Below are 71064 nucleotides of genomic sequence, written 5' to 3' on the forward strand. Positions count from 1 at the left end.
TGTTTTGTTTGTATTGTTTACCAGGTTGCTAACTGTCCTAAAAACCAGCTGGTATGCAAAAACAAAGCCAGCAAACAAACAAATGTGTTTCCTGATGACTTGCAGATGCCTTTTCAGTTGGCTGAAAAAGCTTAAAATTGATTAATCAGCTATTAAAGGTTAGAACCTTAAAGAAACAAACGAACAGCAGGTTGAACAATGCCTGCAATTACACCACCTTCTGTTGATGCAAGAGATGTCATTTTGGAGTTACAGTATACTGAGGTCCTTGCCATCAGCCGGGGTGTTACGATGTGTTACAAATGCATCAGGTTTCCTTCAGACAGTCAATGCTGTTACAAGTCTGGATGAAACCCCAGATTCCCTACCAAACCTGGGACCCTATATCTGTGAGGGCAAAGCTTGCCAAACCCGTTCCTTTGTCAAGCGTGGCTGGTTAAAGTTCCATGATTCAGCATGAGCAAAGAATTTGCTCTGGGTTCTAGCTGCGACATAGAACCAGAGCCAGAGTTGTATGTGAGTGAGTTGGAAGGAGGCTGGAAGCTAGAGACACAGAGACATATTTGCTCCATTCTGGGCTTTGGGGCTCCCCTGGAAAACCTCATGCAGATGCAAGATCTGTTGGGGTGTTAATGCTGTAAGCCCTCTCTCCTATGCTCAGGTTGTATATACAGTCAAACCTCGGTTGTTGAACGTAATCTGTTCTGGAAGCTCGTTCAACTTCCGAAATGTTCAACAATTGAGGCGTGGCTTTGATTGGTTGCAAGAGCTTCCTGCAGTCAAGCGGAAACTGCGTCAGACATTTGACTTCCGAAAAATGTTTGAAAACCGGAGCATTTACCGTATTTTTCGTCCCATAGGGCGCTCTGGCCCATAGGATGCACCTGGTTTTTTTGGGGTGAAATAAAGGAATTCCCCCCCCTTTATTTCCCCCCCAAACCAGGTCGGGGAATCCAAACCAGGTCGGGGAACAGCGGGATGGCGGCGCTCCGCCTCCCCGCTGTCCCCCGAGCTTGTGGGCTGCAGGCTGCTGCCCGCAAGCCTTGCGAGCCCGCGGGAACTCCCGCCGGGCCCGCAAGGCTTGCGGACACCTGCCCCCAAAGCACGGGGCATCCTCCGGAGGGCACCCCATGCTTCGGGCTGCAGGCTGCCGCCCGCAAGCCTTGTGAGCTTGCAGGAACTCCCGCCGGGCGTGCAAGCCTTGCGGATAGCTTCCTGAAGCCTGCAGAGCGAGAGGGGTCGGTGTGCACTGACCCCTCTCGCTCTCCAGGCTTCAGCGAAAGCCTGCATTTGCCCCATAGGATGCACACACATTTCCCCTTCATTTTTGGAGGGGGAAAAGTGAGTCCTATAGGGTGAAAAATATGGTACTTCCGGGTTTTCGGTGTTCGGGAGCCGAAATGTTCCAAAATGGAGCTGTTCAGGAACCAAGGTTTGACTGCATGTGGAAATAAAACCATATATCCTAAAGACACAACATGAAGGAGAGACTCCATTTTATGTGAAGCAAGATGACTGTGCTTTAGAATCAACTATGAACACTGCTAAGTTGAATTGAGTGTTGGTGTGATGGCCTGGGAATCGGATTCAGAGGCTGAACCTGAGGAATCCCAGCCTGCACAGGAGTCCCCGCCTCCAGGACCAGCTGAGCCAGGGCTGGGGCTTGAACCTGAAGGGCCCCCACCTGTGCCGGATCCTCAGGAGCAGACACCAGCTGAATCCGCTCTGGCTCCTGAGGTGATCGAGGACCCATTGCCTGCAGGTGCTCCACTCTCAGCCCCGTCAGGTGAAGATGAGGTTGCCTCTGGGTCCGGTAACCCTCCAGCCTCTCCTGAGCTGCAGAGGCTCAGGGCAGAGAGGCGGAGGGAACTAAGTTCCTGCAGGAGGAGTGCTTGCCTCCAGGCCAGGAGAGGCGAGTTACCTGTGGACCAGGGCCGCCCTATGCCTCAGGGCAGATAAAAGCCAGCCAGCCCAGTCCCAGGTTGCGGGAGCAACATTGTTGGTAACCTGTTCCTGTTGGCACCCTGTCCTGCTCTTCTGCCAGAGTTCCTGACCTCACCCGACTCCTTGTCTTGGATCCTGCTTCAGCCTTGACGGACAACCTCCATACCACACCCTTGACCTTGGACTGGACACGGACCACGCTGCACAGTAACCCCCCGGGACCAGCACAGTTGGAGTGCTTCTTCTCTGCTTGAAAGAGAGCAAAGCTACAGTAGAAGATAAAGGGCCCATTAATTTACAGGGGCCCATGCTGCCCAGGTCCAACATTATTGCTACTTATGGTGGCTGCTTGTAGTTTTGCTTGCTTACCATGGCAGGATTGTTAGGTTTTGTTGTTTATTGGACCTACTTATATAATTTTGTAATTTTCATATACCATTTCCCCTCTGTTTATCTTATTGCTTTGTTCCCTGCTCTGGGATAGAAGATATTCAATGAATAGCGGACTATTGTGTCCCATTAACACATATCACATGTCCCCACTCCAAATGACTGATGACCTTCGCGCAAAACAGACACAGAGATTAAAGACAAAAGTATTTATAAAAGTATTTAAAGTGACAACTCTTTAACTTGTGTTCTCAAAACGAAGCAGTCGAACGGTTGTCCTCTCACGCAGATGCTGGTGGCGGTCAAGCCGTTTCCTCTGGGTGTGCTACCAGCTTGAGAGATGTTTGGATTTTGCAGGGTCTGGGGACAGGGGAAGAGTGAGGCCTCTACCATTCTACCACCCTGGTTGGAATCAAGACCTGTAAAAGGAACAGTGAGGGAGAAAGGTCTAAGGCTACGGACAGCAATTGCACATCAGTTTTGTACTGGCAACTCCCTTGATGTTTGTGGATGCTCATTGTCAGGTGTCAGAGTCAAACCCCCATGGTAGGTTGCCAGGAACAGATAACAACAACAACAACAACAACAATAATTTATCTATACCCCGCCCATCTGGCTTACCAATGCTTTTTATTCAATATTCACAGAGAGAGGCTTATAAATGCAGCCTCTTGGAGTGATAACAGTACTTCAAGTGAGTCTCCACCTCCCCTCTGTCACGGCTAGAAATTGGCCACTGTTTCTTTAATGCTTAAAATGCTGGGTCAGCTTGAGACAGCGGCCTGCACCGGGTTGTATATATATAAAGTGAGAAATGTTAGTTTGTTGTCGGGTTGGTTGGTTGGTTAGTGAAAGCTGGTAGTGTTGATGTGTACAGTTGGTCAGTCGCTTTTGCAGAAAGACTTTTAAGAATACAAGCAGAAAGTACTCTGCAAGGACACTCTTCTCGTGGACTCTTTTATGCCGACAAGGGTCCGAGGACCAGGAGAGGCAAAAAAGGGAGGTCAGAACCCCCCCTTTTTTTACAAACACTGACACCCTCTCTCACTTCCACTATGCATCATCACTACGGGTGCTGAGATGTGCCCTCTGCCAGAAAATATTATGAAAATGATATACAGGTGGTACATAACCCCAGTCAAGCTTGCAAAAATCTATCATGTGCCTGATAATAAATGTTGGAAATGTAAAGAAACTGAAGGTATATTTTTTCACCTTTGGTGGACGTGCCCAAAGATTAAGGCTTTCTGGGAGATGATATATAATGAACTAAAAAAGGTATTTAAATATACCTGCTTGAAGAAACCAGAGGCCTTTCTCCTGGGCATAGTCGGCCAATCGGTGTTAAAAAAGGACAGAACTTTCTTTATGTATGCTACAACAGCAGCAAGAATACTCATTGCAAAGCATTGGAAGACACAAGATTTACCCACACTGGAGGAATGGCAGATGAAATTAATGGACTATATGGAATTGGCAGAAATGACTGGCAGAATCCGTGACCAGGGAAAAGAGTCAGTGGAAGAAGATTGGAAGAAATTTAAAGACTATTTACAGAAATATTGCAAAATAAATGAATGTTAGAATGATGTTGGATTGAAGTTAAGTGGTTTCTAGCTGTATAGGTACAAAAGAATATGGAAAAATTGATTTTTAATATGTAAAAATTTAACGTTACAATATATCAAGACTAAGGATTAGGATTAAAAAGGAGGGAAAGGAATTGTTGGATTAACAAATTGAATTGGAATACAAAAGAGGGAGGTATGAGGAGGTCCGGGAAACAAATAAATGTAAAAGAAGTGAGGAAAAGATGGAATTGTTTTTAACTGTTTTTTCTTTTTTTTCTACTTTGTATTTTTCCTTTTTATTGTTAATTTTTTTTATTAATGTGATTTTTTTCCCCCTTGGAAACTTTAATAAATATTACTTTAAAAAAAAAAAGAGATGTGCCCTCTGCCTCTGAGCTCTCTGCTCTCCTACCATAAATGCCTGCTGGGTTCTGGGAGAGGTGGGGGTCTGGAATGCTTTCTAAAGACACTGTGTCCATCAGCTGTCCCCCCTCTGGTGCTGCTTCTTCCTCCTCTCCCATTATTTCCCAGCTTTCCCCTTATCTGCCTCTGAGCTGTGACCTTCCTCAAACCCCTGTTGTAATTATGAACTGTCGTCTTCTTCTCCGGAAGCACGAAATAAATAAAAAATTAAAAAATTGTCCAGTAGCCCCTTAGAGACCAACTAAGTTTGTTCTGGGTATAAGCTTTCGTGTGCATGCACACTTCTTCAGATACAGTGAAAAAGAAGTCACCAGACCTTTATATATAGCGGGAGGCTGGGGTGGGGTTTTTCTCAGAAGGGTAGCAGGAGATGGATGATTGACTCAATGGGTATGGTAAACCTGTTGATGTCTGTTAACGACTGGAAGGGTCAGGCTGAGGAGGTGGTCTCCATCATTTCTCCCCTGCCCAGTCCCTGACACTCATGCACTTTTAAACTATATTCCTATGGTATGGGGATTAAGTGGGGTCTTGCATGAGTGGAACAATGAGTTTTTTTATGTTGTGCAACAGAGGAATCCAACACAAAAGTTGTGCTAGCAGGAACCTGCTGCTATTGTGCCACAAAGCTACCAGCAACCTGCATGCGCATCCCCTTGCGCATTAATGTTCCACATTAAAGCAATGGGATGAAGTAGACCTCTGAGTGACTTTAACTCAGCACTACATTGCTTACAACCCACTGGCTCTCAGGGGAGTTGATACAGTTGGCAGCAGTTCAGCAGAGGGCGCATGGCTGAAGCGAAAACGGTTGAATACAGTGTTGCGCAGGTGTGTGTGTAAGCCAATGGATGCTCCCATCTGTGCATGCCTTCATCACACCTCTCGATTACAGTCTAAGGCAGCCTTTCTCAACCTGTAGGTCCCCAGATGTTGTTGAACTACAACTCCCATCACCCCTAGCTAGCAAGGCTCAGAGATGATGGGAGTTGTAGTCCAACAACATCTGGGGACCTACAGGTTGAGAACCGCTGGTCTAAGGCATGGCATGCCTCCCAATGCCACACTGGTTTTAAATTCTTAAAGCAGCTTAGCTTCAACAGGAGAAGTCAATGTTCCAAATGACCCCACGAAAGGTCCAGTTTTGAATACTCTGCCAGTTTGACATGGTCTGCAGCAGGGTTTAGTGTGGATCCACTCCCATACATCTTCCTTCCTTAACATTTAGGGAGCCAGAATCGGCACCCCTGCAAATCCAGGATTGTGGCTGCTCAGGGAACTCTGATCCGAGCACCACCATATCCCCAGGTCCAATCCCAATCCACCATGGGCGTCTTCCTGCTTTTCCATTCAAAACCCAAGTTGGAGCAAAACACTAGAAATGCACATTTTATGAGAATTCAAAGCTAGGAATGCATTTTTATGAGGTTTTTTTTTTAAAAATAAAAAAGAGCAGCAACACAACTACATAATTTTAGGGGAAAACACTCCCTTCCTCTTCCTTTCCCCTCTCAGTTCCTTTGTCAAAATCAACAAGCATTGCAGTTCTGGGAAGGCTCCTGTTTATACTGGCGGTCCAGCGAATGTGGTTAGGAGCATGAAAAGGCTTTAGAAGCATGAAAAAGCTGACTCTGGTCAGCCTCAGGAACCAAAACATGCAGAGAGGCTGGGCTGAGGAGGCCAAAGGAAAGATGGGAGCTGCAGCTAGTGGTCATGAGTGATCGGAGGTGGGGACTTCGATTGCCACTAGCTCCTCTTGTTCTGAGCATCTGCAGGGACATAGAGACTTGGGCCCTATTTGAGCCATACATTCTAAAAAGTATTGTGCCACTTTATGCAGCCATGGCTTCCTCCAGAGAATCCTGGGGACCGCAGTTTGTGAAGAGTGCTGAGAGACCACCCCACTGTTCCCCTCACAGAGCTACAATTCTCAGACTGATTTAACTGTCAGACCCTCTTCCCAGGGAACTCTGTGAGAGCTGTTCTGACAGTGGAAGAGACCTGCTTTGGGAGGTGCTTAAGCGGAGGCTGGGTAGCCTGCTGCCATTCAGGGATGAAGATGTCGTGAACCAGTGGTGTAGTGTGGGGCCATAGGGGTGGTTGCACACTGGGCGCAAAATTCTTTGGGGTGCAAAATGTCAAAAGCAAAGCAAAGCCAAGCAATGTAGCAATAACAAATTTAAAATAGTGTGTCCTCATCTTCACACAAAAAATCTCCCAATGTTTGCACAGGTAGACTGAGAAGCATATTTGGGCAGCGTCTGGTTGCTATGGCACCTTTTGCATGGGCTTTGAAAAGATGCCGGCTCCCGACCAATCCCCTGTCCTGCTCTCCGCCCTGCTCAGTGCTCATGGGATGCTGTGGTTGTCACTCAGGTAGGTCGCTACACTTCTGCCCCTTCATTGCAGCCTATTGGTGGGCAGTGCCTTGCCCCAGGCACTGACAACCCACGCTACACCACTGCTGTGGACCTCCAGATGATATTGGACTTTTGCACTGAAGCAGGCAGTTGGGCTAGATGACCTACAAGATCCCCTCTAGTCTCTAAAACAGTGGGTCCCAGTTATCTAAGTACTGTGCCCCCCTGTTTTTCCAAAGCCAAGCCAAGGACTCTCTACTTTTGAAAATGTTGATATCTCTATGGTAGTTTTTGTTATGTGACTGGTGCCACAGACCCCCTGTGTGGGTTACATGGACCCCTAGTTGGGAACCACTGCTCTAAAATTCTAGGATTTCTCAGTCAGTTGACACTGGACTCCTAATCTCAGGGTCGTGGGTTCAAGTCATGGGCAAAGGATTCCTGCATTGCAGGGGGTTGGACTAGATTACCCTTGGGGTCCCTTCCAGCTCTATGATTCTCAGAACTCTTACTGGGAGATTTTGCAGTTTGTAGTGGCGACGTAGCGCCCGGTGTAGTGAACATTGCATCTCACCACATTGTTGGTGAAGTCCGACTCCATCACAATATATTTGGGGTTCACCTGAACCTGCGGCAACAAAGCAGAAAGAACAAGTCAGACTCCAGGATGAAGAACTGGGTGTATTGTATAGCCATCATTCATCTGCATAGTCAAATCCCTTAGAAATGTTATTTTATCTGGCAACGTCTGTAAACAGGAAGACCTTCTGATTTTCTTTTTTTCTGTCTCTGCCTCTTACATAGCTCTGCTTTATACCCAATTTATAATGTAATAACCGTATCCATTTTAATTGCTCCTGGTTTTTTTCCCTTTTAGTTTTATTATCAAAAGCTCCTCATGCCTCTCTTATATTATTTTGTTCTTGGTTTTCTTTTCTTTGCGTGTATTGTCTGTTTTCGTTGCTCAATAAAATTCTAAAAAAGAAACTTAAAAATGTTCAAATTTCCTCCCAATCTGTGAAATTTTCTCTCCTTTAGAATGGAAACTGATAGATGGCAAATTTGGAGATAAGTGTTTTGGCTATGAAACATCCAAAATGCCAGCAAAAAAGCAGAATCTCTTCTACGAATATTACTTGGCACAGCAGAACACAGAAATTGCTTTTCATTTTATGGCCAGCTCAGTTTTGTCCTGACAGATTTAGAAAGACAATGAAGAGGACGACTTACCTTTAGGATATAATTCCCAGGCTGAACATCTGTGATATCAATCCACTGGCAGTCGATGTCAGCATTGTAAGTGTCATAACAACCCGGGCTCAGACCCTAACACAGAAAACATAACTTTAATTTGGCGCCAAACACTAAGCCAGAGTGGTACATGTTCTGGTTATCTCCTGATTGGACTACTGCCATGCGTTCTATGTGGGGCTACCTTTGAAGGAGACTCGGAAACTGCAACTAATCCAGAATATGGCAGCTAGACTGGTGACTGGGGGTGGCCGCCGAGACCATATAACATCGGTCCTGAAGGATCTTCACTGGCTCCCAGTACATTTCCGAGCACAATTCAAAGTGTTGGTGCTGACCTTTAAAGCCCTCAACGGCCTCGGCCCAGTATACCTGAAGGAGCATCTCCACCCCCATTGTTCAGCCCGGACACTGAAATCCAGCTCTGAGGGCCTTCTGGTGGTTCCCTCACTGCGAGAAGCAAAGCTACAGGGAACCAGGCAAAGGGCCTTCTTGGTAGTGGGGCCTGCCCTGTGGAACGCCCTCCTGTCAGATGTCAAGGAAATAAACAACTATCTGACTTTTAGAAAACATTTGAAGTCAGCTCTGATTAGGGAAGTTTTTTATGTTTGATATTTTATTGCTTTATTATTATTATTATTATTATTATTATTATTATTAAGCTCAAACAGGGATGGGGTCCACTTAGGACCTCCCCAGGTTGATCCCTGCTGAAAGCAAGACTGGCATCCATCAATCAACTGATTGGCAATGATTGCCAGTCCTGTTTCCTTAGCCTGTGGGGTTTAACTTTGAACTGCGCACACAAAGGAAGTGTTTTGCTCGACGTGTCTTTTGCCTGTGTGGTTTGAAAAACCAGTTTGCAAAGGCAAACGCTCTACCTGATGCCATGGTAAAGTCAGGCAACTGACACATGGATGGCATTACTCTTCCATCCCGGTGGTGTTTGGTGGATGGGAATATCAGGAATCAGCCTCCTGGCAGGATCTTGTTCCCCATCCCTGGTCTTCAGTGGCTGGCCAGGTTTTTATTCAGGATTTCCCCCTCAGACCTACCTGAGCAACTGCCAGGAGCTGAACCTGGGACTTTCCAACATGTCTGCTTTAGTCTTAAGCATGAGGCCTTGGCATCGCTACTTGCATGCCCGTGACCAACAATTCAGTAATATGCAAGGCAACACAATTACCAAATACAATGATACGATATCAATATACACTGCTCCATAGCAATTGTTGTTCTACTTTTCCATTCACCATATAGATGGGTTTATGAAGCATTTCTGTATCCTTACGCTGTGCTGAAGAAGAATTCCACGAAACAGTGGGTATATCCGGAATCACTGTTCACAACGTCTGTTTGCAAACTACTTTGGCAGTGTTGGACGCCATAAACAAAGCTTTACAGATTGTTTTCACCATATAAGAATCTGATACATTGCTTCTTTCAGAGACTTGCATAGTCTTCAAAGACTTTCAGAGACTTATAAGACTTATGTTTATTTGGTTTTATGTTTTCAAGAGAATCCATTAAGAGTGCATATTTTGTGACTTTCAGAGATTCATAAGTTTTCTGTTTATGTGATTTCATATATTTCATATTATATAAAGAGTATGCATTGATATCGTATCATTGTATTTGGCCATCGTGTTGCCTTGGATATTACTGACTATTGTTTGCAACACAGGGGTTAAATTGTTTCGTGACCAACAGCTGGCAGAAGACCTGTCCCGAGGCAGAGGACCTCCCTCTCCCAGTCCTCACCTGGGTGTGCGATGTACAGGCATAGCGCTTTAAGTTCCCGAAGTCACAGGTTGTGTCTTCCAGGCAAAAGCTTGCTTTGTGGCCCTCTGCCACTTTCTTGCCCGTGGCAGCATCTAGCAGGTCATAGTGGCTGAATTCATCCATGCTGTGGTAATGCCTGAGGATGGTAGCAGGAAGATACACACACGGATCTGCACAGTGCCGGATTTACATATAAACTAAACAAGCTATAGCTTAGGGCCTCACTCTCTTGGCCCCCCAAAAAATTAAAGGAACAAAATCCCACTGGATGTACATTTCCAAAATATAAGATAAAAAACAAATAAAACCTACATACTGCAGCAGTGTTTTGTGTTGTGTAGGCTCCTATGATGTAAGTCATGGGCCCCATCTGCTAGCCTGCTCCCTAAAATATCACTGGTTTGTCAACAAGTTGTTGTTGACAAAGGACAGCTGGACATATAAAGGGCCCCATTACCTTCAGTAGCTTAGGGCCTCAGCAAACCTAAATCTGGCCCTGGATTTAGCGACAACCGGAGGGCGAAAGTTTTCCCACATCTGCTCTAATGCTAGAGATCATTATATGAGCCACCTCTTCATGTTACTATTCTACATTACCAAAGCCCCAAGAACAGGCCTGGCATAAGTACCTGCCACTCTTGAGTAGGGATGTCAAAGAATCCCAGTGAAAATGGGAAAGGAAGTGGAAATTGCTCCAGTTCACAAGTTTGCTGCTGGTCCAGTACAGAAATCACCTAAGGGAATGCGATCTGTATTCGTTCACGATGTGATGTTTTTAAGTCCACAGACTTCTTTTATTTCCATATTTTGGTGTTCCTTTACACATAAATGAATGCATTTTATGTAAATAGTCATGTAAGTTATTTAACTTGGGTACCTTATGTTAAATAGTGGACAGGGAGGTGGATAACAGTTTTTGGCGGAAGCCAAACTGCAGCGAAATGGAAACAGCGTTGATTGTGACGAATGTAGGTAGGGGCGAAATTTGCTGTCTTGTTACATCCCTATTATTGGGCAGCTGTGCTGAGCTGTCATGTCTGCAAGCTGTCTTGGGTAGTCGCTAATAAATCACCAAAGGGGAAAACCTAAATGCTATTTTTTATGTATTCATGCAAATTTGGGAACAATGGCTGTAATTTTAATAGAATTGCAATATATTTATTCCCATAGTGGGAGAAATCCTTTAACTGGACTTGGACCAGACAGCATTTCAAACAGAGGACACTTTCAAACAGAGGACTTTCCTCTGACAGGACTTCAAATTATTATTATTATTATTATTATTATTATTATTATTATCCTCATACTCATTTATATAGTGCCATCAATGTACATAGTTTTCCCCAAATTTAAAAATGAATGAATAAGTAATAAAAATATTCTACCCCAAAGGGCACACAATCTAAAACAACAAATAATTGATGCAGTGAAAATCAAAAGTTTAAAATGTACAATTCACCAGCCGTTACATCAGGGGTAATAAAATTAGCTATTCAGACCCACGGCCTCAGGAGAAAAAAAAAGTTTTCAAGGGAGTTTTAAACACCAGGAGGAACTTTCTGACAGTAAGAACTATTTGACAGTGGAACGGACTCCCTTGTGAGACTGTGGACTTTCCTTCCTTGGAGGTTTTTAAGCAGAGGTTGGGTGGCCATCTGTCATGGATGCTTTAGCAGTGATTCCTGCATTGGAGGGGGTTGGACTAGATGATCCTTCGATCCCTTCCAACTCTAGGATTCTATGATTCGATACAAGGATTTCAAGCATGTGGAGCAACAAGACAAACAGGATGAGGACACGAGGACACTGAGAGGATTGTGCTCTGTAAAGCAGGACACACGCCCCTCTGAGGACTGCCTTCTAAAATTTCCCCCTCCAGGGCACTGTGGGGAATTTAAAATTGCTGCCTGCAGCTTATCCCACCAGCCAGATAAGCCTGTGATTTGTAGTCAGCCAATGTAGTCCATCAGAAGGTACCATATTTTTCCCTCTATTGGACGCGGTTTTCCCCCTCCAAAAATTGAGGGGAAATGTGTGTGCGTCCTATGGAGCGAATGCAGGCTTGTGCCATAGCCGCGCGCAACCCCTCCTGCAGGGAGAGGCTGCACGGGGCTATGGCTTCTTTAGCTCCATGCAGCCTCTCCCGGCCGGGAGAGATTGCGCGGGGCTAAAGAGGAAGCCAAAGCAGCCAGCGGGATCCACCCTGCTGGCTGCCTTGGCTTGTGCCATAGCCATGCACAACCCCTCCGGCAGGGAGAGGTTGTGCGTAGCCTGTACGCTGCTCTTTGGGGCTGGGGGGGGGGAATATTTTTTTTATTGATTTCCCTGTCTAAAAACTAGGTGTGCCCTATGGTCCGGTGCGCCCTATGGAGCGAAAAATACGGTATTTTGTCAAGCTGCTCCTCAAAAAATCTGCAGATGACTTGGGCTCAGAAGTTGCTTATTGAGTAAACAAAATGCAACTGTTATTATTAATAATATATTAATAAAATTAGCAAGGAAGGGACCTGGGTCTTAGGGTGGTGGTTTTAGAGTGTCGGACTAGGATCTGGAAGTTTGGGGTTCAAATTCCCACTGGGCTCACTTCTGGTGACATTGGGCCTTCCTCAAAGGGTCATTGTGAAGATAAAATAGGAAGTGGGGGTGGGAAGAGATTCATCCGTGCTACCTTGAGTTCCTTGGAGAACCGGTGAGATAAAAGTGTAATGAATAAATGAAAAACTGTTATTAAATCCCGTCAAACAATGGGATTATACAGGGAACCCTGTTTATCACCCAGCCCTTTCCCAGCCCCATTCAGAGAGCCCCAGGACTAGCACCCCCTACTTACTGGTGGCAGCTGTGCCACTCCCAGGTGTGGCGGGCCCGGTTGGGCAGGAAGTCTGCTGTGCCCTGGTTCTTCACCCTTTGCGGGAAACGCAGGAGAACTCGGACGTCGTAGTCTGTTGCTTCAGGGGTGTAGGCGGTGCTGGAAGGACATTAAAGCAGGTGGCAGGACAAGGTAAGAGGATTTCTGGGAAAGGATCAGTCCTGGGTGCAAATGCAGAAGGACTACCAGCTTTCGAAGTGCACCCAGTGTTTACTTACATGCCATAAAATAGCACCCCCAGCTTTGGGGTGATCATTGGATTTTTAAAAATGCTTTTGTATTTCTGCAAAAATTCCCCCCTTCTTTGTTCTTCGGTGGGCCCCATTGCTGTTGGCACTTGCGACATGGGTTTGCTGTTAGAAGGACTGTACTTCACACCTATTAGCATGGCTTGCTTAGTATCATACAACCTAGGCTGTGATCCCAGGTATATTTACTTGGGAGTGAGTCCCTTTGGCCTCAGTGATGCTTACTCCCACGTAAGTGCTTGGAATCTTCTACGATTCAAGTTAAAATAATTTGGAATTGGTGTTAATATTGATATCATTTCCTTTTGCATTATAACTTGTATATTGAATGAAGAAAGAGGTTGATTCTCCCACTGTTAAGAATTGGGAAGATCTGTGGTTTTGGTATTGTTTTACCTAAGGGATGTTTCTTCCATATCATTAAGAGATGTTGGAAGAAGAAGAAGAAGATTCTGCAGTGCAGATTAGGAGATATATTTTGTTGTCTTCTTTTAAAAAATGCATACTTATCTATATTAAGCTTTTAATTGTTATATCTAGTTGTATGATTTTAAATGTGCGTTTAATTTTATTGGTTGATGACCATAAGGAATAATTGATTCATATAATATTGCCTTTTTGGAAAGGAAAGGGTGATAGAGAGGGAATTGAGGAAATGAGAAAACAACAACACGAAGATGTTTCGAAATTTCTCTGTAACCACAAATGCTGGAGACATGCTGTTGAATAAATTGAACATCCAGATCCCAGGCTGGCTTAGGAACAAAGACAGCTGTTTTATACTAAGTCAGACCCTTGGTCTATGTAGCTCAGTATTTTATACACAGATGGGCAGTGGGTCTCCCGGGTTTCAGGCTGGGTTTCCTTCAAGACCTGCCTGGAGATACCAGGGATTGTATCAGGGGTTCTTCTGCAAGCAAGGCAGATGTTCTACCACTGAGCTTGGCCCCTTCACCAAGGTCATTCAAGCTCACTGCCAGCTTCTGCAGCTGTGGAGCAAACTCCCCATACTTATGCACACAGCACAGACCTTATTGGCAGGCTGTACCTGTGCATGAAGGCATCTTCCATCAAAATGCTCTTCTCGTTTCTTTTCAGTGATCCTCTGGATGGTTAGTCGCCTTGGACTGGCGATCGAAAAGACCCAGAGAAACATTAAAAACTAATTGCTGGTTTGCTAGTCTGTGGTCCGCAAGTCGTGATATTGCTGTTGTGAAACATTGCTTCATCAATATAGTATTTCCCCAAACTTCTGACAGATGAAACAAGGGCAGGTGTCGAGAGAAGAAGAGATCCATTGTTTCCTAGCGAGTTGGTTGCTATCTGTAATATACTCTGTTTAACGAGGAGTTGAGTAAGAAATAGTCTGATGAAAGAACCATGTACAACACATCTTCTCTCCTTAAGCTACTTTCTCCTTCTGCCTCATGCTTGGATCCACATCCTAAACTAGATAGTGAAAATGTCCTTAAATGTATCATCACATTTATCCTAACACTACCTTAGAGCCTAGAGGCAGGTAGGTTTTAAGACATGTCTGCATTTAGGGTTTATCCACACTTACATTTTGCCCCACACTTTCCAGGGGCAGCTCTGTGCTTTCCTAGTCCATGTCTGAGCACTTTGAGTCCCTCCCACCCCCCACACTGCTTTCCCCAGGAAAACCCACTCTTTACCCCTGAATCAGAGCAAACAGTGATTTGGGTTTTCTACGTATTGCCGTTTGCTCCGGTTTAGCTGTAAAGAGTGGGTTTTTGCAGAGAAAGGGGTGGGGCAAAATAAAGGGAAAAAAGAAAAGAAGAAAAAAAAGAAGTTCTCCAACACAGATCTGGAAAGCCCAGACCTGTGCCCAGAAATGGAGAGCAAAGTTAAGTGTGGATGTAAGGAACTGTCATTTTCAAGTAGGGTTGGGAGATAGCCCTGCCTGAAATCATGGAGAGCTACTGCCAGATAGCCTAGGCTATATTGAGCCAGAGGGATGTCTGACTCGGTATGAGATGGTTTCCTGTGTTCCTACATTATTGGTGAAAAAGGGGGCCCATTCAGGAAGGCCCCCCCCCAATGAGCTCAAAGAGGCATAGCAAGGATGTTCCCAGCAGCAACCTAAAATGGCAGATCTGATTATGAACAATGAGACAGATGAACCACACAGCAGAAAGTTGTTTCAGGGGTGGGGGGTTGCGGAATAAAGGCAGCCACGACAGAACTGTTCTGAAGGAAGGGACATTACCTTGCAAGACATTTCTCTTCAGCAGCACAACGCAGGGAGTAGAGATGAGCCCTTTGGACGTAAGTGGAAGCTTGGACATAGTTTGGGTCGGGAACAAGGTCAGGGAGGCCTGTTGAGAGAGGCAGGAGTTAGTTAGCTGTGGTGATATAAGTGCAAGAGCAGGGATTGGCAAGGTTTACTTCGCCTGGGCCAGTTCACTCCAGAGGAGATCCCTCCATGGGCCAGATCGTGCGTGTGCATGAGCGCACGTGCACACAATTTCCGGCATCTGCGTCTGCGCAGTCGCGAATTCTGGCACCGCGGAAGTGAGTCCCCGCACCACGCTGTGCCAGTTTAGTGCAGCGTTCAGGGACTTGCCAAGCGGGCGGCTTGGTTCAGGGGACAGCTTGTGGGCCGGTTAAATGACCCCCGTGGGCAGCTTGTGGCCCATGGGCCTTAGGTTGCCTACCCCTGTGCAAGAGTAACCAGCCAAAGATGGACTTATAAAAAATTTCAAAGCAGAAGACAGCTTTCATTTTTAGCTAAAGAGCCTGCCTGTCTAAGCCTGACCCTGTTTTAGTTTATTTTGTGTGTGTTGGCAAATAAAAAACGTACCTTGTCCAAGACCACTTGGCTGTTCTTCTGGAGTTGATTAAATCAAGTGTTTTCATTTCGTTAGGCTGGCCCCATCCAGAGCATCTGTGGTGATTTTGCCCCCTGTAAGCTCAGGGTGGCCACGGGTCCTACTGTCACCATTCTTTCTAAGGTTAGAGGATTATCAGATGACAGGCCCCTTTTTGAAGGAGTCCTCTGTCCCAAGGACTCTCTCTGCCCATGTGTGGCTTGAAGAGAAGGAACCACAAGAAGGGCAAGTGGGGACCTCAAAGGCCTTATCACCTGCATAGTGGGTTGAGCAAGCCACCTAGTCCGCCTGGACAAAGCCTTCTTCCTGGTAAGGTGAGATCTACTATATTTCTGTTTAAACTTCCACAAAAACACATGGATGGTGTTGACCCGTGTTTGGTGTAATGCGTGAACAAGCCTCAAGCGAACAGGCAATGACATCAAGTTAAGAGCAGCAGCCCAACCAGCAGGCTCCAAGGGTTGGCAGGACGCCCTGCAAGATTGTGGACATTGGATTGTGGCCTCTCACTGATGCCAACCCTGAGCATGACCCTCAAAACGTGGGAATTTGGGAAGGTAGGGATGGGGAGATGACTACCATTCACTGACTGAAGCAATAAAAGCTCGTGAGAAATTTCCCCTTCCTGCCTTGAATATTGTTGTTATTACCCCTGAAAATCCCCCCACCCAATGTCTCAGTCTGCAAAGGGGGCCACCACATTGAGGAGGCCATTTTGGCCCAGCCCTATATTCATAGGAGATTTACTGATATTGGGTGCTTCCAGACCATGGTTATTTTCAACCAAATGAATCCAGGCCATGCAACTGAAGCTGATTGGATGCTCTTGGGGGAAAAAAACATTTCTCTCTCCCACTCGCTCAAAAGCACTGGGCTTTTTGCTGTAAGGAAAGTGATGGGGAAAATCCGCTGAAATGTGTGGGATAACACTTGCTTTGAGAGGTCATCTGACTGCCCCGCAAACAAATCGAAGTGAATGTTCGTTAAATAGACAACATCATTTAACCTTAGGTTGAATGCTTGATGAGCATGTCACCTGGAAATGCCTTCAGAGGTGCACAATGGAGGGTCCTGCAGTTTTTGCCATCAGTGTGAAGACATCCCAGTGGTGACTCTAGGCTATGTTCATACCAGTGGTTTGTGAGGTTTTGCTTTGCAGTGTTTCAAGTCACATTCTGTTGCCCGTTCCCTGATGTGTTTCCCCATTCCCTGAAGCTGTCATATGAGCATTCGCAACGGCTGCCTGAAATTACACACCTCAACTTAACGGCAGCTTCTGCTTTCAAATCAGATGGAAGCTGGTTTGTAGGAAAGTGCATCAAACAGGAGTATTTCTCAGAAACCTACGGGATACCTATGGATTGTGGCTAACGCCACTTGCCCCTAGCAGTGGGAGCATGCTGGAGTCAGGGTAAGCAGCAATGTGCACACGACCTTAAACTCTGGTCATAATGATCTTGTCCCCAACACCTACCTCTTAAGATGACCATGTGTGGGCCGAGCCAGCTCTGTTGTGGTTGTCCCCCACCCCTCAGCAGCTCATTGTGCTGGGGGGCGGGGCTCCCAGGCTTTTGCCCCAAAGTCCTCTCTTGATGCACTCTTGCTGTGTAAAATGTGAAACCCGCTAATGGGCCATGGAGATTCTGCTTGAAAACGAATGCTGACTGTTCAAGGGGAAAGCCTGCTCTCCTCTGATCCAGACTTTAATGGGAGCACCATTGGCCCCTGATTTCATTTTTAATTTTTTTATTTTTACTGAGAGTGAGAAAGAACAATGCTTTCTTGTTTCATGGGCTGTTCTCCCCGGAGGAATCACATCACCACATTGGCTCTCGTTTCCTGCCTCTATGCTTAGTCATTTCTGCTGATGTAATCCCCAAGGGATTATCACATTAAGAGAAGATGGGGGGGGGGGAGGTGTTGTGGAGGGGAAGGGAAACGGTTTCTTTAACTGAGCTATTCCCTTCTTAAAAAGTGAAACGTGAGACTTGCCCCCCCCCCCAATTCCTTGAGCTGATTGTCAGTGTTTAAGGAGAAGGGATCTTTATGACTCAGTGATTTAATACATGCATTAAGAGGGTGGGGGTGGGGAGAGATTTGTCATCATGCATACATATACACACACTCCCCTTATTTGTAATAACTCAGGGATGAGGAAGCTATGGCTCTCCAGATGTTGCTGGACTCCAGCTTGCATCAATCCCAGTCAGCACAGCCAATGGTCAAGGCTGATGAGTCCAGCAACAACTTGGGTGATGCAAAGGTTGCCCATCCCTGGATTGGTGCCCCACCCTGCAGATCTTCACAAGCAACAGTGGGCTGCACATGATGGGGTACAGTGCCCATATTCACCTGCAGAACAAATGGTTGGTGTCAGACTACAAGCAACATATACCGTATTTTTCGCTCTATAAGATGCACCAGACCACAAGACGCACCTAGTTTTTGGAGGAGGAAAACAAGAAAAAAAATATTCTGAATCTCAGAAGCCAGAACAGCAAGAGGGATCGCTGCACAATGAAAGCAGCAATCCCTCTTGCTGTTCTGGCTTCTGTGATAGCTGTGCAGCCTGCATTCGCTCCATAAGACGCACACATATTTCCCCTTACTTTTTAGGAGGGAAAAAGTGAGTCTTATAGAGCAAAAAAATGGTATTTATAAAGGAGTGGATGTGGAAGAGCATTCCTATTTCTCCTAGAGAGCTACTGCCAGTCAGTGTAGACAAAAGGTAAACAAAAAGATAAAGGACCCCTGGACGGTTCAGTCCAGTCAAAGGCAACTATGGGGCTGTGGCGCTCATCTTGCTTTCAGGCTGAGGGAGCCAGCGTTTGTCCACAGACAGCTTTCTGGGCCATGTGGCCAGCAGGACTAAACTGCTTCTGTTGCAACGTGTCAGGGAACTGCCATCGGAGCTAGAGGTGGAGGGAAGGCTCCAGAGGGATGGCGGAGAGGGTCCCAGTAGGGAGAGAGGCAGCCCGTCCGCTGGGGAAGGAAATCAGCGTAACACCAGTGGAGAAGGGGGGCAGATGGGGGAATCGGAGAGGAGGCTCCAAGACTCCTCGCCGGAGACCAGCGGAGAGAGTACAGGTCCTCTGCTGCCCACACCCTCCCTGCGCAGAAGGCTTCCGCGCAGGGAGTCTAGGCGGAGACTAGGCGTCAAGGAACTTTTGTGCTGGAAGAAGTTTAAGAAACGCCCACTGACGGATTCTGCCAGCGACTGAGACAGTCACGATGCTGGAGGCTGTTCAGTCAGAAAGCGTCTAACCAGGTAACCTCACCAGGAGTGGCGGCAACTTATGCACGAGCAACCCCTAAGTCCATTACACAACGGAACACCATGATGGAAGCCAGAGTGCATGGAAACGCCGTTTATCTTCCCGCCGTAGTGGTATCTATTTATCTACTTGCACTGGCATGCTTTCAAACTGCTAGGTTGGCAGGAGCTGGGACTGAGCAACAGGAGTTCACCCCATCGCAGGGATTTGAACCTCCGACCTTCTGATCGGCAGGCCCAAGAGGCTCAGTGGTTTAGACCACTGCGCCACCCATGTCCCAGTGCTGAGCTAGATGTTTCAAAACTTTTGAGAAACCATTCAGGGACCAAGGCATAACCAGTGGGCCAGAGTTCTGGTTTCCCATTCCTGTAATAACTGGTTGGAAACAGAAGGCAGGAGAAAGCTGGATTCCTGTGAAGCATGCATGACATCTGAATGCCCTGCATTCTTCCTGGATTGGTATTGGAGCCATCAGTTCCTGGTTTTGCTATGACAGCTTGGTAGCAATCAACCAGGACCCCCAATGTGTTACAGGTGAAAATGTGCTTATATAACAACCCTGGTCTTCAATGAAGGATCCAACAAGATGCCCTGGCTTGCTATTTCACCCTGCTATAGGCTGTATTCCACCTACTGTATGGTACACTGACATAGCCTCTCTTCTGCTAATTTAAAAGCCCAGAGGGTACTCAGTTAAAACGATGTGCCAAACACTGAAAACAGCACCAACCATGCCCATCGGCTGGGGGTTCCCAAAGGTTTTCAGGAGTACTGCTTTTGGGGGAACCTGCAAAGGCAGCCTAACAAAGACTGAGCATGGGCAGTTGCCACACAGGAACACAAGAAGATGCCTTATACATAGACCATTGGTCCATTGTATTGTCTGGGCTTTCAGGAAAGGCTCTCTCCCAGCCCTACCTGCCAGGAATGGAACCTGGGACCTTCTGCATGCAAATCAGATACTCTGCCATTGAACCACGGGGCTTCCTCTAATGTCGACTGTTGATTTTGGGGGGAAATGGGAAACTGGGAGCAGGTAGGAATGGACTGGAGTCGGTGGATCTGGAAGAAGGAAGACCAGTGATGTGGGTTTTTGGGGTGGGAGGGAAGGATGTGTAGATTTCCCCCCCTGGAAATTAGGCTAATTTAGATTAATTAGGCTTACTTGCACAGGGTGATTTGCATTGGAATAATAATAATAATAATAATAATAATAATAATAATAATATTTTTTATTTATATCCCGCCCTCCCCAGCCGAAGCCGGGCTCAGGGCGGCTAACAACAATCAAATAATCAAACAATCAAATAATCCAACATTCTAAAAACATTTCATTATAAAAATTAATTAAAATCAAATTAATGGCAACCGTTGAGCAAAATTCTGTGCAGGTTGCCAGAGGAGGGAGTCAGGCTGGGCCCTGACCAAAGGCCTGGTGGAACAACTCTGTCTTGCAGGCCCTGCGGAAAGATGTCAGGTCCCGCAGGGCCCTAGTCTCTTGTGACAGAGCGTTCCACCAGATTGGAGCCACAGCCGAGAAAGCCCTGGCTCTAGCTGAGGCCAGCCTAACCTCTCTGAGGCCTGGAACCTTCAGGATGTTTTTATTTGCAGACCGTAGGTTCCTCTGTGGGGCATACCAGGAGAGGCGGTCCCGTAGGTACGAGGGTCCTAGGCCGTATAGGGCTTTAAAGGTTAAAACCAGCACCTTAAACCTGATCCTGTACACCACCGGGAGCCAGTGCAGCTGGTACAGTACCGGATGAATGTGATCTCGCAGCGAAGACCCCGTAAGGAGTCTCGCTGCAGCATTCTGCACCCGCTGGAGTTTCTGGGTCAGTCTCAAGGGCAGCCCCACGTAGAGCGAGTTACAATAATCCAGTCTGGAGGTGACCGTCGCGTGGATCACAGTGGCTAGGTCAGGGCGAGATCTTACTATGCTACACGGACCAGTTGTCAGACTCTGCTTGTGCCCACACCATATGTTCAAAGCACATGACTTTCCCCCCAAAGCCCTGGGGATTGCTGTTTGCTAAGGGTGCCGGGAACTGTAGCTCTGTGAGAGATAAACTGCTCTCCCTGGGATTCTCTAGCGGAATGCATGTGCTTTAGATGGGCTTTAAATTTATGGTGTGTGTGCATCTTTATAAGGCAGTTTCTGATACTCTTTGCCTTTCAAGACGGGGAGGCTTTTTGTGGGAAGAGGGCCCTAAAAGCCAGTTTCTCTGGTCTCACTTAATGAGGCTTGGGCACTGTTGGGTTCCTATACAGCCTGGGAACATCTGGGCATGTTAAGCCCAGCCCCTTCTTAAGTGGAATGGACAGCTCTTCTGTGTTAGCAGTGCTTTGCAAATATTGTTTATAGGAGAAGAAGTTTGGTAATTGGAACTGCCCGGGGAATTTCCGATAAGCCAGAAACGAATTACTCAGATGGAAAAGCGTCCAAGAGACGCAGATTCCCTCTCTCCCTCCTGCGAAAACTGTCAAGGAATTTTTCGGGGCACCCTGGGTCAGGACCTTGGTGTTACCTCTCAGCAGAAACCCAAGGAATCGCCATCCACTTTAAGTGAGCATATGGGGAACAGGGAAGGAATGTAGAGACCTGGTTATCTTGCCGCCAGTATCCCAGGGTCTGAGATTCAGACCAACTTGCAAATGGGAAAAAGAGGGGTTGGGGAACGCACAAAAATCACCCCAACGCCCACGCGGTGAATCAAAATCCCGGTGGGAATCCAAGACAAATATGCAAAGCCAAGCTGTTGCTAAGTGATCCTCGTACATATACGGAAATAAAATGAAAATAAATCTAATCAGAGACATGTGGAGGCTGCAGAGGAGAAGGCAGGCAGCTTCAAGCAGAATGCCTCTGTTGGTCATTGGGTCAGGCTTGAATATAGAAGGCAAGTGTTTTCTTTTAAAATGGTAGATTACCACTGCAGGGCCTGGTCTAGGTTTTAGGTCGCTTTCGATCTGATCCACTGTCCTTGTGGCTCTGTGGTGTTGACCTTTTTGTTTTTCCGAGGAAGCTGTTCCTGCAGGCTTACAGAAGATCAGCTTTGCAAGAGCTAACCTGCTATGTCAATTCAGAGCTCCTTGCGAGAGCTCAGCTTCTCAGTGGCCAGTTAATGGACACAAGGAAGAGAAAAAGTTTAAAGAAAAATGCAACCACAGTAGAAGGACCAAAAAAAAAAAAAGCAGCAACAGCAACTCTGATCTGTAGATTAGTTCTGAGAGCTGAATTGCCATAATGGTGCTGGTTTTAATATGTTGTTAGGACTTTGTTTGGATGTATGGATGGACTGATTAGAGCCCTGCACAGATGATAGTTCTGGGGATAATTAATGCATGGAGGGATAGATAAGCATCAAGCCCATTCTGGCCTCTGCCCAGTATACCTGAAGGAGCGTCTCCACCCCAATCATTCTGCCCGGACACTGAGGTCCTCCTCTGAGGGTCTTCTGACTGTTCCCCCACTGTGAGAAGCAAAGTTACAGGGAAACAGGCAGAGGGCCTTCTTGGTAGTGGCACCCGCCCTTCAGATGTCAAGGAAATAAACGACTATCTGAATTTTAGAAGACATCTGAAGGCAGCTCTGTATTGTGAAGTTTTAATGTTTTCCTATGTTTTATATGTGCTGTAAGCTGCCCAGAGTTTCTGGGGAAACCCAGCTAGATGGGTGGGGTATTATAATAATAATAATAATAACAATAATAATAATAATAATAATAATATTTTTTTTCACATGTTGTTAAGCTCATCTACCTATATACAGTCTACATCCACACATTTTGGACATGTGTAGACATTCTCCATGCAATCTCTGTTCTGTAGAGCTTCCTTCCTCAGCTGTCGTCTACAGTTTTTCGTCTGTCATGAAGTAGAGGCTGGTTCATTAGGAAAAAATGGGATACTGCTTCACCAACTTCAGTTTGGCCTCAGCCAGGCCCTACCTGCCTGCCTTCTTACTTACAGCCTGTCCAGGAGTTGCCCTGCCTGTTAATTTCCTCCTCTTTGGTCTCAGTGTTGGCCTCCTAGATCTCAGCAGGAAGGAGGCTATGGACCAAATTAGACTTAGTTGTCTCTGCCTGTCATTGGCTCTGGTGCCACCAACTGGTGGGCTCCCTGTCTTCTTCTCTACCAGTCTTAATGGGTACCAGTCAACACGTTTACACTTTTATGAAGTGATTTTAAGCAGGCTACTGATAGGTAGCACTATCCATATTGTGCTTTTAATTGTGCTGGCCAAATTGTTGGTTTTTCCCTCTGTGTTACCCAATTTGATGTTTAGACATTTGAAGATTTTAATTTGGTTTGCTGCTGCATGCCATGTTTGCTACTTTGTGAGGAGATGCTTCTAAAAAATGCTTTCAATTTTTTTAATATTAAAAAATCCTATTAAACAAATAAAATGATGCTTCTCACGGCAAAACACTGAATGAATGTTTTTGACTCTTGGGCTATTGAATGTTACCAACGTGCAAGAGAGTGTGGAAGAAATATCAAATGTATGTCCTGGCTGGTTTGAACTTCCTATGCTTTCAAGGTTTGAATGAAGGAACATTGCAAATGAAAGGAGCGGCGTGTGGATACTGTTGTTATATAGCTTAGCCACTAGGTGGCCCTAGACCTAGTTGTTTCTGGGTGGAGTCAGGAGTTTCCTGCTGCTGTTCCATCCCTGTCGGGGAGAAACAATTGTGTCCTGGTCTTGCTTCCTGTTTGCTGTCTCCCGTATAAGCCTTTCAAGATGTGAAGATTTCCCCTATTGCTTCGTAAGGTTGCATTTAATAATCTTTCCTTTTCATAGCCTCAAAAGTTCCATTGTTTGTTTGTTTGCTTTCTCCATGGTTCCTAAACTCTTTGGCAAGATGTCCAGGCTTGTTTTGATATGACCTGGCACACGATGAACAGGGGGTGGGGAAACTTTATTTCTCCCCCCACCCCTGTCCAGCACTGCTCACCCCCCCCACCCCGCTCTCTGTCTTATATTGAAGACTGCATGCTGGTAGTGGGTGGTGCCAGAGTAAAAAATGGGCAGGGTTTGCAACGTTGCTGGATTGTAAAGCCCTCTCCCTCCTACAGTTGTACCTCGGGTTAAGAACTTAATTCGTTCCGGAGGTCCGTTCTTAACCTGAAACTGTTCTTAACCTGAGGTACCACTTTAGCTAATGGGGCCTCCCGCCGCGGCGGCGCGATTTCTGTTCTCATCCTGAAGCAAAGTTCTTAACCCGAGGTACTATTTCTGGGTTAGCCGAGTCTGTAACCTGAAGCGTCTGTAACCTGAAGCGTCTGTAACCCGAGGTACCACTGTATTTGCCTCCTTGCCTCTCTGGAGTGCTTAAAATTCAGGCTGCCAGAAACTAGGCTGAGGGCTGTAGGTTCCACACCCCTACTGACCCACCCAGGCTGACCCACCACAGCTGACCCACCACTGCACACACGGCCCTGCCCCATCAACCTCAGCCTGCCTTTGATGTACATCTGGGGAAGCCCAGCCAGATGGGAGGGGTATAAATTATTATTATTATTATTAGTGAGGGACTGGGCATAGAAGGAATGGTGGAGACTGCCTCTCCAGCCTGATCTCTCCAGGAAGGAGGAAGAGGAAGACAGTTTAGATTTACAACAGGAGTTGCAGAGGTCGCAGCTCAGAGGCAGATGATGGAAAAGATGGGAAATAATGGGAGAGAAGGAGGAGGATGGGACATAAGCAGAGCGGCAGCTGATGGACACGGTGCCTTGAGAAAGCATTCCAGATCCACCCTCTCCCAGAGCCTGGCGAGCCTTGAAAGTAGGAGAGCAAAGAGCTCAAAGACAGAGGGCACGTAGCAACACCCGTAGAAGTGACGAATGAGGAATTGGGAGAGACGGGGGTGGAGATTCACTCGGGACAGCACCGTTATCCAGGAGGCTGGGTTCTATAGCCTCTCTCTGTAATTATTGAATAAATTATACTTTTCTGGGCAACTCACGCATGTGCGCAATCTGGCCCACAGAGGGATCTCTGTGGGACCGATCTGGCCCAGGCAAGATAAATCTTGCTGACCCCTGATCTAATCCAACCCACTGCAATGTAGGAATCTTTTGCCCAACGTGGGAATTGAACCCTCAACCCTGAGATTAAGAGTCTCATGCTTTACCGACTGAGCTACCACCTATCAGCCCCAGACAGCATGGCCAATGATCAGGGATGATGGGAATTGTGGTCCAGCAACTTTTGGAGGCCCACAGGCTGCACATCTCTGCTGTATGTTGTGTTTTAGCTCTACATTGATGTTTTAGGACTCTCTGCATTAGGGCTAAGAAAGTCCCATAAGTTCAGGACATAAGAAAAGCCCTGCTGAATCAGGCTGCAATGGAATGAACTCTGCTGAGCTCTGGTTTGACAAAGGCTGGGTTTCTGAACAGTGATCTGTCAATGTTTTATATTTGGGTCTGTTTATAACAAATGGTTCCATGTCCAGAGAACCTTGGTGATGAGATACCTGATAACGGTACAGTGGCACCTTGGTTTAAGAACAGCTTAGTTTATGAACAACTTGGATTAAGAACGCTGCAAACCTGGAAGTAGGTGTTTCGGTTTGTGAACTTTGTCTTGGAAGCAGAACATGTTTCGCTTCCTGTTGAGTGTGCTCCATTTGTAAATTGAGTCCCCCGCTGCTATGGGAAAGCACACCTTGGTTTAAGAACACTTTGGTTTAAGAACGGACTTCCGGAACAGCTAAAGTTCGTAAACCAAGGTACCACTGTACTCAGTTAATTGATAATAAATAAAAAAAATCCAGGGGCATTCAGGAGTGCGACTCATTGAAGACAGACCTGGCTTCACATCCTGTAATCTGAATTCTGCTGAACAGCTGAATTCTCCTCAGGGCTTGATTGAAGAGAAAGGTTTGCATCACCCCTAACTGGTGTGAGCTAATATAGGGAGGAGAGTGCAAAGGGCAGTACCAGTGGAACGAAGGGGAGTAAAGTAGGAGTTTGTTTTTATTTTAGAGAAGCTAACATATGTCAGAGAGAGCTGACAAGGATATTCACACTCATGGCTCCCTTTAGCCTCTAGAGCTCTTGGAGCCAGGCCCAAATCAGATGAGGTCAAGCTAATGAAATTAGCCTTTTGTTCACTCTTGCTTGCACGAAACGTGGAGTGCACTCCGAGGAGGAGGTTTAATCTCAGGAACATGCTCGGAGCTTGGCATCCTCATGGACCGCTGGGATTTCCCACCAGTCTGAGAGACAGTTTGTGACTCCGGTGCTAGGGGTTATCTAATCAGGAGGCACCAGGCCTTGGGAGAGGAAAAGAGAGCCAAAGGCTGGCCCTGCCATTACTCAAGCACAGTTCTGGCATGGTCTTGTTGCACCGTGAAAGGAATTCTCTCCGGTTCAGACGTAACAAGCCTCTTCTGGTAAACCTGGGGCCTTCCAAGGTACTGGTTCAATTTTGTTAGCTATAGCTGTCAGTGTCCAAAGTCCAGCTCTGTTCTCAAGCATTGGTGGCGGATAAGGGTGCAATAAAGGGACGCGGGTGGCACTGTGGGTTAAACCACAGAGCCTAGGACTTGCCGATCAGAAGGTCGGCAGTTCAAATCCGTGCAACAGAGTGAGCTCCCATTGCTCGGTCCCTGCTCCTGCCAACCTAGCAGTTCGAAAGCACGTCAAAGTGCAAGTAGATAAATAGGTACTGCTCTGGCGGGAAGGTAAACGGCGTTTCCGTGCACTGTTCTGGTTTGCCAGAAGCGGCTTAGTCATTCTGGCCACATGACCCAGAAGCTGTACGCCGGCTCTCTGGCCAATAAAGCAAGATGAGCGCCGCAACCCCAGAGTCGGTCACGACTGGACCTAATGGTCAGGGGTCCCTTTACCTTTTAATGGTGCAATTATCTACATGTCTACTGGGATGTAAGCCCCATTGAATCCCATGGGATTTCTTCCAGATAAGGGTGAATTTGACTGGGTACATAGGTAAATGCAGGGATGAGGAACCTGTGGGCCTCCAGATGTTCCCGGACTACAGCTCCCATCATCCCTGACTATTAGTCAAACAGGCCAGGTCTGTTGGGTGTTTTGGTTCAACAGCAACTGGAAGGCCACAAGTTTTCCATCTTTGGGCAAATGCATGTAAGCTGCAAAATAGTCTTCTATGCACACTTCCCCGGGAGTAAGTCCCATGGAACATAGTGGGCCTCACTTTTGAATAAGCTATATACACTTGTGGTGTAAGTCATCATGCAATGCCTGACATTTTGCAAGCTGCAGCTACTGTGCTTCCAACTGATAATAATACACTGTAGGACAACCCTGGTTTCCTACTATATCTTTAACAAACCAAAGAAACATCACCCTCTTGGCTTTTAAAGAAGCAGAGGATGGAGTTATTGCAGAGGAAATGAATAGACCACATGCAAGATGGTGAAGGGCCGATCACTACCACAACCCACAGATCTTCAGACAGCCTCAGGCTGTAGGCACATGTTCTTTGCACATTCCCCTGTAGAAAAAGTAATTGGTGCTGGCTTTGCAGAGCTAAGAAAGTTCCATAAGTTCAGGACACAAGAAAAGCCCTGCTGGACCCATCCGGACAAGCGTCCTGTTCTCACAGTGGCAAACCGAAAGCCTATGGGAAGTCTGCAAGCAAGACCTGAGCATAAAAGCATGCTCCCCATTTGTGACTCCTGACAATCATGAGTGTAGCCAAGGGGGCGGCAGCTGCCCACCCTCAAAATCAAGTAAACCCATAGAAATACTAAACTAACTGACCAATCACATCAGTTCTGGCCCCCCAAATCCTGGCTATGCCCATGCTGGCAACAGGCATTCAGGGACATATTGACTCCAACAATAGGCAGATGTGGTCCAAAGAAAAGCAGAGCGAGACGTTTGACACTAGCTGGGCTGCAGGAGTTGCCAAAAGGAGGGATACAAGTTGCCGTCCAGTGGCCTTAGGGACACTGGGGGAGGAAGAGGACTGCAGGGGGAGCGTACCGCCCCCCGCAGCGTGATCCTGGTGGAGAGCCATTGTGGCTGCACCCCACCCCGTGCTAGGCGCCACGACCCGCAGGCGGCATGCCACGCCCCCAGGATGCGCACCATGCCCCTGTGGGTGGCGTGCCATGCCCCCAGGACGCGTGCCAGCCCCGCCCCCACCTGCTCTCTGCCCCCCCCCTGGTACCGGAACATGAAGCTCTGCCACTGCTTAGGGACTCGACTCTGAATTTGTGTTGGGTTTAGTCCTTAATCTTTTCTTCTCCCAAAGATGGGATGAGTATAGCCACAAGGCAGCAGAGTTTTAGGATCAGCGTTTTCCTTTTCCTAGATGGGCTATTTTCCCAGGGTGATGAGCCCCATTTCCCCCTCATTTTCCTCTACAGCTCGTGCAGAAACTGCCTTCTTTGTGGCCAGGAAAGGGAGAAGGGTGGATTTTTTTTGTGTGTGTGTGTGTGTGTGTGTGTGTGTGTGTGTGTGTGTGTGTTATAGTGCTAAGGGTCTTAGCCTCCTTTGTTTTTCACAAGTCAGTTGGAGAAGCTTTTTAAACCCGAGGGTCACCTTCCCTTCTGGGCAACTTTTTTATGGGGGGGGGTGTCACATATCAGTTGTAGGTGGAGACTAGGAATGGAAGGATCAGTCCGTTTTGGCTCTCTCTCTGTTTCTCATTTTTCCAGTCTGCACTTCTCCAGATTTCTGCAACAGCTTCTGTAAATCCTCCTGAAAATTCTCCCATCTTTTTGTGCAGCTTTCCCCCAGTGAACACATTTTTTGCTTGCATTCTGAGGAATGTAATGCAATGTCTTTTGTCTGTGACTCTCACTGATATATTAATTTTATGCACATTTTCACCCTGATAGAGTATGCATTTTTGTAAATGTTGGGTTGCAGAACCGCATCGCAAAATGCGGAGCACTGCTGATTTTGAAAGAGGGCTGTGCTTCAGGTCTCGAAAGTACCAATTTGATAAATTGGCTTTAAATGTGAACTGAATCTGATTTCTCTCCCATCTCTAGTGGGACAGAGGCAAAAGTGGACAGAGCAATCCAGGCAAATCTTACCTTTGTAGGGTGGGCCAGTTTCTTCACACTCACCCACCCCTCTCTACCCTCCATCTGGGCAAACAAGTAGCATGGTTGAAGTTTCAAGGAGATGCTCCAGGCAGGCAGAAATGCTCACGCAAGGTGCAAAGCAGGGCAAGTGATGGATGTGGCTCAGGTGTGTGGCTCAGGTGTGTGGATGTGTGGCCTGGGGAGCAACCCAAGGGCCAAACAGAGAAGCTCAGTTCGCCTCATTTGGTCCCCCAGACCTGAGGTTCCCTAACCCTGTCCAGCCAGTTGCATGGCCAAGATTAACAATGGCAGCTTCTCTGCCCCTCTCCCTATATCTAGTACAGGGGAAAGCTATGCCTGTTGAATTTCTGGCACATTCCCCACAACATCAGACAGGTGTCTTTGCTATGTGCCTTTCAGCACCTGCTAAAAACATTTTTGTTCAGACAAGTCTACCCAGGCATGTGGAATGCCTATGCATGCTTTAATCTGTTTTTATTTTATTGCCATTTTTTAATGTTTTAAATAGTTGCTGATAATTTTATATACTGATATACGGTATACTGATCATGTTATTGTCTTATTCTCTTTGTAAACCACTTTGAGGTTTTTTTAAAAATAATAACCACCACGCAAGTAGAAATTGTTATGAAAGAAATAAACAGCAATCCTAGCAATAGCAAATGTGTTTTCTCGGTTTGGATGTTGGAAACTGAAAACTGCAGCTAATGCGAAACAGGAAACTGCAAGGGAAGTCACACATCAGAAATGAAGGGAGTAGGAAAAGTGTGCTTGCACTTGTGGCTTGTTTCTGATCCTATGAACCAGGGGTAGCCAATATGCCCTGCAAATTTTGTAGACTAAAACTCCCATCATCTGTGATTGTTGACAATGATAGTTGAGACTGATGGGAGTTGCCTAAACATCTGGAAGACACGTTTGCTTTCCCTTAGTCTTAACCATAATATTCTGGTTGCCCAAATTGTCCCTGCATTTTCCCAGTGTCTGCAGACGTTCTAGGGCAACCCCAAACTCAGCCCTTCAGATGTTTTGGGACTACAATTCCCATCATCCCTGACCACTGGTCCTGTTAGCTAGGGATGATGGGAGTTGTAGTCCCAAAACATCTGGAGGGCCAAGTTTGGGGATGCCTGTTCTAGGTGGAACTCTCCCCTATGCAAATCCCATACAAATTATTAGGAATTAGCTATCAGTTGCTTTTGCCCAGGAATAGAGAACCTGTGGCATTCCAGGTGTTGTTGGACTCCAATTCCCATTTACCCCAGCCAGCACAGCTGGTTGTCACAGGTGATGGAACTTGTAGTCCAACAATATCCAGAGGTCCATCAGTTTCCCATCCCTGTTTTTGCCCAACTTGGTGTCATCTAAAGAGCTTTCCAGAAACAATGCCATTAGCCGATTAGGTTAACTTGGCAGGAGCCACCAACAAATGAGTAAGATAATGGCAATGGCACAGCCTCCACAGGGGAAGGCCCTGCACACCAACACAACTGTTTCACATTTTCAGGAAGCTATGGCACAAATATGCCCCAGTTTGAAGTAGAACCTCTTCTCCTAGACCCTATAGCTATATGCAGCTCAAGTAGCTTTGCGGCTCATTGCTCATGCAGCTTTACCAGAAGATATGGGATTTCCTAGCTGGTCTCCTTAAGAAGAGTAGGAGGGATTCAAGCTAAGACAAGGTGCTGAAGGTTCTTTCTTGGATCGCCTCGTCCCTAGAGGTCTACAGAAAGGAATCACCCCACAACCCACTGCTTCCTCTCCTCCCCAGCACCCCTCCCGCCAATCATTGGGGTCCGTGACTCACCCCGTCCATTCTGATTGGGCCGGTAGATGCTGCCCACGCTGACCCGGGCCTGGTTTACACCTTGGCTGTCTGGAATCTGTTGGGGAGGCTCAGCGTTCCGGATGGGAAGGTAGGGCTCTGGCCTAGGCACCCCATGGGGGTCTAAGGGCCGGAAAGGTGGCTGAGGTTCCACGTTGCGGGGAGGGACGTAGGGTTCTGCGGGCGCCTCTCCAAAGGGAGGGTACTGCCCTGCCCACGGCTCGTTCCCATACCTGGTCCCAGCACTCACGGGGGACCCCGAGTTGATGTGCAAGTTGTCTGCCACAGGCACCCCTTGCCCCGCAGACTGCTGGTTCTGGGCATAAGGGTCCTGGACACTTTGGTCATAGCTAGTCCCAGTGTCATGGTAGAGGCTGTGTGAGTACCTTCGGTCTAAGCCGTCCGAGGGCTGTAGCTGTTGGGGCACAGGGACATAGGGTCTTTCCTGCGCCGGGTAGTATCCTTGGGCTCTGTAGGGGTTCTGCTCCTCAGCATGTTCCTCGTATCTCACCCTGGGCTGGAAAGGGTAGACGACCCCAGCGCTGGCTGCCGCTGCGGCGACAGCACCCCCTCCGGTTCCCGTGGTGCGGTAGTAGGTGTAGCTTTCGTCGTACGCACGGGGGACCTGCGGGTCGTAGGCCTCATATTGGTTGGCAAACGGCGGCTGTGGCTGGGGGTAAGAGGCCTGCGGGTAGAGCTGTCCAAACGAGGAATGTGCAAAGGAGGAAGAAGAGGAAGAGGAGCCCACCTGACGCTGCCGATAGGTGGGCGACCAGGGACGTGGAGAGTTGGAGTGACCGTCCCCAGTGGCCCCATCCCGCCAGTTGTCAGGGACCTGTCCGAAGCCAAACGGATGCCGTGTCTGGCCCCGGATGGTATCGGATCCTGCCCGGACTGGCAAGGTGGGAGCCTGCCGCCGGGTGTTCCCCGGGACCCTTCTGCTGCTTTGGCTGGCGGCAGCGTCAGCCAGCATGACCCTTGCGCTGCTGTCTGCCCTTGTGTGGCTGGCCGGGACATACTCGGAGCCTGAGTTCAGGAGGCTGTACACTCTGCCGTTGTTCTCCCACTGGATCATCTGCCTCCATCGACCGGCGTCTCCGTTGCTGCCTTGTGGATGTTGCCCCCGGACCAGCAGGACAGCCCCAAAGCCCATCAAAGCCCACAGGTCCCAGAAGCTGAGAGGTGCCATGGTGATGAAAGGGATCAATGACCTTGATGGGTGTTTTTGACGGGAGGAAGTCGTGGAAGAGCAGCCTGGAGGGCCTGTGGCAACAGCTTGTCCCCTTTCTCTTTCTCCGCTGCCTTCTCTTCTTCTTTAGGTGAATCGGTCTCAACTCTGTCCATTCCCTGTTTGTTTGAAGCTGCTCCAGGGGTCTCCCGCAAGCTTCATGTTGAGCTTGTTGGAGGAGAAAGAGAAAGGGAGAGAGGCAGATGAACGAGTCTCTTGAGAACTCAGGAGAGCCTGGAAAGTTTTGTTCCTTGTCTATTTCTTGCTCTTGGTCGTCGTCTTCACGTTGCTGCTTTGCCCATCGCAGGGGACGCCAGTTGATCCTGCTTACTCTTGGCTGAATGTCTTGGCTGAATGTCTTTGCTTCTGGTCTGAATGAATAAGCAACAGGCTCTGAAAAAATGCTGGGAAGTTTCAGGACTCTTTTGCAAGTGTCTGGTATGCAGGGTCCTAAAAACCGCCCACTTTTATTTTGTTAGTTTCTCAGTGTTTCCCCACCCCCCACTCTCAAAGCACCTCGACCAAACGGCTTCAGTCGAACGTTTCAGAGCAAACTCCGTCTTCAGGGATAACAGTGAACACCCCCAAAGAACTAGACAGAGCAACTGAAACATGTCCTTATGTTTTGCCAGTCCGTTATAGAAGGGCAAAATGAAGCCCTCAGGATTATACATGAATGCATGCATGCACACACGCAACATACCCAGAAAATACAGCTGAGCGTGTATATAAATACAGCAAGGAAACTTTGCTCTTTATTTGACTCTGTATTCAAGGGTTTTTCTTGGGTGGAGGTAAAGGGAAAGGGTTGAAGCATTGCTATGTAGGAGAAATTTGTTGCTCTGTCATACAGGCATAGGGAACCTGTGGCCATTCACACACTACTGGACTCCAGCTTCCACCGGCCTTTTTGCCCTGATGACCAATGGCACATGCAACCTGAAAGATGGAAATAGAGTGGGTGTGATTTCAGCAAGGGTTTAGGATTGCATCACAGGGAACAGGGTCCCATGCTGCCCTGGGTGGATGTGAATGGGGCCCTCACAACTGTGCATTATTTGTAGGCCACGGTCTCAAGAAGTTAGTCTCTGCCTATGATTTTATCCCAGCTTTGAAAGCATCACATTCTTAGTGTGCTGACGCTTCTCAGGATGGAAACCCCCCAGTTGTGCACAGAAGAAATATTGCAACCAGGTGTGTGTTTTTGGTCGTTGAATTGAATTTGAAGATTGTACCTTGGGGATGGAGGAAACTATGGAAATCAGTCGTCGTGGAGGAATGAATCCGGCATCAATAAATATGCTGCTGTAGCCTGAGGGGAATTTGAGGGGCTGACATAGCTGGCTTGTTTATAGAATATTCTTCTGGGAGGGTTGGCATTGGCCCAGATGTTCCTGAACATTATTACTAAGAGCCCAGATTCACAATTGACCTTCCCTTTCCTGACAGAGGCTGTTGAATCTTTAATGTCTGAGTAGGAAATGAATTGCACCGCCAGTTTCCTCCTTCTGTCAGGAAACCACCATTGCCACTCAAGGCACTGGCAAAGGCTGGAATGGAGAAGATTTTTTCAGCCCAAGAGCCACATTCCTTCATGGAGAAACTTCCAGGAACCACATGCTGGTGATCAGTGGGGCCAGAGGCAGAAGTGGGCAGAGTGATGGGCAGGACACTTGTAGAATAGGCTACTTTCCATCCAAATAAAAGTTTGAGTTTTCTATAGCCTTGGTGTTATCAGCACCACGCTTGAAGAAACTGAGTCATCCAGGCCGCACGTATTCCCATGCAGAGGATGTGTGATGACACTGGGGTTTATATGAGCCATGCCCTGCTCATGCCTCCATCATATGCCATTTGGTCGGCAGTAACAGGCATCACTTGGCAAGGCTGAAGAGCTGCAAGCAACAGGAGCCAGAAAGAGAGAAGGAAAGATTAGATACCTACCCCCTTTTGTTCAAAGCCTGAACAGCATGGGTGTAACTTATCTAAACAGTCATCTTTGGTCAAATAATTTTTCCCATATACAAAGATCTAGCTCAGGGGTCCTTCTTGGGAGCCCACCATTAAGATCTAGATGTTTCCCTGGGATGCACAAGAGAGGCTTTCTCAGTGGTGGCCCCTTAACAATGGACACCCCCCTTTAATAAAATATAGTTTCCAGGATTCTTTGGAGGAGCCAGGACTGGTATAAGGTAAAGGTAAAGGGACCCCTGACCATTAGGTCCAGTCGTGACCGACTCTGGGGTTGCGGCGCTCATCTCGCTTTATTGGCCGAGGGAGCCGGCGTACAGCTTCCGGGTCATGTGGCCAGCATGACTAAGCCGCTTCTGGCGAACCAGAACAGCGCACGGAAACGCCGTTTACCTTCCCGCCGGAGCGGTATCTGTTTATCTACTTGCACTTTGACGTGCTTTCGAACTGCTAGGTTGGCAGGAGCAGGGACCGAGCAACGGGAGCTCACCCCGTCACGGGGATTCGAACCGCCGACCTTCTGATTGGCAAGTCCTAGGCTCTGTGATTTAACCCACAGCGCCACCCACATCCCATAGGACTGGTATAAGAGGGCTTTAAATGTATGGTGAAGCTGTGGCCTTTGCTTGCAGAGCTGCCGGGCATTTTGCAAAGCACATCGCCAGTGAGATCTCCAACCATGCATTGCTTTAATATGCACCTCTCTTCTTATATAAATTAGCATATGCAGATTTGGTGCAGATTTATGTCAGGGGGCTGTACCCTGATTCTTTCAAGTACTTAGCCAACACCCCTGTGAGCAGGCTGCTGTCTACAAACCTGTTGAGCCACAGCTACCAGGCACAAGCCAAAGTGACTCCTGTCCATACACTCTGACATGAAAACTGGTTTCTGGTCTGGGATCTGCCCTCTAAGACCAACTGCTTGAAATGCCTTAATGCAATTTTAAAAATATATATTTTTTTCCTCCTGGGAGGGTGGGGAGGAAGTTGGTTGGCTCAGGCTGAGATCTTGTTGGGAAGTGGCGTTGGGAGGGGAAGAGAATATAGATGGCAAAGAGAGGGACTGAAAAGGACTGGCTGGAGCCTGTGAGTTTATCCAAGATTTTATTTCTGGCGAGTGCTGCCTGCTCGTGACATCAGCTCTGGTATTTCCAATCCCTGAGGGGAGAAAGGGGGGAAGGGGAGAGGGGGGAAGAGAGAGGAGGAGGAGAGGAAGAGAGAGGGGGAGAGAATAAACAGGAAAATAGCACACAAGGGCACCAACTTCTCTGGGGTCCTGAACGCTGAGCTGTTGTTTGGCCGAAGGATCTCATTGCCAGCAACCCACTCCAGGGTGTTAGGAAACCGGTGGCCTGACAAGGCCTTCCCAAATGCGCTCCGTTTGGCCTCCAAACATCTCCCTCTTCCCTTTGCTTGAGCTGGCCCCATTCCCCAGCGCTCAAGCTGAGAATTGGAAGCAGCAGGGGGAAAATAAATTAAAACACGGTCAGAGTTTAAAGATACAAAATCCTCTTGTAACGTTTTCTTTCAACAGCCGGGCTCCCCATGTAGTTACACAGGACACAAGGCTCAGTTGACTGCAAGTGAGCCTGAAGTTTGGGGACGGCAGGCAGGCAGGCAGAACTCCTGCCTCTGAGGCACCCCCCCAGGTGATGGAAAGAAGGGCATGCTTAGTCCCGTACTGCAGATCATTTTGTGAGCCAGATCTCCCATTTAGGCATGTAGAACCTTCTTCGGTCCAAGGTCCTCTTTCCCTTCAGGGTAAGTTTTCAGGGGCCACATGCAGGGGTCAGCAAACTTTTTCAGCAGGGGGCCAGTTCACTGTCCCTCAGACCTTGTGGAGGGCAGGACTATATTTTGAAAGAAAAAAAATGAACAAATTCCTATGCCCCATAGAGATGCATTTTAAATAAAACCACACATTCTACTCATGTAAAAACACCAGGCAGGCCCCACAAATAACCCAGAGATGCATTTTAAATAAAAGGACACATTCTACTCATGTAAAAACACGCTGATTGCCGGACCGTCCACGGGCTGGATTTAGAAGGTGATTGGGCCGGATCCAGCCCCTGGCCCTTAGTTTGCCTACCCATATGCTAGTGGCAGTAGGAAGGATCTAATACGGTGGTACCTCGGGTTACAGATGCTTCAGGTTACATATGCTTCAGCTTACAGACTCTGCTAACCCAGAAATAGTACCTCGGGTTAAGAACTTTGCTTCAGGATGGGAATAGAAATTGTGCTTTGGTGGCATGGTGGCAGCAGGAGGCCCCATTAGCTAAAGTGGTGCTTCAGGTTAAGAACAGTTTCAGGTTAAGAACGGACCTCCGGAACGAATTAAGTACTTAACCCGAGGTGCCACTGTATAGGTCTCTTAAGATCCAAAACAGTTACTATAGATATGGTCATTCCTTTAGATCACAGATGGGCACTTTTTTCAGGGCCGCATTTGCATCTTACATTTAAAGCCCTTTAAAGACCGATGGCTTCCTCCAATGCAGTTTATTAAGGGTGCTGAGAATTTCCAGGAGAGCCATATTCCCCTGTTCCCTGGGAAGGAGGATTGTACGTTAATCTGCTCTGGGAATCATAGTTCTGTGAAGCGTCGTCTGCCGAGCAAGAAGAACATGGGGTGGCGGGTGGTGTCATTCCCCAGGCGAAGTTCTGACTCAGAGTAAGGCAGCTTCTTATGTTCCTAAGGAATGCGGACAGCTTGCTGACCTAATTTTGCTGACAGGAGAAACTCAGCCAAGAGAGTGAGCAAGGAGGTTCTTAGAAATGGGAGATTTGCCTCTGGGGAGCTGAATCTTTCAGACTGTGATGTGTGGAGTCCAAAGCACTGGAGGAAGGACTCCAAGGCACTGTGAAGTAAGTTATCAGGGGGAAAGGTGGAGTATATATATAACAACAATGACAACAATAGGAACAACAACAACAACAACACAAGCCCTGCTGAATCAGACCAGAGGTGGACTTGAAATCTACAGCATGTTATTCTTTGAAGGAGAACTATTTGAAAATGATTCATAGGTGGTCTCTAACTCCGAGGCTTGGTAAGATTTACAAGACTGAATCAGATAAGTGCTGGAAGTGCAAAGAGGTGGAGGGAACATTCTTTCATATGTGGTGGACATGTAAAAAGGTAAAAGAGTATTGGGAAATGATTTATAATGAATTGAAAAAAATGTTTAAAATTACTTCCCCCCAACCCCCCCCGAGTCCTTTCTGTTGGGGATAACTCAGACTGAAATCCCCAGGTGTCAGAAAACGTTATTTATGTATGCAACAATTGCAGCCCGTGTTTTATTAGCCCCAAAATGGAAAGTTAGCGAGGTCCCAACCAAAGAAGAACAACAGCGTATGTTGACAAAATATGTGCAACTTGCAGAGTTAACATGTGGAATAAGAGAGCAAGAAGAACATGCGTTTAAAGAAGATTGGAAAACGTTTATTGGTTATACGGAAAATAACTGTGTACAGCTGAAAATGCTGGCAGCATTAGGATAATTCAACAGTGCAAATAATCTTTGATGGATGTAATAATGGAAAAGCGATTGGTGTATATATGGCCTGGGGTGGAGAAACTTTTTGAACCCGGAGGCCAATTTCCCTTCTGGGCAACTTTCTGGAGGTCATAGGCCAGTGGTGGGTAGGGCAGGAGGCAAGACTCAGTAGAGGCCTCAATGTGATTTGTAGCTTTCTACAGCAGGGATGCAGGTGGCGCTGTGGGTTGAATCACAGAGCCTAGGACTTGCTGATCAGAAGGTCGGCAGTTCGAATCCCTGCGACACGGTGAGCTCCCGTTGCTTCGTCCCCGCTCCTGCCAACCTAGCAGTTCGAAAGCACGTCTAAGTGCAAGTAGATAAATAGGTACCGCTACGGCAGGAAGGTAAACAGCATTTCCGTGTGCTGCTCTGGTTCACCAGAAGCGGCTTAGTCATGCTGGCCACATGACCTGGAAGCTGTAAGCCGGCTCCCTTGGCCAATAAAATGAGATGAGCGCTGCAACCACAGAGTCGGTCACGACTAGACCTAATGGTCAGGGGTCCCTTTACCTTACAGCAGGCTGGTTTCTACGCATATGCATTCACACCTCTATCCTCCTTCCACGCAAGCAGGAGGCATCATCAGAGTTCAAGGATGCGTTTCACCCAGAGGAAACCCCTTCCCAATTTTTTTTTTGGGGGGGGAAGTGGGTATGAAGCAAGACCTGGGGAGGGTCCCAAGAGCCAGATAGAGAGGCTTGCAAGTCCCCATCTGCTCCCGGGACCTGGGATTCTCCCTCGTTCCCCCGCCTGTGCTAAAACATCCTTGGTTCCGAAGACGGACACTTGACCATGTTGGAAAGGATGGTGCACTAGGTGGTGCCGTAATCCAACGGTTTAGTCCAGCCGGTTGAAAGATCCATTGATGAAAAAGCAATGGCTGCCTTTGACAGGGTGGGACTTCCTGGGCCTGCCCCGGTAACATATCAAGCAAGCAGGAGGGGAATTTGAACAGGGAATCTGTGCAAGAGAGTGTCCTAATGGATGAGTGCCCTTTGTGGGAAGGTCTGCTGCTTGTTCACTAGTCTGAAGTGCCCTGAGCGTGCAACCCTCCTTCTCCTCCTTCTCCTAATAGCTGGCTTCCACACAAAGAGAGGAAACGATGAGTTGCCTAACTTGGTTAAGAAGAAATAGATTAATTATATCTCCCTTTCCTTTTGTGAAAGGGTATGGAAGCTAGCAATCTGCCTGCCAGTCAAAGGATGCGGAAATGATTACCTTTCAGCTGACTTTGGGCAAGGTATCCATTATCCGTTGTTTACTTCTCAGAGAAACAATGGCCTCCCTGCCATGGATGCCTACTTGAACTCTGCAGGAGCTGCCGTCAACACTTTGCCAAGGTATATGGCTCAGCATAATGATACCTTTGGCTCAGCTTTCTGTCACTTTGGAAATGAGTCCCGATGTTGCAACAGACTAAAAGTTATCTCCTTTTTGTTTGTTTGCGGGTGAGCCTATTTTCAAACAGAGGAGGTGGGGAGAGGGAGGAAAAGGCTGAGGTGCCATTGCTAAATGAGGAATTCTCTTTCTAGCTCATGTTGTAGTTTATCGCTGGGGTCTTGGCTATGTTGGCTAACAATCTGACACACACACACACACACACACAGACAGGGTTTGATCCAAATGAGAAGATTGAACTTGCACCCCAAAACCTGTCAATAGGTCTAAGCTGCAGTTGTTGTTGTTTAGTCATTTAGTCATGTTTGACTCTTCATGACCCCATGGACCAGAGCGCTCCAGGCACTCCTGTCTTCCACTGCCTCCTGCAGTTTTGTCAAACTCATGCTGGTAGCTTTGAGAACACTGTCCAACCATCTCGTCCTTTGTCGTTCCTTTCTCCTTGTGCCCTCAATCTTTCCCAACATTAGGGTCTTCTCTTCTTATGAGGTGGCCAAAGTATTGGAGCCTCAGCTTCAGGATCTGTCCTTCCAGTGAGCACTCAGGGCTGATTTCCTTCAGAATGGATAGGTTTGATCTTCTTGCAGTCCATGGGACTCTCAAGAGTCTCCTCCAGCACCATAATTCAAAAGCATCAATTCTTCGGCGATCAGCCTTCTTTATGGTCCAGCTCTCAATAATAGGCAAATCAGTCTATTTTGGTTTTTCTCTGTTGCTCATTTGTTCCAATCTTAAGTTCAGTTCCACATCTGATTTTGAATTTAGTGTGAATTGCATCCAATATACACCTTTTTAAATGCAACTTTGCCTAAAATACATGTTTTGCAAGTGAATATAATATAATGCATTTATTGTATATTATCTTCACTAATATATGCATTTTTGGTAAATAACATTTTATTGTATTTTCAGCAGGGACAGCATACCAAAAAAGAAAGAAAGAAAGAAAGAAAGAAAGAAAGAAAGAAAGAAAGAAAGAAAGAAGACAGTGAGAAGATAGCAGAGGAGAAGAGCAAAATGGAAAAGGGAGAAAGAAGGAATGGAGAAAGGGAGAAAACCATATAAAACTAGATTAAGCGACTTCCCCTATTCCTGGCATGCACATTATAAAACTCAAAGTAAAGCAGTAAACATCTGGATCACCACAATTTCAGTAAATACAGAAGAAAGGAAGCATGTAGACCGCATATGACATTCAGTGGGTGATTCCAAATATCCCAAGCCTGAGCAGATGGTTGTTGAAAGTTTCACTTTATACACACTTGACCCTAGTTATGCCTTTTTCTACACATTACTTGGCTGGGGAACAGCACAGCAAAGTTCAGAGAAGTGTGAACCCAGACAGCTCCCCATTTATACAGGGGTCACATTCCAAGGCTCTGAACGTTTAGGTGACATTGCGTATATTTGAGACACCATTGGAAAAGCCTGCAGACGCCCTCTAATCCTCTGTTTCACATCTTTTGTTTAATTTCTTGTCTTTTGTTTCATGCTGTTCTTTGTAAACTGCTATGTGACTTTTTCTGATGAAAAGTAGTATGCAAGTCCTTTAAATAATAATAAAGTGGGGAAGACACAGTTCTTCTTTGGTGATACCTTGTAGCTGAGTAAGAACACGGTTTTAACAGTGAGTCCGTAAGTGACTGTGGAGGCCAATTCTGGATCCACACGTCCTTCCACAGTGGGGACATAGGTTTCCAGGTGGGAGTTGATCATGGTGAGGGTTTGCCAAACGTGCCTTCCTCTTAGCATGTTTCTCCCTTTCGTCCTGAGTTTGTGTGTCTTCAAAGTCCATAACACCTTTGGTAAAGGCTGTTCTCCAACTGGAGTGCTCACAGGCCAGTGTTTCCCAGTTGTTGATGTTTCTACTACATTTTTTTAGATATGCCTTGAGAGAGAGTTTAAACTGCTTTTGTTGACCACCAGCATTACGCTTTCCATTTTTAAGTCTGGAGTAGAGTAGTTGTTTTGGAAGACGATAATCAGGCACCCACACAACATGACCAGTCCAATGAAATTGATGTTGAAGAATTGTTGCTTCATCACTGGCAATCTATGCTTCTTCCAGTACACTGGCATTGGTTCGCATTAAAACTGACACAGGTCAGCTGCTGGGAAGCAGCAATAGGGAGGTCTGCGTTTCTTCCATACCTCTCTTGTGACCTTCCCAGAGGTGTCCCATTCACTGCTGATCAGAGTGAGGAACCTGTGAACTTCCATCCCATCATGCCTGACCATTGGCCATCCTAGCTGGGGTTGATGGGAGCTGGCATCCAACTACATCTGGAGGGCCATAGATTCCTCACCCTTGGACTAAATTCTCACCCAGAAGGGCTCTTATGACATTTTGGTGGGAGCATGTTGGTGTCAGCATCCTTCGGGGGTTGAGATGCCAGCTGCTAGCCCCCAGCTGGATCATGCCCTTCCAGCCGTGATGATCCCCCGATCTCTGGTGCGACGTAAATCAGCGACTCAGACTTCAAAAGCCTGAGCACGCTATATTAACAGAGCATACTGCGCAAACATAACAGGCGTGAGGCTTGTGGACACATACCAACAGCTAAAGATTTATTAAGCATAAATCAAGACAAAGAAAACATGTCGTCTCCCTTTCTTCTCCTCAGAGAGACAGAGAAAAGCAAAAGCTATACACACAACGGAAGTTCCCAGCAGACTGTGCTGGAATGTAAACAGACATGTGACATGTAACAATCCCATGTCTGCTCCTTAAGGTGGAATGGAAATTCTCAACGGTTGGTACAGGAATTATGTATCATCTCAATTATGATACTTACGCTCCCCTGCTTCTGAAAATTCATCTTCAGCTCAGTTTGAGGATCTTAGCCAGTCCCTCACCAAGGGACAAGTTGCAGAATGAATTCCACCAGGGGTGAGTGTAAGTGCAAGCAGAGACGAGGCAGAAAAGGTATTCAACTGTGCTTGTTATGTGTAATGGCTTTCCCCTATACAGCAACCTTTATAAAATGCAATTAAACTGGGTAATGAAATGAAACAAGGGTGGCAGGACCCTTGCTGCTAGCCCAGTGTTGCTCTACTTGACTAGCAATATCCATGACTGCTAATGATTACGGATGAGGTTAGCAAAACCTAGTCATAGACGTGGTCTCTGTGGCTGAATTTGCCACAGCTGAGATAAGTCTCACAGTGCTTTTTCAAAGGAAGAGCAATTCTATACAGTGGTACCTCGGGTTACATACGCTTCAGGTTACAGACTCCGCTAACCCAGAAATAGTACCCCAGGTTAAGAACTTTGCTTCAGGATGAGAACAGAAATTGTGCTCTGGTGGCGCGGCGGCAGCTGGAGGCCCCATTAGCTAAAGTGGTGCTTCAGGTTAAGAACAGTTTCAGGTTAAGAATGGATTTCCAGAACGAATTAAGTACTTAACCAGAGGTACCACTGTAGTTCCTAATTTATTTATTTTTTGAAATGGACATTTTCTTTTCTCAGTTTTAAAATGCATGCATCGACAACTGGATAAAATGGATAGCTTGAAAGCATTACAAACCAAGAGTCCTGTGTCCCCTTAAGAAGTGGTAGATTTTATTATGGCATAAGCCAGCCTTAGAGGCGCGGGTGGCGCTGTGGGTTAAACCACAGAGCCTAGGACTTGCCGATCAGAAGGTCAGCGGTTCGAATCCCCGCGATGGGGTGAGCTCATGTTGCTCGGTCCCTGCTCCTGCCCACCTAGCAGTTCGAAAGCACGTCAAAGTGCAAGTAGATAAATAGGTACCACTCCAGTGGGAAGGTAAACGGCGTTTCCGTGCACTGCTCTGGTTCGCCAGAAGCGGCTTAGTCATGCTGGCCACATGACACGGAAGCTGTACGCCGGCTCCCTCGGCCAATAAAGCGAGATGAGCGCCACAACCCCAGAGTCGGCCACAACTGGACCCAATGGTCAGGGGTCCCTTTACCTTTTAAGCCAGCCTTTGCCCACTGGGTGCCCACCAAATGTTATGGACTGCAGCTCTCATCAGCTCTAGCTGGTATAGTTCAAAACGTTAGGAGGGCACCAGGTTGGCATAAGGGTCCATGACCTGGAGGCCACTTCAGTGGACTGTAAACTGTAAAAGCTTATGCCGTGATAACTTTTGTTAGGTTTTAAGGTGTCTTCAGTCTTTTGGTTGATTTTGCTGCAGTGCACTACTGGAAAAAACAAACAAACTTTCATTCATTCCAGAAGCTCAAGGTGGTATTCATGAATTGCACAGGGTTGGACTAGAGGAATATTAGGGTGCATTCCAGCTCTACACTTCTATGATTTTATGGTTCTTCCATTCCCCATTTTATCCTCACAGCAACCCTGTGCAGTAGGTTAGGTTGAGAGACAGTAACTGGCCCAAGGTCACCCAATGCCTGAGTGGGGATTTGAACCCTCATCTACCAGGTCCTAGTCTGAAACGTTAACCACTACACCATACAGGCTCCAAATGTCACATACATGTGGAAATTTTAATACTGGGTACATGGATAAATCTTTGACCTTGCATAAGTCAAATATCTATATTTTCCACTGATTCCCTCTATCCTTAGCATTCCTCTTAAGATTGTCATTAATGTTAATCTGCAGCTGACTATAGTTGTAATAAGCTATAAATGCAACTTTATTGCTCAAATGCAGCCCTGTTTAGTGAAGAACTGATGTTTATCTGTTATAAATTGGTTCGGACTGCAAATAAAGGGTCATCAGAGATTAGAAGTTTAGTCAGAAAGTAGTGGTCAGTTCCAGCTAATTAGTACAGTATCAAAATACTTTTTTTAAAAAAATATACAGCCAGAAATAGTATGCACACCTCTCTTCAAAAGCATTGGCTATTCTTCTACAATTCTCCATGACATATCATGAGCATGGATTTTCAACTCTGACAAATATGAAAGACCAGAGAAGAGAAAGGCTTCTTTGTGTTGATGAGAAGAAAGTCTGTTTATCTCAAATTAGACCTAATATAAACGAGATTACCCTGCAAAAGCAAGCTCATGCCCCTCACTGAGTTTGTATACATACCTAAGGTGCATACGTAAGAGGCTCATTTATAATTATATTTTGGGAATGATTCATGTTCTTATGTTGCTGCGTTGTTTTATACTTTCTGGGTGTCCACGATCGTATTATAAAATAGCTGTGTTCAATGTTATAAATCAGGCACTTCTAGGAGCTGTTTCTGCTCGTTTTTCAATAAAAAAAATTGGTGTGGCGCAAGAAATTTTTTATTCTGAGAGTGTGGCCCAGAGGAAAACAGTTTGAGAACCACTGGCCGAGACCAGGGAGAACAGTTGGTGGAAGAAGATTGGAAGAAATTTAAAGTTTATTTACAGAAACATTGTAAAATTAAGGAATGTTAGAAGGATGTTGGAATGAAATAATGTGGTTTTAGCAGAAATGCTATAAAGGATTAAGAAAAAATAGATTGCTAAATGGTGAAGGAGGGAAAGTAAAGTTACATTATATTAAGATAAAATAGAGGACAAAAACTGGAAAAGATGGAAAGGACTTGCTGAAATAGCTAATTGAACTAGAATACAAAAAAGGGAGGTGTGAGGAGGTCAAGGAAATAAGCAAAGTTATGGGAAGATTCATTGTATTTTTTTCCTTTTTTCTTTTTTTTTCTTTTTTTCTTTTTTTTATTATTGTGATGTGATGTTTTGTATCTCTTTAATATGCTGTTTTTTAATTTTTTCTTTTTGTAACCCTTTAAAATTTAATAAATATTATTAAAAAAAAAAAAAAAAAGAGAACCACTGGCCTAGGGAGAGTCCTGAGGGCCAGATGGAGCAGTTTAGAAGATCGCATTTGACCCCTAAGTCTGAGGTTCCCTGCCTCTGCTTTCTGTCATTAGGGCTGGCATTTAGGGTTGGTGTTGTTTGGCATCTGCTACTGTGTCCCAGAGAGGGATGAGGGTGGCGCTGTGGTCTAAACCACAGTGCCTAGGGCTTGCCAATCAGAAGGTCGGCGGTTTGAATCCCCGCGACGGGGTGAGCTCCCGTTGCTCGGTCCCTGCTCCTGCCAACCTAGCGGTTCGAAAACACGTCAAAATGCAAGTAGATAAATAGGTACCACTACGGTGGGAAGGTAAATGGCATTTCTGTGTGCTGCTCTGGTTCACCAGAAGCAGCTTAGTCATGCTGGCCACATGACCCGGAAGCTGTACTTGGCCAGTAAAGTGAGATGAGCGCCGCAACCCCAGAGTCGTCCGCAACTGGACCTAACGGTTAGGGGTCCCTTTATCTTTTACTGTCTCCCAGATCTCTTAGGGTTGGTTTCACTCTACCTGATCATAGGGGTCAGCCTCGCCTCTTGCCTAACTGTGGTTTCGAGTATTTTAAAATGGATTAGGCAAACTCGTGAAGTTGTGAAGATGGCTGGTGCAGAGGATGTAGGCCACTGACAATTAGCTGTTGGAGGCAAGAGCAGGAGAGGACAATGGCCTTTGTTCATATCCTGCCTGTGGGATTTCCTATGCTCCTAGCTTTTAATGTCATGGCAACAAGGAAAGGTGTCACTTCATAATGACACCTTAAGAAGTTCATAAGGCCACTGTGATAGGGCCTACATCCATGATGTTGTTAGTCAAGCCAATGCTATTGCAAACTTGGGGGAATGGTGATTTATTAATGGATGGGTGGATGATAGGGGTAAGGACATGGCTCCATTTCCCTCCCCACACTTGAATGGAACAGGGTTTGTAACAATAGCAATAGTCATGTTTCAACACCCAGTAGCTCTTCCATGGTCTTGTCATCTGCTGAGTTGTGGGCCAGGCCCCGTGGTCTCATTTGCCGAATGTCTTAGCAAGAAACATCCATCCATCATGACCTCTGGGAGCAATCTACTGCCCTGGAGTCCTCTATGCCTCAAACTGACTGAGATGTATAGGCCAGACAGATGAGAATGAAATTCGCTGAGCTGCTGCTTGCGGCGGGTCAGGTTCATGGGTGGAGGTTGTGTCCTTCCAGGGCCTCTGAAACCTTCCAGCACCAGTAAACACCTTTGCAAAAGCTGAATGGAAGGAATGGAGAAAAAGACAGGAAGACTATCTCATGCACTCCTGTCTAAGTACTGGTGTAGAAAAATAGCTAACGAAGCTGAAAACCAAGACCAAATAAACCAAATGAAGACAACCTAAGAGATATATATAAACCTTGTTCTGAATTTTGCCTTTTAGTCTCCTTTTAATTCACTTCTCCCGTTATTCCTCTCCTTCAAATCCCTTTTTTCCTTTCTGTCAAATACAGTGGTACCTCGGGTTACAGAGGCTTCAGGTTACAGATTCCACTAACCCAGAAATAATACCTTGGGTTAAGAACTTTGCTTCAGGATGAGAACAGAAATCGCATGGCGGTGGTGCAGCGGCAGCGGGAGGCCCCATTAGCTAAAGTGGTACCTCAGGTTAAGAACAGTTTCAGGTTAAGAACGGACCTCCAGAACGAATTAAGTTCTTAACTCGAGGTACTACTGTAAAGCATTTTTCTTTCTTCCCTTCACTGCCTCTTACCCTATTTCCTGAATTTACCCTATTTCTATTTTAATAATTGTATCCAAGTATTCTTTTGTAATTGTATCCAGGTAATTTTAAATTGTATCTAGGTATTTTTCTCATAATTGTGTCTTTGTAAATGTGAATCCCTAAGGTGACCCTTTTGCAATTGTTACATTTGGCGTCTTTGCAAATGGAACTGACCCCTTTGTATCCTTGTGCCTTATCAGCATATGTTCAACTTCTCAATGAATGTAACTACTTTCAGGAAAATAAGAAGTGGAACCCATGTATTCAAATTGCACCACTTTATTGTAACCATGAAAGTATAAATGTTGTTTTTAGCCTCAAACTAATCACTTCCACTCAGCTCCCCTTCCTTCTTCTGTAAAGTGCCAGAGGACCAGATCCATTTCCTTTGACCCTGTAGGGAGAAAAATCCAGTTGTTGGATGACACTCTCATCCTTATTGCTAATCTTGAAAAAACGGATTACCATATCATTTGCCATCTCTTCCTGGATTTCTAGGTATTACCTAACTCATGTAGATAGGATTTACACGCCACCTTGTATCTTGCACCCAAGCCTCCCTTTTGCACCCTGCACCCATGTACCTCCCCCTTACCTTGTAATTTGACGAATTTGTGACAAATATGTTATAAGAATTTAAGGTCTCAAATATATACAGTATAAACCACATGTCTGAAAACAGTACAGGAAATCAGTCCTGAAACCATTTTGACTCTCCCTGTTGTTGTTTAGTCATGTCCGACTCTTCATGACCCCATGGACCAGAGCACACCAGGCACTCCTGTCTTCCACTGCCTCCCGCAGTTTGGTCAATTAGTTACTCCCTAATTGACCTCAAATGTTTTGAAATGGGAAAACCTCCCCATTGTCTCTTTGCTGACAAACCCTGTCTTAAGGGCGTATCTGTGTTTGAATAGGGTGAGCCTGTGACCTGGATTCAGGAACTGAGTATTTACCATCTCAAAAGAGTAGCCAGACTGCCCAGGTAAAAGCAATCAGTGACCATTATCAGGTACCCTGGCAAACAGGATTTCTGCTGTAGACCACCTCCTTCTGTGATGTATGTATGATGTTTCAGGGGGGTGGTCTTGGGCTACAGGGTGGGCAATTTCAAAAGTCTATATAAGAGCTTGCACACCAATGTTCTGGGTCCCTCCTGCCTCTGGCATGTGGTTGTGAGCCCCCTGTAGCAACAGTTCATAAAGATCAGGCTTCGCTTCTCAGTATTCTCTGGTTGGTCTCTGTTATTTTCTCCTACCGATAGGGAACCTACATAAGGTCTCTATACGGGCTCTTGGGTACCCCATAAGGGAAAAAGAACAAGTTTTTCTTATAACAAATAAGACCACCCACAATTGTGACTGTATAAAATTCTGGACTTACCTTTGGGTTCCTTGTACCTTTTGTCACCTTCGTGTAGGGAACCTGATGGCAACTGAATAAAGGATCTTTGCTTTTAAAAAGCTGCTTGCTTCTTTCTCTCCCTGTTTGGACATCACCCGTCTTCTCCGACTGTAGTGGACCCCTTTGGGGCCCCAAACCAAAATCCTATGTTTTTTTTACCTCAGTGCTGCTTCTCCATGATCACTGCAGATGGTGACAGCAGCCACAAAATTAAAAGACGCCTGCTTCTTGGGAGAAAAGCAATGACAAACCTAGACAGCATCTTAAAAAGCAGAGACATCACTTTGCCAACAAAGGTCTGTATAGTAAAATCTATGGTTTTCCCAGTAGTGATGTATGGAAGTGAGAGCTGGACCATAAAGAAAGCTGATCGCCAAAGAATTGATGCTTTTGAATTATGGTGTTGGAGGAGACTCTTGAGAGTCCCATGGACTGCAAGAAGATCAAACCTATCCATTCTGAAGGAAATCAGCCCTGAGTGCTCACTGGAAGGACAGATCCTGAAGCTGAGACTCCAATACTTTGGCCATCTCATGAGAAGAGAAGACTCCCTGGAAAAGACCCTGATGTTGGGAAAGACGGAGGGCACAAGGAGAAGGGGACGACAGAGGACGAGATGGTTGGACAGTGTTCTCGATGAGTTTGACCAAACTGTGGGAGGCAGTGGAAGACAGGAGTGCCTGGCGTGCTCTGGTCCATGGGGCCACGACGAGTCGGACACGACTAAACGACTAAACAACAACAACGGCTTCTCCCCAGTCATGCTCCCAAATATCCTGTTCCCACCTTAATCTAGTTACTATATTTTTATCCTTCAAGGAGCTCAGTCTGATGTATTATTGGGGTCTCAAAGGGACTCCTTAGAGTTGGAGCCACTGACCTGAGGGATCCCTACTCAACCCTATAGCTCACTGGGGGACTTTGGGGCAGTCATACTCTCTTGGCCTAGCCTGCCTCACAAATCTTACCAACCTGAAGATGCTGCTGCTGCTGTTATATATAAAAAGGACATCTCAGGGCTTTCTTACCCCTGTGATTATAATCTGTTGCAACTTTCTTCTCGTTTTTTAATTTTAAATTGTTGCAGCCTCCCCTGGGACTTTGCAGGTAGTAGTTGTAGTAGCAATAATTAGAATACTATGAAGACATAAAACAATAGAATTGTAGAGTTGGAAGGGATCTTGTGGAGCTATCTAATCAAATTCTTTTCTCGGTGCAGCAATCTTGGAACTCCAGCATCCCTAGCAGGTGGCAGTTTAAATATCTAGACGTGGTTGACAGTACCACACAGTTTTTTCTGGGTAAGATTAGAAGCTATCATTCTCTCTCTACAGCCTGACACTTTCAAAGGGAGAGAAAAACTCATGACCTACCTTGCCGTCGTGCCATCAATAACTTAATGGTCAAACTGTTCTTACAATTGAGCCTGAAAATAGAATAATTACATTTTAGCTCTTTTGCAATTTTGGCTGCAATCCCAACCACCGTCTCTTCATCACCTCAGCAACGTCCGACTCTCTATCTTCTCCTTCTTTAATCTGTGCCCCCTCCCTATATCGTTTTCCTAATCTTTACCTCATCCACTATTTTCCATTAAACAATCTAAGCCATTTGTAGCTGGCCCCATCTATGCTCCGTCAAAGTGGACTGGTGGAGTGTTGGATCTCTGAAATAATTTCTTAAAGAGTTAGTTTGGATGGCTATTATTTCCTAAATGTTCTGTAAAAATCAAGGGACGGGCCTTTTGGGGAAGGGATGTGACTCAGTGCTAGAACATCTGCTCTGTATGCAGAATGTATTAGGTTCAATTCCTGGTGGTGTTGTGGTCTAAACCACTGAGCCTCTTGGGCTTGCCGATCAGAAGGTTGGCGGTTCAAATCTGCGCAACGGGTTGAGCTCCTGTTGCTCTGTCCCAGCTCCTGCCAACCTAGCAGTTCAAAAGCACACCAGTGCAAGTAGATAAATAGGTAGCACTGTGGCAGGAAGATAAACAGCGTTTCCATGCACTCTAGCTTCCGTCACGGTGTTCCGTTGTGCCAGAAGCGGTTTAGTCCTGCTGGCCACATGACCTGGAAAGCTGTCTGTGAACAAACATTGACTCCCTCAGCCTGAAAGTGAGATGAGTGCCACAACCCTATAGTCACCTTTGACTGGACTTAACCATCTAGGGGTCCTTTACCTTTACCTTTACACTTACCTTCAGTTAAGACTAGGAATGTCCCTATGCCCTTTTAAAACATGGCTCTTTTTTGGGCGGGGGTGCTAGTGGGTTGTTGTTTTCATTTTGATTATTTATATTGTGATTTCATGTTGGTCTTTTCTGTGAACTGCCCTGAGACATCTGGGTATAGGGTGGTGCATAAATTCAAATAATAATAATAATAATAATAATAATAATAATAATAATAATGTCCCCTGTTTGATACCTGGAAGGCTGCTGCCCGTCAGTTCAGGCAACATTGAGCTAAATGGACCAATGGTCTGACTTGGTGTAAGGCAGCTTCCTCTGATCCCTAAGGAATGTGAGAAGTGGAAACGAAAGGTAGTCATCATTTAACATTTACTCAGAATAGACCTATTGGGAATTGATTGCCATACATTTGCCATGGGACGTGGGTGGCGCTGTGGTCTAAACCACTGAGCCTCTTGGCATTGCTGATCAAATCCGTGCGACAGGGTCAGCTCCTGTTGCTCTGTCCCAACTCTTGCCAACCTAGCAGTTCGAAAGAACGCCAAAAAGTGGAAGTAGATAAATAGGTACCACTGTGACGAGCAGGTAAGCAGTGTTTCCGTGCGCTCTGGTTTCCGTCACGGTTTTCCTTTGTGCCAGAAGCGGTTTAGTCCTGCTGGCCACATGACCAGGAAAGCTGTCTGTGGACAAACGCCAGCTCCCTTGGCCTGTAGCAAGATGAGCGCCACAACCCCATAGTCACCACTGACTGGACTTAACCGTCCAGGGGTCCTTTACCTTTACCATGGCCATTAATTTCAGTGTGTTGACTCTGAATTAAATTTGGTTTAATACAACTCCTAGGCCACACTTGAACCTTACATTTAAAGTATCATTATTGTGATGGCCTGGGAATCCGATTCAGAGGCTAAACCGGAGGAATCCCAGCCTGCACAGGAGTCCCCGCCTCCAGGGCCGGCTGAACTGGGGCAGGGCCTTGATTCTGAAGTGCCTGCACCTGTGCCGGATCCTCAGGAGCAGGCAACAGGTGAATCCACTCTGGCTCCGGAGGTGGTTGAGGACGCAGTGCCTACAGGTGCGCCTCTCCCAGCCCTGTCAGGGGAAGGTGAGTCTCCTCCTGGGTCCAGTAACCCTCCAGCCTCTCCTGAGCTGCAGAGGCTCAGGGCAGAGAGGCGGAGGGAACTGGTTTCTCCCAGGAGGAGTGCTCGCCTTAAGGCCAGGAGAGGCGGGTCACCTGGGGGCCGGGACCGCCCCTGGCCTCAGAGAAGATAAAGGCCAGTCAGCCCGGTCCCAGGTTGCGGGAGCAACGTCATTGAAGAGCTGTTTCGGCCAGCACCCAGTCCTGTTCCTCCAGAGTTCCTGTCCTTGCCCGGCTCCCCGCTTTGGAACCCGCTTTGCCCGTGAAGGACTGTCTGCTGACCCTCGACTCAGGTCCTGGACCTCACCCCACGGTAACCTCCCCCCGGGACCAGCACAATTATACCACTTTTAAACTTCTGGCTTTCCCATAGATTCCTGGGAATTGTAGCTTGCTAAGGATGCCGCGAGTTGCTAGCAGACCCCGCCATTTCCTCCGCAGAGTTACAGTTCACAAAGCAAGTTAGCAATCAGTCCATCTTCAAGGGAACTGAACTCTGGGAAATGTAGCTCTGGAATGTGGCCCCCAGAAGATTGCCCAGAAGGAAATGTGGACCTCGAGCTGAGAAGGACTCTCCACCATTGTGTTACATGAAGAGACTTTGGTGGGAAGGACTCGGAGAAGCTTTCACACACACACTGTCAGTTTGCATTTCTTAGTGCAGAAAGTATTGATCTGATATGTAGAGATCTTTCCTTTTCTAATTAATTCAAGAGGGTTCTGGAAGCTTCTCTGTGTGACAGAAGCAAGCAGAAGGTTCCTGATGTTTGGGTTATTCCTTCAGAGTAGCTGAGTACAGCAAGCTTAAACTGGCTCTGTTTTCTTCAAGTTAATAAGAAGCTTTCTCTTTCTAACTGTTTTCCTTCTGGTGTGGTGTTCTGTATATAGTGTTAAGGTTTAGTCTTATTATAAGTTATTGTAAGTTTAAGTTAAGTTTGCTGCAACTGGATTTTTTATGGACAGTGCCAAACTTGAATGTATTGGATTTGTGACAATTATGCTCATTTGCCTTCAGTAGCAGTAAAGCTCCGCTGGATGAAATATAATTGCCTTTGGTCTATTTTTTGGGCAACATGTTTAAGTTTTTACACTGCTAACTATACACCCTGTGGAACGCCCTCCCATCAGATGTCAAAGAAACAAACAACTATCTGAAGTTTAGAAGACATCTGAAGGCAGCCCTGTTTAGGGAAGTTTTTAATGACTGATGTTTAAATGTATTTTTAATATGTTCTTGGAAGCCGCCCAGAGTAGCTGGGGAAACCAGATGAACAGGGTATAAATAAATTATTATTATTATTATTATTATTATTATTATTATTATTATATTGGAATCTGCTCTGGATCAATATTGAGTAGAATCAGGGGAGTCTTACCCATAGACGTTAGTGGCGCAGGGCACCAGATTTTGGAGGGTGCCACAGGCTGAGTGTCAGGCAAGGAGAGTCAGGGCGCGCTCCCTTCCCCACTCTGGGGCAGCCCACTCCTCTCCTCTCAGTCACCCATTGCAGCATGCTGCGTCCTGCTCAGGGAAGCCCCTTTGTGTCCCCTCCCACCAGGGCTGCTGCCTGGGTGCCTGATGGGTGCGATTGGGGGCAGGCGTGGGGCACTCCTCTCTGGCCATGTCGCTGCCTGCGTGCTTCCCTGCGGAGTCTGCGAGCGAAGCAGAGAAGCGCCCTGTGCGATCCCGGCGCCGAGTGAGGATGACACAGCCGGGAAGCCACTTGATCTGCTTGCTGGCCCTCCATTGGCGCAGACTTCCCTGGACCCCCGCAGGTAAGGGGCACCGGGCGCTTAGAGGGAGGCTTCATGGGAGGCCATCTGGGCTGCGATCCGGGCCATAGCTGTCAACTTTCAGATTTGAAAATAAGGGATCAGCAGCCTCGAAAATAAGGGATCAGCAGCCTCACCTGTCCTGGGGACAGTCTACGGGATATCTAACAATCCGGGATAGCAGTGGGAAGCAGTGGGAAATGGTGCTGGAATAAGGGAATTTCCCACAAAAAAAGGGAAGGTTGACAGCTATGATCCGGGCGCCTCTTACTTACGTGCCACGCTGAGCGTGCACTGGACCACATGATGTGAACCAGCTGGACCAAAGTCCCCCCCCTTAATAAAAACTCTGGGAAATGGGTGGGTGGGTGGGTGCCGGAGAGATATTTGCACCACGGCACCGGATATGCTTAAGACGGCCCTGAGTAGAAAGCCACTTCCGAAATAAGGAGGAGGTGGTGTTGCGGGCTCACGCCCCCAACAATCATGTGGGGCTGGCTGCAGCCCCGCGCAACCAGGGGAATCCTCAGGCTGCGTCAGCCCCAGAGCCAGCCAATCAGCTGGCTCTGGGGGCGTGGCCTGGGACATTTAAGCCTGGCGTGGCCCCGGGATCTCCCCTTTTCGTCCCAGCTCCGGATTTGGTTTTATTATGTAGATGTGTTGGGGGGGAGGAGCGCCATCACCTCCCCCAAATATTAAAGGGTAACCTGGTAAAGGATTCCGGGGGGCGTTGTCTCGTCTGAAACCTATGGAGGCCAGGGCCTAAAGCACGCCCCCGAGCGGTGACCCCTGGGGGAGTTTCTAGTGATGTGCATCCCAGGGCTCCTGCTGCTGGTGTTAACCCTTTCCGGTGTTCATGCTAACAGTCTGAAGCTGGATAGTCTGATAGGACCAATGCCTAAAGCCAATACCGCTCTTACCTGTAACCAATAAAGTTGTGGCCAATTTTTGCCCATTAACCTTAATCAATGGTATCCTGTGTCTTTATTTATTCCAATTGGGGGGAGGCGGGAATCGCCACGCAATTCAAGGACACACACACACATCTCCATCCTTCTGTGACTGACCTGTGGGGGCTCCCTGCGTCCCCATGGCCTGGCTTGGTTGATCTTCAGTACCGATTCCCCGCTTGGGTCCAGCCAGGTCCTGCGGTGCACTTTTCGGCCCAGGAAGGGCAGTGGTAACAGTTGCCTAAACTGCCATCCCAAAGCCCACCACAGGTACCGCCGCTTCACCATATCCCCACGACACGTGGTCCAAGGCATGCTTCCCTGTCCTCTCGGTGTGCTCTCCTCACTCGCGCCTCCTTCTTTTCTTGCTCTCTTGAGCTCCCTCTTCCTATGGCCACCTGGAGCTGGAACAGAGGGGCTTCTGTGGAAAATATATATCCGGCAGTTGGGAACACACAGAACACTTTAGAACATTCTGGAACCCCCATCCCCTCTTTGGCTGTGTTGAGAGTTCATAAAAAACCCACAGTTTTTTTTTCCAATTTGGGGGAATTTATTCTAAGTTAAACTACAGTGGTACCTCAGGTTAAGAACTTAATTTGTTCTGGAGGTCTGTTCATAACCTGAAACTGTTCTTAACCTGAGGTACCACTTTAGCTAATGGGGCCTCCCGCCGCCGCTGCACAATTTCTGTTCTCATCTGGAAGCAAAGTTCTTAACCCAAGGTAATATTTCTGGGTTAGTGGAGTCTGTAACCTGAAGCTTATATAACCCGAGGTACCACTGTACTAATAACTTTTTTTAAATCCTAGTCAATATCTGTACTGAACTTAAAGTCATTTTTACAGATTCAATTTTTAAAAAATGTTTATGCCACCACACTTATGCTGACCACTAAGAAAATATCTTCCGTAATAGTTAGCGGATCGTCTGATTTTAAATTTTTACATGGTTTTTTGGGGGTGTGTGTGTGTGTATGTGAATGATCATATTACAGTGGCTAACAAAACCTGAATGCTAAACTGTTATAGCAAAATGTTCCAGCTTCTGCCTTCATCAATTCCTCTGATCAAAATGATGCTGTACCTAAGGTGGCCTTTACTATTTGTCTTATCTGGGGCCACATCCATGCCATACATTTAAAACACTACGATAGATAGTCATGGCTTTCCCCAAAGAATTCTGGGAATTATAATTTTTTAAGGGTGTTGAGAGATGTTGGGAGACTTCCCTCACTGAGCTGCAATTCCCAGTCTGGTTTAATAACCAATCTCTCTTCCAATGGGACTCTAGGAATCGTAGCTCAGCGAGGGGTTTAAGGGTCTCTTAAGGATGCTCATCTTAAACGGCATCTTAAAAAGTAGAGACATCACCTTGCCAACAAAGGTCCGTATAGTAAAAGCTATGGTTTTCCCAGTAGTGATGTATGGAAGTGAGAGCTGGACCATAAAGAAGGCTGATCGCCGAAGAATTGATGCTTTTGAATTATGGTGCTGGAGGAGACTCTTGAGAGTCCCATGGACTGCAAGAAGATCAAACACATCCATTCTTAAGGAAATCAGCCCTGAGTGCTCACTGGAAGGAGAGATCGTGAAGCTGAGGCTTCAATACTTTGGCCACTTCATGAGAAGAGAAAAACTCCCTGGAAAAGACCCTGATGTTGGGAAAGATTGAGGGCACAAGGAGAAGGGGGCAGCAGAGGATGAGATGGTTGGATAGTGTTCTTGAAGCGACCAGCATGAGTTTGACCAAACTGCGGGAGGCAGTGGAAGACAGGAGTGCCTGGTGTGCTCTGGTCCATGGGGTCACGAAGAGTCGGACACGACTAAACGACTAAACAACAACAAAGGATGCTCAGCTCTCCTTACAATGAATGCTCACATTATTTAAATGATGTTGCTAACAATGATTAGTGAGGAGAGAGCTTAGCCATGAGCCCAGGTTCAGACAACAAACATGTTAAACTTAATCAAGAGGGCCAGAGAGGAGCAAAATGGCTGTAAATTCCAGTAGTTTGCACATTTGTATGGTCCTGGCAAGCCATTCTTTGGCTTATCATTTCGTGCAAAGCAGGCATTATGTGTGTGTTTTCACTTGGAAAAAACAAAAATGACTTAAAAAGCAAAACATAATCCAGAGTAGTAAGTAAAATTAGTTTTTTTTTAAACGCACAGTAGTAAAAAAACAAAACAAAACTATAGGTATTCGTATCGTGACACCTGCATTTGTTCAAAAAGGAAAACCCTGGAGACATTTTTCCAGGTGCATACCACCAGGTAAAAGTGCGTGATGATCAAACTGTGATCAGGCAGTCTTTCCATTTGACTGACAGCTTCTGATAAATTAAAGTAATTGCTGGTGTTTTGCATTCCTTTACATCAGAAGTGATTCAATTACTTAGCAAGTTAACTGCCTAAATATTTTGAAGTAATTTGCAATAACTAGTCAGGCGAGTAATTGGATATCATGTTATCAAATTACTAGGCGTTTTTGTAGAGTCAAATGTATGAAGTAATAATAATTAATAATGATGATACCAGCAAGGAGACCATGATGGTGTTTGGACTGTAATATGGAGCATTACAAACTAGAATATCACCTTGCAGATATCTTGACCGCAGGAAACAAGCCAGGGATAAAGGCTGAAAATACATGAGGCGTTCTGGATGTCATTACTGCAAGGGAGACGAGGCCGAACAAAATGGCGGTGCAGAGGATCTTTGAATAGGACCCCCCCCCCACTTTCTTTTCTTTGATTCTTTGCCAACCTTTCATGGCCAGTGGGGACATTTGCAATTTTGAGAAAGTGCTGTGGGTGCCAGACACAAAATGGCTGCTTTGGAGGGTGGGGCGGTATATTTCTCTCCATTAGACACAAGTGGCCAACAGATAGATATACAGTGGTACCTCAGGTTACAGATGCTTCAGGTTACAGACGCTTCAGGTTACAGACTCTGCTAACCCAGAAACAGTACCTCAGGTTAGGAACTTTGCTTCAGGATGAGAACAGAAATCGCGTGGCGGCGGCAGTGGGAGGCCCCATTAGCTAAAGTGGTGCTTCAGGTTAAGAACAGTTTCAGGTTAAGAACAGACCTCCAGAACAAATTAAGTTCTTAATCCGAGGTACCACTGTACTGCGGCCCATATTTTGTTAGTCCCAAAATGGAAAACGAGCGAGGTCCCAGCCAAAGAAGAATGGCAACTTAAGTTGACAGAATATGCACAACTCACAGACTTAATGTATAGAATAAGAGAACAAGAAGAACCTACGTTTAAAGAAGATTGGAAAACGTTAATTGGATATATGGGAAATAATTGTGTACAGCTGAAAATGCCAGCAGCATTAAGATAAATTCAGCAGTGTAAATAAGTTTTGATGGATGCAATAAAGGAATACTGAATGGTATAGTTTTTGTAAAATATGCAGGGATTTATGATATGTAAAACGAACCATGGAAAGATAAGAAGGGAAGTCGTTGATATCTTAAGGATGTAAAATGAGTATTTTAAATTACACGGTTCAATTTATCTTCATCTTGCTTTGCCTTGGTGTGTGTGTGTGTGTGTGTGTGTGTGTGTGTGTGTGTCTCACATGCCAGGTGCAGGCCAGAGAAGCAACAAATGCAAATTTGTTTCTACACAGACTCACACAGATCTCCCCATTCTTCCTCCAGTCAAGCAAGAGGCATGATCAGAGATCAAGGATACATTACAACCAGGCAACACAACAACAACAAACATTTCGGGTGGAAAACAGAGACAGTGAAAGGTGTGGAGCATTCTGAGGGCCAGACAGAGAGTCACGGAGGGCCGCATTCGCCCCCCCCACCTTATTTTTTCCATTTCTCTGAAGAACCAACCTCAATCATCAAAAGCATTCGAAAGAAACCGCAATCAAGATGAAAATAAAATAAAAAACCCCGAATTTTCTCCACTTCCTTCTGATCCATTTAATTCTCGAGATACGCTACCGCAGAACAATTTCATGGAGAATTACTCAGAGAAAGGGCAGCTTTGTTTTCTGCATCAGCAGTCCTGCCATTCTACTTCCAGCCCCCTCCCGATTTATTTGTGTTTCCCTTTGAAGTCCCAAATAAACCCACAGAAGGAAAAAATAACAATGATTTGTGGCATAGTATTGTGGTATCACGTATAAGTCTCACATGGGGTGAGGCAAACTGGGCTTAAATTTAACCCATCCTCGCCACCCTTCTCGAAATAGGTTTGTCTACCTGATGTGCAGAATTCAACTAAAAAGCCTGAAATGAGGGTGGGGAACATGTGGTCCTTCAGATATTGTAGGACTCCATCTCCCATCACCCCTGACCCTTGCCATGCTGTTTGGGGCTGATGGAAGCTGGGGCCACTTAAGCTGATAAAATATGTGCAGCTTGCAGATTTAACATATAGAATAAGAGAACAAGAAGAACATACATTTAGAGAAGGCTGGAAAATGTTTACAGTGGTACCTCAGGTTAAGTACTTAATTTGTTCCGGAGGTCCGTTCTTAACCTGAAACTGTTCTTAACCTGAAGCACCACTTTAGCTAATGGGGCCTCCTGCTGCTGCTGTGCCGCTGGAGCATGATTTCTGTTCTCATCCTGAAGCAAAGTTCTTAACCCGAAGCACTATTTCTGGGTTAGCGGAGTCTGTAACCTGAAGCGTATGTAACCTGAAGCGTATGTAACCTGAAGCGTATGTAACCCGAGGTACCACTGTATTGAATATATCAGGGGAAATTGTGTACACTTGAAAACATTGGCAGCATTAAGATAAATTCAACAGTGTAAACAAGTTTTGATGGATGTAATAATGGAATACTGAATGGTTTAGTTTTTGTAAAATATGCAGGGATTTATGATATGCAGAATGAACCACGGAAAGAGAGGAAGGGAAGTCGTTGATATTTTGAGGACGTTTAAATGTGTATTCCAAATTGTAAAATATAAAATTTAATTACACACACACTCGTGAAAATCTCTCAACCTTACTTTGAAACACACCAAAGTTAAAATGCTAAATTAGATTAAAATTACCTCAATGTTCTAAGCATCTGAGTAGGCTTGTCTAAACAGGAATGTTTTTTGCAGGAGCCAGAAAAAGTACAGTGAAAGTGCCTGTTTGATCTCAATAGGCAGGGAGTTTCAAAATGTAGGTGCTGTCACACTAAAATGATCGAGTTCTTACCGCTGTGGAACGGGTATTATGTGTCACCTGTAGTAGTGCCAATTATGCCAATCAAAGCAGTTGTGTGGGCACATGTGGGGTAAGGCGATTTTGTAGGCCATCAAGGGCTTTATAAACTAATTGCACCGCCTTGAATTTGGCCCGGTAGCAAATCAGCAGCCAGTGCAGATCTCTGAGCGCCGGTGCCATATACAGTGGTACCTCGGGTTACAGACGCTTCAGGTTACAGACTCTGCTAACCCAGAAATAGTACCTCGGGTTAAGAACTTTGCTTCAGGATGAGAACAGAAATTGTGCTCCGGCAGTGCAGCAGCAGCAGGAGGCCCCATTAGCTAAAGTGGTGCTTCAGGTTAAGAACAGTTTCAGGTTAAGAATGGACCTCCGGAACGAATTAAGTACTTAACCCGAGGTACCACTGTACTGACAAGGCCTCACCCCTGTCAGCAATTGTGCTGCAGCATTCTGAACTAACTGCGGCTTCTGGATCAAGCGCAAGGGAAGCCCCACATGGAGCGCCTTGCAGTAATCCATTCTTGAAGTAATCAATGCACAAACTACTGTGGCAAGGCTTTCCCGGTGCAGGAATGGCCGTCATTGTCAAACCAGCCTCAGTTGATAAAAGGCATTTCTAGCCAGATGGGTGGGGTATGATAATAATAATAATAATAATAATAATAATAATAATAAGAAGAAGAAGAAGAAGAAGAAGAAGAAGAAGAAGTGCCACTGAGCAGTGGCGGGTCTTGGCATCTCAGATTTCAGTGGCGCCCTGGGCAATGCCAAAATCCACTGCCCCCATCTCTCGCTTTCAATTGGATTTCATAGTTGCGGTGCTTGCTGCAATGCCCCTAAATCTCCATGCGCTGTGTGACTCAAGTGGTTGTGCTCCTATAGATCTGCCTTTGCAAAACTATGAAACTGCTCCTTGGGGGGGAGTGCGACCCCATCCAGGGTAGGTAACTGACCAATTTCTTGGACACGGGAACGACTCACCCAAAGGCCTCTGTCTTGTCAGGATTCAAGCTCATATTGTCCCCCCCCATCCATTTCACCACTGCTTCTTCTTTCTTCTTTGGCAATCCCTTGTAGCCAAGTAAGATTGTCTTCCATGAACACGGTTTTAACAGTGAGTCCGTAAGTGACTGTGGAGGCCAATTCTGGATCCACATGTCCTTCCACAGTGGGGACATAGGTTTCCGGGTGGGAGTTGATCACAGTGAGGGTTTGCCAAGCGTGCCTCCCTCTTAGCATGTTTCTCCCTTTTGTCCTGAGTTTGAGCGTCTTCAAAGGCCATGACATCTTTAGAAAAGGCTGTTCTCCAATTGGAGCACTCACAGGCCAGTGTTTCCCAGTTGTCAGTGTTTATACTACATTTTTTAAAGATTTGCCTTGAGACAGTCTCTAAACCTCTTTTGCTGACCACGGGCGTTACGCTTTCCATTTTTAAGTTGGCCACTGTTTCCAGGCAGTGGCCCAGGGACTGCACAGCCTCACCTGATTCAGACATTATGGAGGACTAGAGCTGTGTCATCAGCATACTGAAGGTACCTTGAGTTGCTGTGCTCATTAGGCTTGATATTCCAACAGGTCTGGACAGATCGGGGTTTTTTTTGCTAATAAAGAGTTAACTCCAACTTGCACTGTGTGATTTATTGCTGGCTCGCTTCTTGGGAGAAATGTGATTTTGTTTCCATTTTCATGAGCAATTGCCCCATTTGCACTTCTTGAGCCAATGCATGAACCAAAACACAGCTGTTCTTCAAAATCTGCACGTTTCCAAATTTGTGGGGAGAGCAAACAGTTGTACAAAAATGCATATATTATGGATAAAAAAAGCATGTAGTCATGCAAAATGTATCGTATTCAGGGAAATCACTTGCAAAAATGTGCACGTTACCCAAAGCTGCATACAAAAATGTTTTTACAGTAGTACCTCAGGTTACATACGCTTCAGGTTACAGTCTCCGCTAACCCAGAAATAGTGCTTCAGGTTAAGAACTTTGCTTCAGGATGAGAACAGAAATCGGGTTCTGGCGGCACGGCGGCAGCAGGAGGCCCCATTAGCTAAAGTGGTGCTTCAGGTTAAGAACAGTTTCAGGTTAAGAACGGACCTCCGGAACGAATTACCGTATTTTTCGCTCTATAAGACGCACCAGACCACAAGACGCACCTAGTTTTTGGAGTAGGAAAACAAGAAAAAAAATATTCTGAATCCCAGAAGCCAGAACAGCAAGAGAGATCGCTGCACAGCGAAAGCAGCGATCCCTCTTGCTGTTCTGGCTTCTGTGATAGCTGTGCAGCCTGCATTTGCTCCATAAGACACACACACATTTCCCCTTACTTTTTAGGAGGGAAAAAGTGAGTCTTATAGAGCAAAAAATACGGTAAGTACTTAACCTGAGGTACCACTGTATTGGGAGAACTTTGCACTAGCATGCCGACAAATGTTTATGAGGATTTTAAAATGAAAGAAAATCTCAGATTGTGAAATGTGAGAAACTGAGAGAAACCAAAACTGGCAGATTCATCCAGCCCTAGTTTGGCCTAATGTGCTGTCTGAACTTGATCAATATCCGAAGACCCACATGCTCCCCAGCCCCTCTCCAAGGATTCAGACAAGGCCTAACTGGGGATGATGATCATTGCCTTCCTTCTGGGGGCATGAATGCCGTCTCAGCCCAGCCATGTGCTACCCCATTAACTCTTCCTATTGGAAAGACAATGGGGAAATATGACTTGTAAAGATTTCTTGCAAGAAAATCATTATTGTAAGGCAAGGCTTCCCTATTTCTCAGCTCTACACACCAGCCGTGGCAGCCGGTAAGTGTTTTCAGCAGGGCAATGTATTTTCAACCTCATTTGTGTGTCAGCCTAAATGGAACACACTTTATTACCTTTATCCCTGCATCTCAATAAAGGGGGAAAATGCTTTGCCAGTTGAGTGGAAATGCAAGCGGCACCCTTTCAGTGCCATGTGCTCATACGTAGGTCACTCCTGGACATCTGCTTTATTGAGCAGTTTGCAGGAAGGATAGATGAGCCTTCCTTCTGATTTCTTTTTGTACAGGTGTTAGACAATGTTGTGTCAAGCAAGGGGATCTCCCAGAGTTTCCAGTGCAGTTTCCCGTTGCTTTCCATATTACACAAAGTCAGATTTCACGTGTGTGGTTGTTGTGGTGGTGGGCTGAATTTGCTGCACAATCAACTTCAGTTGCCTAATCTGAATTTGCTGGTTTGTCATTGAACCACACCTGAAAATAGCAACTGTCTGGAAGTACCTACAGACGCATTCCCCCAAACTGAATTTCCTAGGACAGAGCCATAGGAAGCCATAGATCAGCAGGGCTCTCAAATTTCATCTTTGGAAATATATTAATATGGCTTGAAAAACGTCTGGCTTAATCTCTCACCAGGTCTATGTTTGACTGCCCTCTCTTGGAAAAAAAATCTCTAAGGGATACACACACAATTTTAGGCAGCTGAGAATGCTTTGGAAGAGGGATCACATCTCATTGATGCCCATCCCAGTTTGTATTTTTGGTTTTATTTGTGTGTCTTGTTTCATTTGTCAGCTTGGGCACCTCCATTTTGCAGGAGGAGAATTGGGACAGACAGACAGACACACACACACACACACACACTCAGAGAGAAAGAGAGAGAGAGAAATATATACAGTGGTACCGTGGGTTACAGACGCTTCAGGTTACAGGCGCTTCAGGTTACAGACTCCACTAACCCAGAAATAGTACCTCGGATTAAGAACTTTGCTTCAGGATGAGAACAGAAATCGTGTGGCGGCAGCGCAACGGCAGCGGGAGGCCCCATTAGCTAAAGTGGCACCTCAGGTTAAGAACAGTTTCAGGTTCCGAACGGACCTCCAGAACGAATTAAATTCTTAACCTGAGGTACCACTGTATTACCAAATAAATAGGCTTGGGAGCAGGTCAGTCTCAAGACATTTTTCTGCCTGAGGCAGAAATGTTGAAGGCTATGGAGTTATGTGACCCCCGAGCCAAGGAGATAAGTAACTATACAACCTTTAGAAGACATCTGAAGGCAGCCCTGTATAGGGAAGTTTTAAAGTGCTTTATTATGTTTTTATATATGTTGGAAGCCTTGGCTCTGGGGTCACATAACTCCATACCCTCCAACATTTCTCCAATGAAAATAGGGGTGTCCTAAGCAAAAGAGGGACATTCCGGGATCAAATCACAAACTGGGATGCCTTCTGTAAATCTGGGACTGTCCCTGGAAAACAGGGGCACTTGGAGGGTCTGCGTTTAGACTCCGGGAGACATGCAAGTGCCTGCGCCACAATTCTACCTTAAAGTTTCCTACCTCCTCCTCTCCCCAACCCCATCGTTGAATATATAATTTGTTTTAAATTCTTTCTGAGACTAATGGGATTTAGCTCGGCCTTGAAGCCACATTTAAGAGGAGCACTTTTAATGGAAGAAGCAGGAAGTGGCACGGCAGAGCCCCGCAAAGCAAAACGACTCTTTGTACTGCTTTTGCTGGAGGTTCCTCTCAGCTCTTGTAAATTTAATAAAGATGTCACCCTAATATAAATGGTTCTGCTTGAGAAACATCCCTTCCCTTATCTCCACCAAACTTCCTGCCTCAGGTTTTCGGCCTCCTAGGGGCTGCTTTAATGTTCTTGCAATACAACGCAGCTCTTAGGAAAGGGAGCCAAGGGAATGCACCAGATCCAACTCAACTGGCCGCCCCATTTGGAGGCCAAGAAGACGCTTCAGTGAAAGAGGAAAAAGTTCTAGAACTGAAGCATAAGGACACCTGTCCTCCTGAACCCAAGCAGAGAGGGGAAGGCTGATGATGGCCATTTTTTTTGTTTATTTAGCTATTCTGTTATTTAAAAGAATGAAGAATTTATTTTATTAGATTATGCGTTCTTCACAACAAGGTTCCAGGGCGGTTTACAGCAATAAAATATACAGTGAGAAAAAAGGAAAACATCATTTAAAAACAATAAAACAAGTGTAAAACAACTAAAAACAGGTGTGTGTGTGTGTGTGTGTATACAGTCATACCTCGGGTTACAGACGCTTCAGGTTGCATGTTTTCGGGTTGCACACCGCGCCGAACCCGGAAGTACCGGAATGGGTTACTTTTGGGTTTCGGCGCTTGCTCATGTGCAGAAGCGCTAAATTGCTCTTTGCACATGCGCAGAAGCGCTGAATCGCAACCCGTGCGTGTGCAGACGTGGCACTGCAGGTTGCGAACGTGCCTCCCGCACAGATCACATTCGCAACCTGAGCGTCCACTGTATATATATCTCAAAATGGTTCTAATACAGATGCAAATGGCTATTAGCCATTACTCCATGGTCATTGATAGTAATGCTTCTGAATGCCAGGTGCTGAAAACAGCAGGAGAGGAAAGTGTTCTCGTGGTTGAATCCTGCTTGCAGTTTCCCCACAGGCATCTGGTTGGCCACTGCAGAACAGGATGCTGCACTCAATGGGCCATTGGCCTGATCCAGCAGGCTCTTCTTATTTTCTTAGATGCAGACCAGGACGAAGATTTCTATTGAAAAGGCTTCTTGAAAGAGGACAGTCTTCCCCACCTTTCAGCAAAAGCATGCAATCCCAGCACACACTTTGATGGGCAGACAGGGCAAGGCAGTCACTGTGGGAATGTTCAGGGTAGCAGGAGAGGATATATTGTTTATTAATATCCTTCCTAACTTGTGCTAGCAAGTTTCTTTATGTAGCAGAGTTAAAATCCCCTTTCTTACATGCACAGCAGATAACTGGTTGCAGGCTTGTGTAAGCCTCTCACTATTATACAATTCAGTCTGTATCAGATCGAATTGTATGTTCCTGGTAAGTTCCCTTGAATCCCTCTTAAAAGAATAAAGACACGACAGTCTTATTCAAAGTCAATAAAAGAAGTTTACTCACATCAGTTTACAGTTGGATTCCTGAAGGTAGACTTAGTTACAAATATGTACATGTGGATCTACCCCATATGGGGGAATAATCCCATTTTAGCTAGAGCATTCCTAGCTAAAAGCTGGTCAAACGGAGAAGGAAGTGAAAAAAGAGAGAGGTATGCTGTGTGACTCGTCCTTTTGTTACCTGGACAGGTAAGGTCACAACCACCTTCTATCACATGCAAAAGAAGAATGCTGCAGCCAGGTGGAACAGGAAGTTTTGACTGGCTGGACCAAACATTCCCCTGCATTTCTTCTCTAGCATTACAAGGAATGTTGTACTTGACTGCTCTCAGTGGATTACATCGGATTGCTGGACATGAGTAGCTGAGAATCACAAGTGGGGAGAGTGCTGCTGCGCTCAGGTCTTCCTTGTGAGTTTCCCATGGACATGTGGGAGAATAAAATGGCCTTCACTTGACACCTAGAATCTAGGAGAAAGGACATTAGATGCTGGCATTTGGTCTGAACTCCACTAAACTACCCAGATCCAAATCATACTGACGCAAACACTCCTTGAGTGTTTTTGTCTGGCTGGAATGTTCATGATCTGGCTCCCAGTACGTTTCGGAGCACAATTCAAAGTGTTGGTGCTGACCTTTAAAGCCCTAAACAGCCTTGGTCCTGTATACCTGAAGGAGCGTCTCCACCTCCATCGTTCTGCCCGGACACTGAGGTCCAGCGCCGAGGGCCTTCTGGCGGTTCCCTCGCTGCGAGAAACCAAGTTACAGGGAACCAGACAGAGGGCCTTCTCGGTAGTGGCACCCACCCTGTGGAACACCCTCCCACCAGATGTCAAAGAGAAAAATAACTACCAAACTTTTAGAAGACATCTAAAGGCAGCCCTGTTTAGGGAAGCTTTTAATGTTTAATAGATTATTGTATTTTAGTGTTTTGTTGGAAGCCGCCCAGAGTGGCTGGGGAAACCTAGCCAGATGGGCAGGGTATAAATAATAAATTATTATTATTATTATTATTATTATTATTATTATTAATCTCTTATCATGCCTCTTGCTTGCCTGGATTGATGATAGAGGGGGATGGGGAGGAGAATATTTGTAGAAACTAGCCTACTGGTGGGCAAAGCTAAAATGTGCATTTGCTGCTCTGTCTGCTTTTCCTTCTGAGCCCCACTTGCCCTTGTCATGTGGCCCCCAGAAGGTTTCTGAAAAGTGAATGTGGCCCTGGGCTGAAAAAAGTTCCTCAACCTTGCTCTAATTGGAGACCATCTGAATGGGTAATACTAGGATAGATGATACCAGGACACCCTGAAAGTTGTTGAGCTTTTTCTAAGAGAGGCCCCAAAATTGTTGAGCTGCTTTTTAGGAAACCACCAAAATGGTTGAGCTTTTTTTAAAGGAAAACCTGACAGCTGTTGAGCTTTCTTTTACACACACACCCAATTTTCTGATTGACTTGCCTAAGATCCAGGACAAAGCACCACCTTTCAGAATTTCACCCCCAGATGTCAATTCCGCCTTTGAAATCCTGGCAGCCCCAGTGATACTGAAGGAATGGCAGAACTGCAGGAATTCACAGCTGAACTAAAAACTCAATTTTGCCTGCAGACTTTTTTGCTCTCACCTGCGATAATCTCTCTCCACACCCCAATAAGTCATAGATGAAGTGGAGTTAGATTCCTGAGAAACAAAGTTGACTGTTGCAAACTCCTTGTTGCGCCGACATCTCCAACCGATCCAATCCCACGTCGGCAGCAGCCAGGCTGCCTTGGGCTGGGTGTGTTTGTCTAAACTTTGGGGTAATAAAAAAGGATGCAACAGATTCATCAAGAGTTAGGGAACTGTCGCTGGAAAGAGACATACCCTGCGCGATGGGGAGAAATCCATACCCTGCTCTAATGAGCACACCGAACAGCAGAACAAAGCTATTTAGATCCTGTCACATTTTATCTCTTCTGCTCCCCAGTTTTATCAGGTTAATGCAGCAGAGAATAGACTGAGAGAGCAATAGCAAAAAGAGGCAACGGAGCCAGCCTGGGTGAGTCTCAAAGCTGGGCCCTGCTGCACAGGCAGACCAGAGTAGGGAAGGGGGAGAAATCTGATTCAGTTCCCCTCTGAAGATGCATTTACCCAATTTGTGTTTTCTGAAACAACAGACAAACCAAAATCCATCCAACGGAATCTACATTCCTCTGAATTTTTCAAATTGGTTCTTCAGCTAAGCAGAGTGTACAAAAATGTGTGGCACCCCCCCTCCCCCCATGGTGGATTTGTTGCACCAGGGCAACTGATGGATTTAATCCACTTTTAAATACACAGTCCTAAAGTTCTGGCATGTGCTTGAATCCTCCCACAAAATACTGGCAGTCCGGAGGCCTCTGGAGTTTGCCTGCCTCCTCCCACTCAGCCACCCTACAGCTGGGGGGGGGAAGCAGCGGGTGGACCGTTTGGGCAGCACGGAGCCTGCACATGCGCAAGCCTGCAGGCGCTGTGGTGAGTGCCGCCTGGCATTTTGTCACCCCCCTCAGTGGTGACATGCGGAGTGGCCTGCACCTACTGCATGTTGGCATACAGCCAAGGAAATGGGGGCAATTGGCAGGCTCCCAGCTGGCTCCAGCCCACCGGCCGGTGTGCCAGGCGATCTCCGGTCCTGGGTGCAGCATCAGCGACCCCAGCTTCAGAAGGTGGAGCATGCTCTAATCAGCAGAGTAAACGCTGCGCAACAGAAGTGGCAGGGAGCGGCTGTGTTCAGCATATTTACAAGCAGTTTATTCAGCATACATCAGGACAAGAGGGAAACAGGTCTTCTCTCCTTCGTGTCCAAGCAGGCAAGCATAAGCAAAATCAATTTGTTGTTGCTGTTTAGTCGTTTAGTCGTGTCCGACTCTTTGTGAACCCATGGACCAGAGCACGCCAGGCCCTCCTGTCTTCCACTGCCTCCTGCAGTTTGCTCAAACTCATTGCTGGTAGCTTCAAGAACACTGTCCAACCATCTCATCCTCTGTCGTCCCCTTCTCCTTCTGCCCTCCATCTTTCCCAACATCAGGGTCTTTTCCAGGGAGTCTTCTCTTCTCATGAGGTGGCCAAAGTATTGGAGCCTCAGCTTCAGGATCTGTCCTTCCAGTGAGCACTCAGGGCTGATTTCCTTAAGAATGGATAGGTTTGATCTTCTTGCAGTCTATGGGACTCTCAAGAGTCTCCTCCAGCACCATAATTCAAAAGCATCAAACGGAAGTTCCCAGCAAGCTGTGCTGGAGTGTAAACAGGCATGTGACACACAACAGTCATGCCTGTACTTAAGGTGGAACAGAATATCCTAACACTGCACCCCCCCTTCCTCCGCCCCTGCCAGAGGCACCCCCAGAACCACTAAGGGAGAAAGGCCCATGGAGGTCATTGATTAAGAAAGGAAGGCAGGGGCCTGGAGGGGGCCTAACTCGGAGCTGCCAAAGAGTTTTAGTGTGCCAGCATGCATGCATGTGAAAGAGTTCTACCTATCCAGCAGCAAGAATACTCATCGCAAAGTATTGGAAGACAGAAGAATTACCCACCTTGGAAGAGTGGCAGATGAAGGTAATAGACTATATGACATTGGCTGAGATGACTGGCAGAATCCGTGAGCAGGGGAAAGAGACGGCGGAAGAAGATTGGAAGAAATTTAAAATTTATCTTAAGAACTATTATAAAATTGAGGAATGTTAAAATGTCGAGGTTTGGAGAAAGAAAAGGAGATTACAGCGACATAAGATTAAGTTGAAGAAAAGAACAAGAAAAAATATATTTGATAAAATTAATTAGAATTTGCTGAAATAATTTTGGAAATTGGGATGTAGGAAGGGGAGGTTTGGGGGAGTCCGAGAAGAGAGGGATATGAAAAAAAGGTTATGAAATTATACATGTTTGTATGTCTTTTTTATTTGTTTGTATTGTTTAAAATTTTTCTGTAAAACCAATAAAAAAAATTAAAAAAAAAAGAAAAAAAAAAGAAAGAGTTCTACCTATCCAAGGACCTGAACAATAGTTATAACTGATGAAACATCAGCCAAGAGATTGTGGACTATTAACCACCAATCTGCTTAATAAGAAATGCTTGCCAGTTCCCCTAACAACTTACCACCCCGTAGTCTTGCTTTGAGCAGGGCATCTTGGGTTTACAGAAGCTGCTGGGGCAATGGCAGTGGCGGGCGAGGGGCAGTGGCAGAGGCATGGTGTGTGTGTGTGTGTGTGTGTGTGTGTGTGTGTTGGGGGCGGGGGGAGAACGCCCTGGATTTGGGTAAGAAAATGTCGGAAGGTATGTAACAATATTAGACTCTGGCACCAATTGTCACTTACTGTTAGTATCAACATAGTAGCCAAATGACACAGAAGATAACGCACACATCGTGGAGGAAACTGAGATGCCCATTTAGGGTTTGGGGTGAGATGTGGGCCCAGGTTTTGCCCTGGCAATGCCAGGTTGTTGTTCTTTTTGCTGCTGCAGCCAAGATGCTGGTGTTGGAAACAGAGGAGAGCTCATTCACATGCAAAGGAGGTTGCTTTCATTATTCCTGCAGCCCATTTCCTAGGCATTCCAGAAGCAGCGAGGTGTGGTTGGAGCTAATTAGGTGAACCATTACCTCCCATTATTCACTCTTGGGGGTGTAACACCCCCTTGTCCCCCCTTTTTTTCTATTTTCAGGGAGGCTACTTTGAGCTAGGGCTCAGGCTATGCATATTTGAAATCCACAAGAAGCTAGAAGTGTCTAGCGTGCCATGTCTGGTAAACCAAGCCGTGGGCTGACAAAGCGTGATATTCATTTATTTTATTTATTTTTTACTTGAATTATTGATATACCACTTAATGCCATTGTAGGCTTCTAAGTGGTTTCCAAGTATAACAACACTTGACACAAACACCGAAATATTAACACCCATCATCAAACGACGCAATAAACCGACCCTATTAAAAACATTTAAATATAAACACTCGTAATTAAAATATGCAACCAAACAATCCCGCTAAAGCAATGTAGGAATTAAAAGCAGGATTGAATAGATGGCAAATTAACGAGGTTTCCCATTCTGTGCTCTGGGCCATGGGTTCCCCTCAAATAAATGGACATCAGACAACTTCTGGGCCAGAGAGTTGTCCTTTAAAATCATAAAATGGAGTTGGCCCTCCAGATGTTGTTGGGCTCCATCACCTCTGATCTTTCAGGATGCAGGTGGGGCTGATGGGAATTGGAGCCCAACAGTATTTGGAGGGCCACAGGTCTCCTAGCCCAGATTTTGTGACATTCCCTTATTTTGGATGCTAGTAAAACCCTTTCCAAGGGACGCGGGTGGCGCTGTGGGTTAAACCACAGAGCCTAGGACTGGCCGATCAGAAGGTCGGCGGTTCGAATCCCTGCGACGGGGTGAGCTACCGTTGCTCAGTCCCTGCTCCTGCCAACCTAGCAGTTCGGAAGCACATCAAGTGCAAGTAGATAAATAGGTACCACTCCGGCAGGAAGGTAAACAGTGTTTCTGTGCGCTGCTCTGGTTCGCCAGAAGCGGCTTAGTCATGCTGGCCACATGACTGTAAACCAGCTCCCTCTGCCAATAAAGCGAGATGAGCGCTGCAGCCCCAGAGTCAGTGATGACTGGACCTAATGGTCAGGGGTCCCTTTACCTTTAAAACCCTTTCTGATACAATGGAAATTGGTGGACATCCTTGAAGGGCTCACCCAGATTTCATTTTGTGCTGCGTTTCTAGGCACAGATCTGTGCTTGTCCAAGCCCCCACCTTTCCTCTCTCTCTTTTTGCCTTGGTGCTTTCCCTGCGAAAGCTCGCTCTTTAGCGTTGAATTGTAGTGAAAGCCCCCACAATCCTGGACATGACCTGGGGTGTGTTCACAGGGCCACAAAGAGAGGCTTGAAAGCCCAGAGGCTCATCGCTCCTACCCTGAACCTTCTTTGGCCCTCGTTTTCTTGTGCATTTCAGAGCACCGCATGAATCTGCCCTGATTTATTGCACGTC

The 71064-nt window shown here is 46.3% G+C and overlaps 1 protein-coding gene and 2 long non-coding RNA genes across 5 annotated transcripts; 1 reads left to right on the forward strand and 2 right to left on the reverse strand.

Annotated features, from left to right (window-relative positions):
• Positions 1-2528: 2528 nt before the first annotated feature.
• Positions 2529-32545, reverse strand: LOXL1 (lysyl oxidase like 1). 2 transcript variants are annotated; one of them, XM_080980398.1, is made up of 7 exons: positions 30822-32545; positions 15069-15177; positions 12552-12689; positions 9701-9857; positions 7919-8014; positions 7159-7316; positions 2529-2753 (listed from the first exon to the last, which is right to left on the reverse strand). In XM_080980398.1, exons 1-6 carry the CDS (start codon positions 32026-32028, stop codon positions 7197-7199), a joined length of 1827 nt encoding a protein of 608 aa, XP_080836524.1. In that variant the 5' UTR covers positions 32029-32545; the 3' UTR covers positions 2529-2753; positions 7159-7196. The 2 variants fall into 2 exon arrangements, with proteins under 2 accessions (XP_080836524.1, XP_080836523.1); XM_080980397.1 differs by having other exon boundaries at positions 7201-7316; positions 30822-32537.
• Positions 32546-34683: 2138 nt separating this feature from the next.
• Positions 34684-40564, forward strand: LOC308462756. Of its 2 annotated transcripts, XR_013979316.1 has the most exons (4): positions 34684-34890; positions 36781-36911; positions 38755-38928; positions 39899-40564. It is a non-coding gene; the product is annotated as an uncharacterized lncRNA (long non-coding RNA). The 2 variants fall into 2 exon arrangements; XR_013979317.1 differs by lacking the exon at positions 34684-34890 and having other exon boundaries at positions 36417-36911.
• Positions 40565-46773: 6209 nt separating this feature from the next.
• On the reverse strand, positions 46774-54417 carry LOC308462726. Its single transcript, XR_013979271.1, has 3 exons — positions 54084-54417; positions 49288-49340; positions 46774-46904 (listed from the first exon to the last, which is right to left on the reverse strand). It is a non-coding gene; the product is annotated as an uncharacterized lncRNA (long non-coding RNA).
• Positions 54418-71064: the final 16647 nt, after the last annotated feature.

Source organism: Podarcis pityusensis, assembly GCF_964106645.2.
Source record: "Podarcis pityusensis genome assembly, chromosome: 14".
Lineage (NCBI taxonomy): Eukaryota > Metazoa > Chordata > Lepidosauria > Squamata > Lacertidae > Podarcis > Podarcis pityusensis.

Excerpts from the sequence above, each read along its gene's own strand:
- LOXL1 (XM_080980397.1), bottom strand. The coding sequence starts at position 32,028 with ATGGCACCTCTCAGCTTCTGGGACCTGTGGGCTTTGATGGGCTTTGGG. Across the intron at positions 9,858-12,551 it reads GAGTGGCACAGCTGCCACCA|GCATTACCACAGCATGGATG; the intron begins GTAAGTAGGGGG and ends TACCATCCTCAG. Across the intron at positions 8,015-9,700 it reads CCTGTACATCGCACACCCAG|GGTCTGAGCCCGGGTTGTTA; the intron begins GTGAGGACTGGG and ends TTTCTGTGTTAG.